This window comes from Amblyomma americanum, chromosome 8 (genome assembly GCF_052857255.1).
Source record: "Amblyomma americanum isolate KBUSLIRL-KWMA chromosome 8, ASM5285725v1, whole genome shotgun sequence".
Taxonomy (NCBI): Eukaryota; Metazoa; Arthropoda; class Arachnida; order Ixodida; family Ixodidae; genus Amblyomma; species Amblyomma americanum.
The window spans coordinates 11,940,454-12,012,542 of NC_135504.1; the positions used below are offsets into that span (position 1 = coordinate 11,940,454).

At 45.2% G+C, this 72,089-nt stretch overlaps 1 protein-coding gene and 1 long non-coding RNA gene across 2 annotated transcripts; one reads left to right on the forward strand and one right to left on the reverse strand.

Annotated features, from left to right (window-relative positions):
• Positions 1–2,731: 2,731 nt before the first annotated feature.
• LOC144102151 (uncharacterized) lies at positions 2,732–38,443 on the reverse strand. Its single transcript, XM_077635467.1, has 8 exons — positions 38,305–38,443; positions 37,576–37,643; positions 21,348–21,455; positions 21,026–21,224; positions 9,548–9,725; positions 5,737–5,888; positions 3,869–4,124; positions 2,732–2,906 (listed from the first exon to the last, which is right to left on the reverse strand). The coding sequence occupies exons 1-8, from the start codon at positions 38,441–38,443 to the stop codon at positions 2,732–2,734; spliced, it is 1,275 nt and encodes a 424-aa protein (XP_077491593.1).
• Positions 38,444–45,491: 7,048 nt separating this feature from the next.
• On the forward strand, positions 45,492–50,689 carry LOC144100919 (uncharacterized). The gene is made up of 3 exons (XR_013307894.1): positions 45,492–45,631; positions 47,780–47,885; positions 50,495–50,689. It is a non-coding gene; the product is annotated as an uncharacterized LOC144100919 (long non-coding RNA).
• Positions 50,690–72,089: the final 21,400 nt, after the last annotated feature.

Consider the following 72,089-nt stretch of genomic DNA (forward strand, 5'->3'; position numbering starts at 1 on the left):
TATTTCTCGCGTATCGTTGTGATACTTCGACAGCGCTTGTGTTGCCTTCTCGAAATTCACAGGTTCCACACATCCTTACTGGAACTAGTAGCTATCTAGATTGCGAAGGTAAAGATTCCATGCAGGAGAGTAGAAGTGGGGGAAGAGGGAGGAGGGGGAGAGAGGAAATGCTAGAAAGTGATCGTCAAAGCCTTCGCTAAAGATGGCTTGTGGACGGCTTCGCCCGATGAAGGGAATGAGAGCGAAGATGCCGAGGCCAATTACGGGTCTTCTTTCGACTTCGAAATCATTAAAAATTTGTGCTCGGACAGCTCAGACCTTAACTGTAAACATGCCCATGCAAATTTTATGGCGATGGCTGCATGCATAGCTCATGAGAACTATGTACCTGATGAAGACATTGTAGGAAGAAAATTGTTTTTCTTTTTTTTTGCAGCCCAAAATTCAGCTTAGCGGACACTACACCGATTGCGGACGCTACACCACAAATTTCGGCGCGTAAGCCGGACACACCAACAAAATGCGCGGTCCTTTTTCAACAGAACCCCTGTCGTCTCAGTGAAGACTGGCGACTTGAGCCAAGTCTTGCCGACAGGTGCAAAGCTGGAGTTTAAGACGCTCTCCCTGTACGGCGCACTGGAATCACACGAATGAAGAGAGGACAACGGCAGTCAGTTGCGCGTGTAAAAAGCAGAACACTTTACAAGGTTTCAGCACTACCCTATTTTAATTTCTCAGCATAGGAAGTCGACGTCACGAGTAGGTCGGCAAGTTCTATTACGGATCCTAAATAGCGTTTCAGCGCAGCGCGTCAGCATACTTTGAAACTTGTAAGCAGTGAGATTAGTTCTAAGCACTGAACTTTGTAGATACTTTTCAGCTGTCTGTCCACTGGTGAGAGGAGGAAGTTCGAACGTTGCGCTATTATCCCATAAGAAAAGCGAGCTTCTTGTACCAGACAGGCGTGTTCTAGTAGGATGTGCCGCGCGCTCACCGTGGAGGGAACTCCATCCAGCTGCCGTCCCCCGTGGTTGGAAACAATGATCGCGTGGACCCCGTGGTGCACCGCCAGTTGTGCGTCTTCGGCTGCGAAGTCACAATTGGCAGTGCTCGAAAAACTCTCCAGCGCGCAAAGTTAAACTGCGTAAACCATATAGAATGCAGAAAACAACGTAGAGCATTCAACACGCGGTGTAAAAGAGATCGAGTACAACACAGCATAACATAAGCAACATGAGACATGCTAGATAGTGCTATATGCTACTCTCAGGGGACGAAAGATCTAAGAAAAGCCAAAGCATGAAAGCATCAAATCCCACTGACGGAATAAAACTGGCAGAGCTATCATAGTTAGTCAATAAGCGCAAGGGATACGACGTAAGGAAGTGTGATATGGATAGATTAGCGCACTCTTTCATGATGGTCAAAATGCTTGCAGCGTTTCACTCTAGTGAGCCAGAGTCACTGTTAACAAGGATTAAAATATAATCAAGAAGTATGCAGGTCAAGTTTAGATAAAAACCGGCTACTTAGAATCGGTGCTATACATGACCCTGTGCAGGACCAACAGGCCCAAAATCCGCGCAACTGAGAAAAAAAATGCCTGTTTTTTTTTTAATTCCGGTTCACCTGCGCAGAAACAACCAGTTGATTTTCATGCTCCTGCGAAGCTACTAGTATTAGCAGGAAAGATCTCAGTCACGCACACCTAATCCCGCAGTAATCGGGATTGCTCACACGAGCAGCGACTCATTCTCTAGAAAGCTCGTTGCCATGATAAAATGGAGCGTGACCGGGAAGTTGAGCCTGCAAACTGCCGGCGTAACTTGGGCTGCCGTCGAGTTTCTTTCCTTCGTGGTGCCCCATAATTAACAAGAAGCGCGAATGAAGCCGCAGCGGAAGAAATGGCGAGCGCTCTGAGAGCTGTCTCCAACCTATTGTACATTGTGCGCTTGCAAACACTGCATCTTTCCGGCCTTATTTCTGCCATGGGTTGCTTTCGGGGTGGAAGCGCGGTTGTCAAGCAAGCAGTTAGCTTTTGAAGTCTCCGTCCGCCTAACTGAGTGAAAGGCGTCACAGACACGTGACAGTACACCACCGGCAGTGCTTCCGTTCATATTTTAGTGCTAAGTTCTAGGGGGGCGGTAAAGCTAGTAAGTGAAGATATAAACTGTAAACATCTGAACAAATATAAAAAAAGAATCAAGTATGAACGGTCTGAAATTTATAAGTTCGCCGTTCGGTCCGAACGCATGCATAATATCGGTGCTATGTGAAGCAGTGGCCAGATCGAAAACGATAGACTGAGAGTAATTCACCGTTTGATTGGCTGCTCTTGTCTACATTTAAAATCAGCTGCGTTGACCTGTAGCGTTCCAAGACAACAGACCTTCAAACCCCGAGGCTGTGCTACATGTCTAGACTTTTTAACTCTTCGTGGAATAATATCCAGCCGATATTGCTAGGGAATAAAAAATGTCTAATTCGGTGCGGGAGAAAAGTTTAAAATTGAACTCCCTTCTAGAAGGCGTCCATGCGACACGATTTCAGCGTTGTCTTGTAACTTGTACGGACAACTACGCTGTGAATGCTCGAAACTATTTTTTTATGTAACTGTCACTTTAAAAACGTCCATGTGCGAAGTGGAGGGGGGAGGAAAGGCTAAGCTAGCACGAAAACTAGCTCTCAATTTCTGCTTCCTTTAGTGAAACTGTACTAAGTTTCGAATGCACTACACTGAGCCGTACGGGCGTGTCTTACGCGTCATTATTCCTTTGAGGACGATTGGAAGGGACGTGATATTCTTGAGCCAATTCACGTCATTCCACGTCAGCGACTGGTCGAAGAAGTCGTTGGTGTACTTGGTGAGGCCGGAACCACTTGTGGCGTTCCTCAAGTTGAAGTTGCTGTAAATCGACCGGTCGAAATTTCCTAGGCGGGAAAAGAGTAAAGTGAGCACGCTCTTTATAATATACGTTGATGCAGACCGTGTCTAGAAGAATGCATGCGGTTTCTTGTTTTTCCTTCAATTTTATGCTGCTGAGCTTTCCATTGTAATCGGCCGAACTTTTCAGGGAAATAAAAATGTTGAGAGAGATTACACTGAAATATAATATTTATCCAGCCGACATGCGGCTGTTTTACGTGTTAACTTTATACATTTTTCTTAAACAGCACTCAAGAGAGAAGAGAGGGGCAGCACCTTTTGGACAATCTATGACTATTTGTTGGTTCGGAATGCTGCTACAAAACCAGTGCTTTTATTTTGCTGAATAAAATGAGTCTTGTCCTAGCCTTACATATCGCCTAGTTTAATTCTGCTGTGACTGCCCTCGTTTTGAGCGAGAGCGTACCTTTCTGCCTCCTACACAGGGCCGCTTGAACTCTCGTCCTCTTACAGAAACAAGGATACTGGGGCCTTGGACAAAACCATCACCACAAAGCACAGCGGATGAAGGCACTCCTGGACTTCTTAAAGGACTCGTGGTTGAGTTCCCGACTATAAATCTTAAGCTTTAATTGTGCGCCCTCTGTTCCCTTGTTATAGCGGTCGATGGTCAGTGCAAAAACTCATTTCGTTGCCGCTCTTCCTTCCCTTTTTCTCTTATAGTCTCCTCCCCACGTGTAGGGTAGCCCACTGGGCATCGCCTGGTTAACCTCCCTGACTTTTAGTTCTATGTTTCTCTCTTTCTCTCTCTCTCTCTGCTGTGTCTCGTTATTGATCATTTTTGGGCTGTAATCTAAAAACCGAAAATGTTCCTCTCCCGTAAGTGCTTCATTCTATTCTTAAGGATTGAGAAATATGGAGAAAACATTAGCATGAAAAACTAACTTTCCATGCAGCTCTAGGTGATGCAGAAATACTTACGTGATTCCCTCCGGTATGGTGAAAGCATTGCGGACGTCTACGATGCGCTGACCCCAGGTTGGGGCATCAACTGTAAGCACGACGGCTGAGAAATTAGCGCTACAAGCCCGCTGGAGCAGTTGTTCCGTCACTGTGCGGTTCTTGAACACGTACAGTTGCAACCACAGCGTCGCATCCGGCGCGGCTTTTCTCAGGTCTTCGATGGATGTGGAGCTGAGAGTACTCAGTATCATCACTGTTCCCGCGTCCTGGGAAGCTGCATAAAAAATTGCATTAAGTGCCAACGTATACTTTAACCCCCAAGCGAAGGACCACAATTTGCAATAAATCCCGCCTGGCGTCGACATCAACAGAAATAAATACCACATGATGGTCGCGATGGCTACGCTGTAGTACTTGGAAAAGCATGGGCCTGGTTTTGAAGCGAAAAGCTTCACTACGGTAGGTAAAGCAGTCATCGGGTAGGCCGGAGAATGACCTTGAATGATCTTTAGCCCAACCACTTTAGCCGTGCATGACCATATGTGGTACAGTTATGGTGTCCAACTCTTTACCCCTGACCTTGACCCATGACCTTTCTTTGACCTTTGACCTTTGATATATGACCTTTGACCTCTTACGCTTGACATTGGGTTACCGTTGGGTGGACCTTTGACCTCAAGAACATCGGATGGGGTGCACAGCATGAAAGTTTAGAGGGCGCGCATCAGTCCAAGGCTTTTGCTTCATGGGTGGATCAATGTGGAGCATCCTTCCAACATGCATTCGTAGGGGTGTTATGGAAAAATAGTACCCATTAATGAGGGTGCAACCATTACATACTCTAAAGTATCATTAAGTGCACCCTTCTTTAAAGGTGCTGATGTCTGCACCCTTTTTTAGCACCGAACAATTGGAAAAGGGTGTTCGTCTGGGGACAGCTGATTTACACCCTAAAGGGTGAGAAATTGTTTAGTGTGATATGCTTGCGTCTTTAAGAATGCTTGGAGGGAAGCCTCTGAAACGTTGGGTTTCAAATTAAAGGTTTTTGTTGGAGATGTATTAAAGTTTTTTATTATAAAACAGCTACACTACACAGCCAAATAATTATTGAACAGGCTGTTTAAACGCCAGCTATAGATCTGCCTAGTTAATAAGGCGGATCTAAATTAAATGGTTAACAAGCATGATGGGCGAAGCTCATTGATTAGGCTGCAATTGCTGGTAGGTCCTGAAATAGCCCGACTTCAATTACTGCAGTTTGTATAAAGCTGTTTCTCATCTTAATTAGCTAAAAGCGCGTATTCTATCCGTCTGCGGTACTAAAGATATGCCAGAAATGTCCAGCTAAAAAGAAAAACTTGGGACGAACTGAGGGTGTTTCGTTGGGAAAAAGGATGCAAAATGATAAAAAAAAATGCGCAATACTTCTAGAAATAAGCACGCTTTGGTAGGCCTCACTTTTCCTGCGGTATTTTGCCTTGAATTGCACCACTTTAGTGCCAGTAATAGAGAGGCCACTGTCTGAGCAAGGCGAGTTATCTCTGCCCTGGTCGTTTGCACGCTCCCGGGAGCAAAACTCAAGAGACCTGCTTAATTATGCAGATTATCGCAGCTTGGTGGGCTGCCCCATACACAGCCACCAGAGTGTCTTGCTGCAGCCTGTGCACAGTGCGGCCAGGCCGCTGTCAGAACGAGCATGCATAGTTCTCAGTCGGCCGGTAATCTGGTTTAGCTGCTTAATTAGCATCTGTGCGTTCTGGTGACCTCTTATTGCCCTACGTTTCCAGCAGTTTTTCGGCCATAACACTTAAATCGGTTAAAGATGCAGCAGGGATGTCACTGCCACATGGCGAGTGCATGCTGTGCTCTCGCCTTCGATGCCTCACCTGTGGCAGTGCCAATTTCTCCATCAGGGTGCGCCATCTTCTGCATGGCTGACGGTGCGATCCCGAGGGGCATGCTGACCTCTTTGCCCAGCATGGTGGCCGTCGTTCGCCTGCTGGCCACGTTGACTAGGACGCGGTACAGTAGTCTCCACCTGCGCGCACGGAGATCGGAACTCTCAGTGGGGCTTGCTTTCGCATAAGTGAATACACTGAAGAAATGTTCGACCCACTGGGTAGCAAGCAAGATTTTACAATAGGCGGGGAAACATTCTGAGCAGTAAGCAAATACACCGGTACTCAGATCCGGGCCAGAAACTTGAAATAGCGAGGGGAATAATATTGGAGTTTAGTGCTTTTGACAGCTGCTTTCATATCATTAAAAACACCTGACTATTATATTTCAAGCTTGAAATGTATAATGGCTGTAGCTTGCCAGTACTCGCATAAGGGGTAAAAACCTGGAAACTAATTCTAAAAGGGTAGAACATCACCTGAGGGCAACGCAGCGAGCTACAGTGAGGAAAATGATAGGGGAAACGTTAAGAGACCGGAAGAGAACAAAGTGGGCCAGGGAACACACTAAAGTAAGTGATGCCCTAGCTTAAATAAAAATCATGCATTTTCATACTGTTCTTTGTGTTCGCTTTGCTTGTTTCAAGACTGAGCAACAACACGAAATGAATGGCTCGGTATGTAAACAGGAGCTGACTAGTAACGGACTAGAGGTTGTGAAAAGTGTAACACAAAGGAATCGTTTTGCGCCCATTATCGCTCCGGACAAGTTCTTGGGATGAAAACGACCGCTTGGTACAGTCGAATGTTTGCTCTAAGTGCTTGCACTTCGAAACATACCGGGTGTTTCAGCGAACACTTTCGCAAAACTTTAAAAATAGGCTTTTTGTGGTAAAATTGACTTTTGCGGCATAGTGTTACCAGTGTTGGCGGACACCAAAAAGCCGGTGAAGGGTCTTAAGTGGTATGCTGGTTAATTAATTTTTATTAACTATCTTTTTATCTACTAGAGTTAGGCGCCTGGTTGCAATTAGAGATTTGTAGCCGGTCGTTAGTAATAGCCGCATCAGTTTCTAGAATTTCGAGAACGCGATTACCCTCGCCACTGTGGCTCGACAAAATTTTGCTGCATCGAGCGAAAATACTGGCGCTTTTGAAAGCATGCAGGCAAAGCAACCCCTCCAGGGCACGTAACCTGACGAAAAAGCCAAATTTTGTCTAGCCACAGCTTGAAAGGTAATCGCGTTTTTGAAATTAAAAAAAAAATGATAGCGCTATTACTGGCGACCGGCTCGAAATCTCTAATTTCCACTAGGTGCCTAACGCTACTAGGTAAAAAGTAAATTAGTCAGCCAGCTTACTGCTTAAGACGATTCACCAGTTTTCTTGTGTGCACCAACGCTGGTAATAGTATTTAGCAAAAGCCATATTTTTGAACCCTATTTACGAAAATTTTTAAACGTGTTCGGTAAAACACCCGATATATTGGCTTCACGCACTGCGCATTACTGAAAGGCTGTTATAAAAAAACTTCCAGAATATTCTTCAGCCAACTAAGATTTTTGCTTCTGTTTCGAAGACGGCGCTAAATGTGAACACGCGATTTCACTAAATGGTACTTTTCCTGCTTAGTCATTCCAGTTTTTGCAATCCAAATTTCTTAACACTTAACACCTGCCAAAACTGTTAGCAAGAAGAAAGAGATTTGATCACGAACGCGTTAGGTTTCCATGCAAAACCACAAACCAAGTATTAAGGTGGTTGTGTGAGAATAACAGAGGATACAGACCCAACACAAGAAACCGGGCCACCTTTCATGAAATACAACATGCTGAAAGCAAATCAGGTCAGTTACTTCAGACTACCCTCATGGATTTATAGAAACAAACTGCTTGTCCCTCCAAAAGAACGTAGCACGTACCAGATTTCTGATCCTAAGAGGAGGGCGCCCGTGAATAGAACCTATCATGGTCGACAAACAGCACCTTTTCAGCCCACTATACTATAGGAGAGATCTCAAATGGTCATCGGCTTGAACAAATCCTTCACTCTTTTTAAATGTGGATTGAAAAAAATTCAGCTTTTGCGTTCATGACTAAGTGTCTTGCATTTTAAATAGAATTTTCGTAACTGACTCTCCTGAATCAACGAATTTGAGTTATTTCTGCGGTTTGGTCATGAAAACTGTATTTAATGCTTGCCATTAGATTCTAAATTGTTTCTCTGGTTGCAGTTTCACACTTGTGATGTATTGTTTTGGTTTTTATATATACAGTGCTGGTTTCACAGTTGTTGAATATTGCTGCATTTGCCCTTTGCATACCGACCTGAATATGTTACCAGAAGTTGTGTCTTGTTTTCCGTGGTTACAAATTTGGATCGTTTTTGACTGATGCAAACAGTGATGCAGCTTTGCCTTCGATATTTTGGAACGTTGTTATATATATCTGCGCTCCAGACCAAATTTCCCTCCCTCTGAGTTCGGTTCATTGATTTAAAAACATGTTCAAGGGTCCAAGGCCTCGTCGGACCTTAGCCTTTAGCCTCGGCTTCCTCTTTGACACTGCCTGAGGAACACATAAAAAAGAAAAATTGTATCGTGCGCGCAACAAAAGCCAGGAGATAAAAAGGAACTGGAACGTATAGTCGCCATAGGAGTAAAACAGTACTTTTGGTGGCCCCAAGAAGGGACGAGAATTATTTTTGATTATGTCGATTTGTTTACCTGACAGGCTTAAAAATGACATGGCTGGTTTTTTTTTTCTAAAAAATTGTACACCACTAAAATAAACAAGAAACGAATATTGTTGTTTCCAGGTTTCGAAGGGCGCTTGTGAAACGACAGGAGAGCTGTAGAATTCGGACGCTAGTGTGAGTTGACGGGAGGTGTGTTCGCGCATACTTGACAACTCAATATGGGCACTTGTGTGGGATGTTCGGAAAACGTGCTCCTGCACATAATTCTCCAGAAATCGGACGCGGCGCGAAATCCGCGCTAAAGGCTTTCGTAACGAATCTGGCTCCATGAAAATTAAATGACAATCGAGTAAACTGTACATATGTTTGGTTACAGGCGCAAAAAACAGACACAACACAAGGTAGAAGGATCAGCTGTGAGTGGCGCTCCGTCCCGTCTTTCTACCTTGTGTTGTGTCTGTTTTTTGCGCCTGTAACCAAAAATATGTACAGTTACCAACTTGCCCAGCAAGATGTTCTTTTGAGTAAACGGACGCCCTGCAATTTCGCCGCAAAAATTTGTTTCGTCAGATCCAGCCGTTTAAGCGCTCAATTATTACTTGTTCAGTAATTAACGAAATAAGAACCAGGAATTTGTTTTGATGGTGTGGGTAACCTCTACCAAGGCTGTTTTAGTTTTACTTTCATAACTTTTCAAATTTATATTTTAACACTTCGTTTTACGTTAGCTGGGGCTTCACGTATAAGCTGCGTACATTTGAACTATCTCGCTGTGTATATTTCAGAGGCAGCGTACGTGCTGAATGTGTTCGATTATTACTGTGCATTCAGATGCTAAAGAAGATAATAAAAGTATCAATTTGGCATTATAACTATATATAAGATATTACGCATATGTCTGCGCCTATATTCGGCGAATAATGCTCGAGATATGCGTGTGTTCTGAGGCCAATGACCGTTATTTCTGCGGTGAAAAGTATGCCTTATGACCTATGAGGAAGAAATGCTGCTTTATAAGAATCATTTTTGTTTACTCTACAAGAAGCGAAAACAAACAGCAGCTTGCTTCACGATCTCCGCGAAGCCTAGGTTTGTAGCCGACCTTTTGAATGCTTCGACATTCTCATGCAGTGTCTGTTCCTGGTCGGCCCCGCTCTGGTAGTAGTCCCGCACTGTTTTGTTGAGTTTGGGCACTCCGAGGCGTCGTAGGTCATTCACGGTCACCACAACGTTGCTGCCGTTCGTTGGCCTTTCAGTTCCATCTCCGTCGGAGCAAAGCCCTGAGAGCAGAGAACGAGATAAATATTGAACCGGCTCGGACACAGTAAGTAATGTTCGACAGTCTAACAAGGGAACAGCAGTGCACAATTGGTAGCTAGGTGTTGAAAGTGGTAAAAAGACTACGTCTACTTAGGGCACGTAGTGACCGCAGATCCGGATCATGTGAGAGGGAAATAACTAGAATAATAAGAATGGGGCGGAGCGTATATGGCAGGTTCTCTGTGGTCTTGAATAGAAGTTTACCAATATCCCTAAACAGAAAAGCATACAACAGCTGTATCTTAACCGGTACTCAACTACGGGGCAGAAACGTGGGGGCTAACGACAAGGGTTAAGATCAAATTAAGGAAAACGCAGCGAGCTATCGAAAGAAAAATGATAGCTGTAACATTAATAGACCAGAAGCTGGCAGAGTGGGTGAGGGAACAAACGCGGGTTAATGACATTGTAGTCGAAATCAAGAGGAAGAAATCTGCTTGAGCAGGGCATGTAATGCGAAGGCAGAAAACCGGTGGTCCTGAAGGGTAACAGAGTGGATTCCAATGGAAAGCAAGCGTAGCAGGGGGACGGCAGGAAGTTAGGTGGGCGAATGAATTTAATAACTTTTCGGGCATACAGTGGGTGCAGCTGGCAAAAGACAGGGTTAATTAGAGAGACATGAGAGAGGATTTTGCCCTGCAGTGGACACAGTCAGACTGATGATTGTGATGATGATGATGATGATGGTATCAGTACATAGCCTAACTCCAAGAGCCATGAAGAGAGAGAGAGAGAGAACTTTATTGTCAGAAAGGTGGTGATCGTCCTGGGTTACTTCAGCCGCTCCAGGTGGCCGGCAGTTTAAGTCTGTCGGCGACCTCCTGCGCTTTTGCCATGGCCCGGGACTGAACGTCCGGGTCCGGTCTGGCGAGAAAAGCTTCCCATTTTTCAAGCGTGGGTGATGTGACTAGATCTGCGGGAGGCGGATCATCCGTGCAGCCCTAGATTATGTGGTCTAAGGTGGCAGGCTCGCCGCAGAGCTGACAATACGGATTCACCAAATTGGGAAAGATATTAGAATATGTCCACGTGTTTGGCTGCACGAGCCCTTAACAACTGTATGCCCTAAATCGCCTGCTTTTAATACGTCAGCATTAGAACCTCAACGTCGGAAAAATCTGTCCGTCTGAGTCTTTGGACATCGGCGCAGCCAATTTTAACGTAGGGTGCAGCTGTATCGTCTGCTCCATTGTCGGCTGCGCATGCGCAAGCGTGCTGAGAATGCGGACAAATAGGGGCGGGGAGAAACAGACTTGATAAAATGTCCAGCTTCATGTTCGACTTCAAAAAACGTGACGTAACGGCCTCTCCTGAGTTATTTCCTTCCTCCATGTTCCTAAGTCAATGCTTCGGGGAGGAGCATTCACCAGCCGCAGTAGCGGCTCGCGTTACGACGTAAGTGGCAGCTCCTCATCAGGTGCACCACAGCGCGAGAATTAAAAAACAAACAAATAAAAGTTGAGCTGAGGCTTAGCTAAAGTGTTAAGCCTGGATAACTCGAAGCGAAAAGCGTTTAGCAAGGCGTGCCTCTCGTGATTCTGGCGTTTGAGCCGCTTGTCTAGCCTTGCACTTTTCATATCTTCGCTGCTTTTGAGCCAACTCCCACGCTACCACTTCTGGGTCTTCTCCTCCTTCCATGGCGAAAGGTCAGACGACGGAGGCAGCGCGCGGCGGCGACGACGGCTGAGGCAGCAGCGGCCACCTGCGCTCCGCGTGACGTCACTCGGTTTCGCGCATGCGCAGCTGTGGCAAATCTGTAGTGTGGCTCACGCGAAGCCCTGTGTTGACGAGCCTAGCGAAGCTTTTCGTTTCAAAACGGGCGAAGCGGTTCCGTTATGGAGTGAGCGATAAGGCTGGCATTTAAAGAGAGGCGATGTTGGTCGCGGGTGCTAGCGCACAACCGACACAAAGAGAAGCAGAGCGGGGCTTGCGTGTGTCGTTCAGTGCTACTACAGGGGAAGAAAATATAAAAAACTTGATTAATGAACCGGGCGCAGCTACGCAGACAGGACGAAGTGCGAGAAGCACCGACATATGCAAGACACTACACTGAACTGGTTGACAGTCGATATGCGCATATGTACTGGTTGTGCGACTGAGCATTCTTTAAGGTGATGCGTTCTGTATTGCACACTGTGAACTATTCAATAGTGAAGCCTGCTTATGTTTGCGGTGCTAAATCGATCTCAAGCATCCTATAAAAAATGGAGGACTTTAAAAGCACATGGGCTGCTCTTTACACGCGCCTACCAGGAATAACGGGCATATTTGATAATGCGAGGGCTCCTTTCGCTCGGGCTCCATTAGCAGCCTGATCTGTTTAGCAGGCGGGCTCGAAGTTTGCACAGTCTGCAACCTCAAGGCCTGCCAGAAATGCAAATGCGAATCGAGAGCAGATGTCTGACGCCACATTGAGAGGTGTTGTTGAGTTTTCTACGAGCCGATATAGGGCTAGTTTAAAAATTATTCTGATGCATTGCATGCGTGTATTTCCGTTTTGGGAGCCCATTTTTACAGGCAACGCATTGCACACATCATCAAAACGCAACGCCCTCTACGGCTACAAGAGCTCTGTATGGGCTTGATCGAGAAAAACTTCCAGCTGAAACTTTTCAACGTTATTAGGCTGCTGAGAGCGAGGCTGCGGGATCGAATCCCTGTAGTGCGGCCGCATTTCGGTAGATGGTGTTGGATGTCAGTGACGTTAAATCACACCAGGTGGTCGAAATGAATTCAGAATTATACGCTACGGCAAGCGTTTCGATGTGCCTCCAGATTCTACTTCACCGCATCTCTCCTTGCGCGGTTTGGTTACTTATTCACTTTTTGTGAGCAGGTTGCTTCGCCATTTCGTTCGTCATAAATAATAATACAAATCGCTGTTTTATTATTATTTATTTCCGCCGAGCGATAAGGGTGCAATTTTTTTCTGGCCTCAGTAAAAGAATTCATTTCGTTACACGTCGTCTGAGAGCAGACGTGCTTATAGCTGGAACTTAATAATTTTTTGCGTGTCACAGAATAAACGTGCACTTTCTACGTAAAACATCTTTACTCTGCGCAAAATATTCTTCACGTTTACCCTAACTGATTCACTTCACACAATGCCGTGATCTTTGCTTTGGTGCGGTGCAACAACTACCTAAAGGGCACGCAAGCTTCGGTTTCATTTCAAAACTTCGCGCAGAAAGCCATCGTAGGATAAATGCATTTTCAAAACAGTGCTCTTTTATGCTCGGTTATTCATCATAAACCCAGAAGCGAATTCAGCACAAAGAAAACTGGAACGCAGTTTGCCAGTGTGCTTTGAATAAAAATATGAAATTGGCGGTGGAGAAACTTTCATTCCTCAGTTGTATTTCCAAGTTTACAACGTCACTGCAGCACACAACTTTTCGTTATAATAAGCGTGTTAGGTCAACAGCATACCCGGCTGTGAATTTTTATTTCTGCATTGTTTTGTTGGCGTTATTGCGTTATCATCTGATTTCCTCCCGGCAATGAAGGCTAGCTCAGCAGTCTAGAGTGATCACAAGTGGCCAACATTCAAACCTCGCCCGAACCAACAGGTGTCGCTGCAGGACTCCCAGACCAAGATCACGTGATCGGAGACGATGCATGTGAATACCAAGTTGCTGTATCAGCAATGCTGAGAGGGTAATGACATTATTCTTGAGCGATGAAGACGATTAGTTTACCGTAATGAAAAGCGTACCACTATACCTCAACTGACACGTCTGCTACCACTAATTCTGCTGCAAGTATTACTACACCCATGACCATTTTGCCGCCATGACCAGAACTCAGAAACACCTCCCTGAAATGAATATTTGTGTAAAAAAAATTTTCTTTTGAGGAACAAAAAGTTTTCCACAGGTCGCTTAAAACGCTTTATTATCTAGATTATTCCCGCTAAAATCCAAATCGCTACGTCTTGTTTCTAAGCGAAATACAAGAAACACCTCCTTGAAATGAATATTTGTGTAAAAAATTTTCTATTGAGGAACAAAAAGTTTTCCACACGTCGCTTAAAAAGCTTTATTATCTAGATTATTCCCGCTAAAATCCAAATAGCTACGTCTTGTTTCTAAGCGAAATGGAACAAAACACTGAACTGGCACTCACCCACCCACTATTGGAAGAGATGCGTGTACTAGGGATGGCACAGTCAGCCGTGAGCAATTATCTAACAGATTTTTTATTCGGTACCTAAAACGAAATGCTGTGAAGCCAGCAAACTGCAGAATCAAAGCAAGGACAGGATGTATACAAAACTATGCACTTTTACTGATAAGTGACTGTGTTGCTGCAAACGCAGCAATCATTTTCAACAGTCGTCTGGGCTACTATGCGTGTACTTTTTCAGAAAGAGAGCTGTTCTGTTCTGATAAAGACGAATATGCACGTCACATAGGTCAAGCCAAACACTACGCTGCGTTAACTTGAATGTGTATGCTGACTGATGATCATTTAGTTATTTATAGTGATTAAAATGGCGTGAAAAATTTTGTTTAGCTATAAAATTGCGTAAAGGATGTAGAACAGTGAAAGGGACCTAAGATTAAGTGCTCAGAATTTATCGTTAGGAAGTGGGGCAACATGAGTGCATAAGTCTTGTTTCTGAGGTTGAGGAGCTTAATACGGAAATGTAAGCTGATCAGTAACAGATCTCTTACGATAATATTGAAGGTGATGGCCCATTCCTTCATTATTGGCAAAATATTTATTTTAAAGTATTTCCATAGATCGCATCTAACAGTTAATACTCCCATAGACAACCAATGAGGAACGCTTTTGACGATAGGAAAAACGTTAATACAAAAAAAATTCAGGACTGCCGTCGGGTGATCTCCGTATATATTGATTGCTTTAGTGAAATATTGCGTTATATGAAAAAATTTTGTCTTAATAAATGGTTTACCACTCAAAATTTCTTTCACTCAGAATTGCTGGGTATGTAAATAGCGGTATACGTAGCTTATAACAGGTTCGTGTAATGCAAAGGCGACAAGAAAGAGAGACTTCAAGGAAGAAACAGATGGTTTCTGAAGTTATGGTTGAAGCTCATATGATGTAAACTGAAAGAATAAGTAATAAAATAAGTATTTATTTGTTCTTTACACAAGTCATTAGCACTAAACAATGAGGAAATGTATACTGGATCACAACGAAGGTTCTGGGGTTACCGTAGTAGTACAACTTGATTTCAAACAACTAGGCTACAGTATGATGAGCACGTGCTGTTCTGTCGCTTAACGCAGCAAGCCGGGAAACCTGCAAGCGATCGCTTAAGATTTATATAAACAATGAAAGCAAGTCCACTTTTCTTGGACAATACTTTTAATTTTGAGGCAGCTGTGGAGTAGTGGAAAAAAGATTCGTACTGGTCGAAGGAGACACGACACGAGAACAGGAGCAAAATCGACAACACAGGCGCAGACTTCCAACTGTTTATTTGAGACTGAAATGCAAACGCTATATAAGGCATCAACCTGGGCGCACAACCATCGCTGTCATTCACAAAAGACTTGATTAAAATCTAGACAACATTGTTCAAACTTTACGTTGCAGAAGGACTGATAAACCACACAGCACTCAGTCAGCATGTCCCGAAACACTCTATGTCAAGAAAAGAACTAAAAATAAGTATAGAACCAAACAATCAACCTGAGTAAAGAGGGTGAAAAATACGCGAAGTGATAACGCAGGTGATCCAACAGACAACAAGAGTAAAAAAACTATGCGAACATGATAAAATCATGGTGTGAGATATGAAAAAACCCGGCATGAGAGCATGGAAACAACAAAGAACACGTTTAAAGGTGAAGATTAAAAGCAGGTAAAGGAGTGGGAGGAGGTATGGAAAAACAATTATGACATGAAAGCCAACATAAAACAAGTGTGAAGTTGAGAATTAAACCAGATAAAACTAGATCTCCGTCTTTGAGGTACATACATCTTAACCAAATTAGGACATAAGTGAAACACTTATAGGTGACCTTCTATAAACGTGATTTCACTCGGTGAAAGCGAAATAGACGAAATGCTGACACATTGTTCACCATTTTTTACGATGTGATAGGCTTCGACCACCTCCTGTTCCGTCTTATCTCCAGATTTAAACAAAAAGGTAGTGTTCAGCAAAACTGCGTTGCATGGCACATTTTCTTTTCCTTGACCTTTCCTTTACAGTTCTTACTATGGTGTGCCAGATGACCTCCCATATTGTTCTTCACTGCCAAGTTATGTTCGCGTGCCCGTTCATTAAAACCACTACCAGTCTGCCCAATGTAAACTCTACCGCAAGTGAGGGGAATTTTGTAGACAAGGCCTGAATCGCACTTTGTGAACTTCTTTTCGTGATTGGTATAGCATTGCTACCTGGTTATCTTTTCGGTCGACAACAAAGGGCAGACGCTGCTCAGCTTAATCGGTGCAGAAAAAACCATCGTGACACCATATCGGTTCGCCACTTTTTTGATCTTGTGGGATACGCGGTGTATGTAGGGCATCACCTGCAGGGGCTTTTCCTTGTCCTTTTCATTCTTTTTACGGCCTTCGAGCTTCTGTAACAAGCTTTCACATGCTGCGGTGATGAGGTGGGACGGATAACCGGCTGCGCGGAAACGTTGAACTTGCTGGCTAAAGCTTTCTTCTATTTTGTGGTTGCATGATTTTCTAGGGCACACTGGCAGGCTAAGATTACGTTGGCACGTTTTACGAGCTTACAATGTGCGCTTCCAAACGGCAGTGGGTTCTTTTTAGTTCCCGGACTGTAACACCAGCAGACGTGTTTAGAGGAAAATTCGAGAACAAAATACTGCAATCTGTTGTTGTTAGCTAACTCGTGGGTGACGATTAAGCCTTGTGTTAAAGCTGTGAAAGCTTATTACAGAAGCTCAAAGGCCGACATTCTATTTAGAATGAAAAGGACAAGGAAAAGCCACTGCAGGTGATGCCTTACATACACCGGGTATCCCACAACATAAAAATGTGGCGAACCGATATGGGGAAAGGATGGTTTTTTCTGCACCGATTAAGCTGAGCAGCGTCTGCCCTTTGATGTCGACCGAAAGGAGAACCAGGTAGCAGTGCTATACAAATCACGTGTTATTTGTTGTTTCCATGCTCTCATGCCGGTCACGTGGTGCGGAGCAGCTGACGGCGGCGCGGCGCCGTGGCTGATCACATGGTTTGTCACGTGGTTGTTCCAAGTTCCACTCAGCCAGCTGTAGCTATTGCGTCACTCCAAGTTTAACCAGAGCTAAATCACCGGCAGTTTTTTTTTCCTGTGCTCGCAACGAGTAGTTATGTTTGCTATAAGAAACCAATATGGTGCTTTTTGACAATAATTAGTTGAAAACTGTAAGCGCAGTGAGAAGTGATCTGCGGATGTATTGATTGCTATTAATAATAATAATAATAATTGGTTTTTTTGGGTAAAGGAAATGGCGCAGTATCTGTCTCATATATCTTTGGACACCTGAACTGCGCCGTAAGGGAAGGGATAAAGGAGGGAGTGAAAGAAGAAAGGAAGAATAGGTGCCGTAGTGGAGGTCTCCGGAATAATTTCGACCACCTGGGGATCTTTAACGTGCACTGACATCGCACAGCACACGGGCGCCTTAGCGTTTTTCCTCCATAAAAACGCAGCCGCCGCGGTCGGGTTCGAACCGCGGCGGCTGCTGTTTTACGATTTGCGAAAATAACTGAGTTAGTAAAGAAATTCCAGTTTAAAAAAATGCACTTGTCCAGAGTTTATGGTTGTGCGCCACTTTCCGAACCTTCTGCACAGCTGAATAGTAAGAGGTGACGCAGTTGAAAGCAGATATAAGGGACGTGAGCCTCGCCCCATGCTCGGGACAGCCCGAGCGCTAGGCCTATCAAGCAGAGTAGAAATTAACTTACCTGCCACCGGTACTGGAAATAGGCTGAAGCTGAACGCAGCGAGAGCAACGAACGGTGAAAGCGGTGGATTCATTCTGCGATACTCTTTGCGATTTCCCTTTGAGAGGAAAGCTACAGAGCGCAAGGGTTGGTGTTTAGCTTTTATATAGCGCTAGAAGTGAGTCGCCAGGAGTGAAAAAAAAAAGAATAATCTCTTTTGGTTGATTCTTTTCTGCTTGCCTCTTCAGAAACGGCCTTGCTTTCTTTGTTGTCGTAGTGCATAAACGCGATCTAGAGGCTGAAGACAGCTGGTGGAAACCGAAACTAAACAGACGACTGATTTCGCAATAAATGGAAACACGAAATGACGTTCCCCCCCCTCTTGACGCGTTAGCTGTTGAGGCACTAGGTGTTGACGGTGCGAATGATATTCTTTCCCGTACGGAATTTATGACATCGCCTTCGGCGTAAACAAGGCGTACGAAAAATAATGTCAGCCATTGAGGGAGAGAGTCGGAGTTCATTCATGACTGTTGCAAAAAATTGGCAGTGGCTTAGCTCGGCTATGCCAGGATATACGTAGCGAAAGCTAAGGCATAGCTTTGTTAGCCTTGGTTACTCTTGATTGAGAGTCCACGTTAGTCTGGTTGTCTGGCTGATTGTTGTCACGTGGTTCGTCACGCGGTTGTTCACGTGACCAGTCACGTGGTTGGTCACGTGGTGCGGTGCGACCACGGTGGGAATGCGAGCACGGCGAAACTGCGAGTTTGTGGCCAATGTAGCTTTCGCTACAAAACGGGCCCGATTTTTTTTTTTGCAAGTTTGAACATTAGTGGAGTAAATTTATGCCACGCGGAGGGGGAAAATGTGACCTTTCGACATTATTTCGAGATACCGTTGTAAACGGAATAGCAACTGCTCAGATGATGCAACACCGGCCCTCTGGTATGTACTACAGCGCGCCTTAGTGCGGGGAGCGATACCGCTACATTTATTGCTTAGTAATCCTGGACATGGAAAAGACTGGGGTTACCGCTGAGCTGAGAAAGATGGCTCTGAGCCGGGCGAAAAAAAAATTAAAAATTGTTTTTTGAGGAAAGGAAATGGCGCAGTAACTGAAATTGAAAATTGGTTTTGGGGGAAAAGAAGTGTGGCAGTATCTGTCTCACATATCGACGGACACCTGAACCACGCCATAAGGGAAGGGATAAATGAGGAACTGAGAGAAGAAAGGAAGAAAGAGGTGCCCTAGTGGAGGGCTCCGGATTAATGTCGACCACCTGGGGATCTTAACGTGAACTGACATCGCACAGCGCACGGGCGCTTTTGCTTTTCGCCTCCATCGAAACGCGGCCGCCGCGGTCGGGATCGAACCCGGGTACAACGGCTCAGTAGGCGAGTGCTCCAACCACTGAGCCACCGCGGCGGGTATCACACCCAGCGTTCCGCTGAAAGTATCAAAGTCCACAGGTGTTTTATGTAGAACCCAATTTATTGACCTCGCATGCATTGCCGGCAGACGCTTTCCCGGTTTACCGAATGTGTTATATATTTCGGGTAGATCCTGTTGCATTGCAGCGGGTTCGGGTACGTGCTAGTTTGTAATTGCCTCCGGGTGACTGCCTGAGCTCAGTATGCCGCAGAAAGAACGCTAACACTTTTAACGCGAGAGCATTAAAAGCCCCGTTAAGCAGAAAATCTGGCGTCGACGTTCTGAGCGAAAAATCCCGGGCATGGCTGGGGCAGGTGGTGCCCCGAGAGCAACCTGTAAGGCAGGTGGGCCACCTGGGTAACGTGACCCTACGGCGACATCACAAACTGCGCACCGGAGCTTGATTTCTGGAAACGAAAGCGCTAGCAATTTCCCGCCACCATCACCGGCACCGGTACAAAGCGCCGGAGAATGTTGTACTAATGAAGAAATTTCGTTGAGTGCCGCATCCCAGTGTCATGCGATGCGTATGCCTTGAAGGTGAAATTTTCGGCTTTCTAATTTTTGAAAATTCGGCACAGTATTTTCGGTGTTTACTTCAGCGCGGTTTTTCATTCTCCGGTTTCGGTTGTTGTTTTTTTTTTCACAAATACTTTCACTCCAGGATGCATTGCAGTTTTTTTTTCAGGGATGTAATGCGATAGTTCTATGGTCTCAAATGTCACATCGATTTTATCCGGGCTTCTTTGTCAGCCTGAGCATACCGTCTCACAGCGACAAAACACAAATATATTCAATTACTCGCAAAGTCCTTATAGCTGCCCTGGCAGCCGAGCATACTATCTCGTAAACTAAAGGAATAGGAAATAAATGAAATAAAGGAATGAACCGTTAAACAAAAACACAAATGGAAGTTGATTTCTAAAAAGCAGCTTGTGGCGCCGTTTTTGGATTATGCTTTTGAGTATTCTTTATGTCACGTGTTTCAGGGAAGCCCGCAACTAATTTTAAAAATAGGGTCGCTGAATTAAAGAGAAACTAACTGCGTCATAGCAACAGGAGTGCTGACTGACGCAAAAAAAAAAAAACAGGCGCATCATGTTAACTAGTAAAGTGATTAGGCAAATTGTATTAGATAACTTTTAATCTCACCAATAGGCTCCTGATTGCAGTTAGCGACTTTTCATTATCATCATTAGCCCGACTACGCCCCATGTAGGGCAAAGGCTGGTCCCATGTCTCTCCAGTAAACCCTCTTCTTTGCCAGCTGTAGTCGCCATATCCCAGCAAACCTCTTAATCTCATCCGCCCGCCTAACTTTCTGCTGCTTCCTCCTACGCTTGCTTTAAAATTAAAAAAAAAGAACTGAAAAGGCTGTTAATTACGAGCGGCTAAATGCGCTAGTTGCGATCAGGCACCTAAGGGTAACAGTTGAACAGTTTGGCTAATCAATTTGATGGCTAGCATGATTCGTCTGTTTTTGACACCCGCCAACCCTGATATTCCTGTGACACAGTTAGCGTCTCTTTAACTCGACCATCATATTTCAAAAATTAGTTGCTGGCTTTCCTGAAACACGCAGTATATGCCGTAGAGAAACCAGCCTAATCAAGTGATTGCCTCAAATTGGTGATGCAATGAACAGCGCTACGCGACAAAGGCTACAAAGTGAAGCATCGCAGTGTGCAGAGACGTGTCAGGTAGCGATCGATTACCTCAGCACGCACAACTGCGCTTAAAGGGGCTCTCAAAACGGGTTTTTAATAAAGGTGACTATTCATGTGATGTTCAAGGACGCCGCTTCCTGAATATCCTCCAGCAAGAATTTTTATTCGTTTTGCAGAAGCTGAGTTACCAGAAGTCAAAATTTGAATTTTGGAGGCTTTGGACCTTTTTCTCTCCTGTGGCCTTTTTTTTTTGCGCGCTCAAAGCTCGGCGTACTTCCGTCCGCTGCCGACGTGCGCTGAAATTTCTCGGAGAGGTGGAGGTTCTTGACCCGCCCGATCAGCTGCTTGACAGCGGCCATGGCAGCTGCTTGACGCCTGAAGGATTCTAGCCAATAGCCATCGCTGAACAGAATTAGCCAACAGAGCGCGATGCAGGAGGAGGCGAGCACGAACAAATCGCCGGAAAGGATTCCCTAGAGAGACAGAGAGAGAGAGAGAAAACTTTATTGTCAGGAAGATGGTCATCTTCAATGGTCACTCCAGCTGCTCCAGGTGGCCAGCAGTTTAAGTCTGTCGGCGACCTCCTGCGCCCTTACCGTGGCCCGGGAATGAACCTCCGGGTCCTGGCTGGCGAGAAGAGCTTCCCATTTTTCAAGCGCGGCAGATGTGACTATGTCTGCGGGAGGCGGATCCTCCGTGCAGTCCTAGATTATGTGGTCTAAGGTGTTAGACTCCCCGCACAGCTGACAATACGGATTTACCAAATCTGGAGAGATATTGAAATATGTCCGCGGGTTTGGCTGCGCCCGCGTTTGCAGCCTTATCCACGTGGTAGCCTGTTCGCGGCTGAGCGAAACGTGCCGAGGAAGCAGGCTCGCTCTAAGCTCCCTGTAATAGTTGGTTATGGCCTGATATGTAATTAGCGTCTCACCCCTGGGGACATCCGGGTCCGAGACCCCCTCACCGGCGCGGCTGAAAAAACCTGGAGCATACTGGTGAGCGACCTCGTTCCCTGGAACACCCGCGTGGGCCGCGACCCACTCTAGATTCACTTTCTTCCAATCTTTTGGCATCATACGAATAACTTTGCATGCAGTGGCGAAGATACGTCCCATCTCGAAATTGCGAAGGGCCGTTTTGGAATCAAAGAGAATTGTGCTGGTGCCTTTTTGAACGATCCAAAAGGAAAGGATATGCTTACTTTCGCGCGCGATTGTGGGTTCTCTGCTCCGTGGAGAGGTGTATTAGTTGGCTCAGGTGTTGATAACGAAAGAATTCATTTTAAAGATGAAGGCATTGACTGAGCCGTTTGTGTACTCCCCTCAAAAGGTGTTTCGGAGCCCCTTTAATAATCCAACGGCACACCCTCTAACCGTTCCCCTGGATTCCGCGAAATGTTTATTTCCCGCTTTGACTTAGTGTAATCCCTTCTCGATAACCACCTACCTACCGTGCTCGACCACGACGCCGCGATGTATTCTGTTTTCCTTCGTGCGTTGCACCGTGGCCGAGCGCCGCAGTAGAACTTTATCGGGCGTGATAAGCGCCCGCGTTATAGAGCGATGACGAAGTCGGTCCTCACTTGGGCTCACTCGAGGCCAGAGCGCGGTTTGAGATAGCGGCGCCGCGGTGCGGCCCTGCACGTGCTCCCGCTGCCGGATCCGTTGTCTCTTCACAATTGCTTATGCCTGCACGAGTAAAGAGACGATGGTGAATTTGTGTAGTTAGGCCAAATGCGAATTAGGTGCGCTAGCAGTTCTCTAGGCTTCTCTTCAGGTGTGCCGATCCAGTGTTCTCGGATGGCAGTTTTTCGGATGGCGATACTGGTTTAATGTTCATATATGTGGAATTTTTCATGGTGTTCATAAATAGATCCCTGTGAGTCTTCCTACCGCTACTAGCGAAGTGGTGCAGTGGTTAAGCGATGCGCCACTGCCATTCAATGGCAGGTGCTGCCATCTTTGGGGCTTGGGCTGCGATCCAGGTTGCTCTTCGAGAGCAGCCTCTCCCAATTAATTGAGCTGCCGCATGTGACACGGCGGACGGACGGACGGACGGACGGACAGACGGACGGACAGACGGACGGACGGACAGACAGACAGACAGACAGACAGACAGACAGACAGACGGACGGACGGACGGACGGACGGACGGACGGACGGACAGACAGACAGACAGACAGACAGACAGACAGACGGACGGACGGACGGACGGACGGACGGACGGACAGACAGACAAGACAGACAGACAGACAAGACAGACAGACAGACAGACAGACAGACGGACGGACGGACGGACGGACGGACGGACAGACAGACGGACGGACGGACGGACAGACGGACAGACAGACAGACTACTACAATTGGTAGGCCACTACAATTGGTAGCGCACTAAAACAATTCAGAAGGCTTCGAGGCCGTGATATTAAACGCAAAGTAAAGGTTAATGTTTGATTCGAGATTTTACCAATATGTTTTCAATTGTTCAAGTAGGAAAAGCGCAGCCCGTTTTCTCCATACTTGACTGTAGGCAGCAGGAGGACGCTTAGAAGACACGCACGTCAGAACTCGTGATGAATGGCATGTGTGGAAATGGCCTTTGTCCGTGACGCATAAGCGATTATTTGTTTCTCTGTCGCTTTTCTTCCTCATGAAACTATAGTTTGCATTTGCTCATAGCATACCTACGGGTTCGCCGCCGCCCCGTAGTTAGGCCTGCTGACTTCCGGGTGCAGGTCTGGTCGTAGTCGCATTCTGTGGAGCGCAGAGCTCCGTCCGACATGAACCAATCGCGCCGGTTCAGCCAAAGAGCTAGCGGCGGTCACACTGTGCTGTGCGTTGGGAAACAATCAGTCGCTGTGTGTGGCCGAGCAGATAAACAAGTTTGCGGTAAAGGGAGTTTCTTCGCGCCAAGCTCTGAACAAACCTGAAAGTACCGCCCTATAAGGGGAAGGGGTACAATGGTTGTTATGGTACGGATTTTCACCGATGCCAACGGGGCATTGCTGCCAACCTGCTATTTTTGCGTGACTCTGGACTCCAACAATAGAAAGTTAACTTAAAGAAACTACACCTCATGAAAAGTTTGTCAGAAACACAGAAAACGTAATTTTTCTGTTCATTAAAATATTTTAAAGATGACAAAGACAAAGCAGATGACTTGTTACAGCGAAGATGATGGTCCTGCGCGTCAGCCGCATTGCTATCGCCACGAGTGTCTGTGTCCAACCTGGTTGTCCTCACAATGTTCTCGCCCCTCTGCTCCCTTCCTCCCAGCTCTTTTCAATAAATCTCCGCCTTACATTATGTTATGTGTCGTTCAGAGTGTAAATTATAGCACAATGAATAATAAGGAAAGCAGCCTCTCCTGCACAAGGGAAGTACTACCGAGATTTTCAGAGCAACCAAGACACACACAAGGAAGAGGATAACCTTCAATAAAACGGAGAGTTAAGCTAGTTGGTATATACTGCTGGGAATAACAGGGCTGAGACGAGGGACAAAGAAGGAAGAAGACAACAGGACCGGCGCTGACTAACAACTGAAAGTTTATTAGAAAAAAAAACACGCAAAATATACTCGTTTCACAACCAGGAGCGCGTGCGCAACACCAAAAGCCACAGTGATACATCAATCAGTTGAACCAAGATACATTGGTTCACAGTCATGAACTGTTACCGAGGCTGTGCTCACGCACGAGTCAGTGTTTTTATGAATATGAAACGCTTCACTGATTTTCCTTGTTAGCTTATCTTTGTGTTTGTACAGGATCCTAGTTTTATTAAAAATGGGGGTACATGATTTTTCAGAAGATTGAGGTTGGTTATTCCGGGGACCGTTCCTGTAATGAAAAGCTAGATTTGAGGACGGATTCCCTTTCAAAGAAGTGTTGTGGTCTCTTAGGCAGGTATTCAAGCACCTTCCTGTTTGACCTATATAGGTCTTCCCGCACGTGAACGGCACTTCATACACAATCCCTTCAGCACAAGGGAGAAACCTCAGGCCATGCTTTATCTGGCACCCTCTTTTTGTTTTTCTTCGTTTCTTTTCCCGTTCCCTGGTCCTTCTATCTATAATGGCACATAATTTGCCGAGGTTGTTTGGTGCAGAGAATAGAACATCGATGCCATATCTGCTGCCTACTGGCTTCAAACGGTGTGATATTTGGTGAATGTATGGTAGAGCAGCAATTTTCTTTTTATCTTTTTTTAAAGGTTCCTGTTGATCATCTCTTTTGACATTTTTAAGTATCTTACTGCAAGCAAGTACTAAGAGATCTTCTGGAAAGCCCGCCAATCTTAGCCTCTGAATCTGCTGATTAAAACTTGTGCTGACAGCATGCACGCATGACTTGGCAATGGCAGCACCTAGGCAAGAAACTGCTATGCTACATTTAACAACCTTCGTATGCGCCGAACGAAAACTGAGCAAAGGCTTCTCTGATCTCGGTAGGAAGGAAAAACACACATTATCTGGCCTCGTTCCCAAACTTATATCTAAAAACTAAATTATATCTAAAAATCTAGCTCATACCCTTGAGGTTTTTCAAAGGTGAAAGTTAGGCCATGTGCTCTTCAAAAATCTTTAACACCGCATCGACCTGCCTATTGAAATCATCGTGTTGCACAAAAACAAGATAAGCATCCACATATCTGAACATTCGTTTTGTACTGACACCCAAATTACTTTCAATAGCTTTATCTACATAACTGAGAAAGATGTTACTTAGTAAAGAAGCCACTTTTGAACCAGTGCACACCCCCTGTTTTTTAGTGTACAAATTCCGTTCCCATTCAATAAATGTGGACTGAAGATAAAACGACAAAAGCTCCAAAAAGGCCCCCACAGACATCCCGCATTTTGAAATGAAATCGTTTTCGTCATTATCATCTTTTATACCCCTGGTAACATATCGTAGCAGGCTATTGTGCGGAAGTGAATGAAATAAGTCCTGAACATCTATTCTGAACATACTGCACAAACCCGGATTATGACACTTAAAATAGTCAACAACAGCCAGGGATTTGGACACAAGAAACGGATCATCAGTTGTTAGTGAACCAAGGTTTTTCTGTAAGAAACTTGAAATCTCATATTGTCATGGCTTGCTTGACGTAGAGGCAGGCGGCGAGCAGAGGTGGTGATAGCAGGAACACAAGAACACAGAAACACAGGCAGGTCCGCCAGCAGCAGCGTCGTCGTCGGCACGCGGCAATCGCGCTTCAACTTTCTCTTCGGTACACTACCTCCCCCTATAAAGAAGTATCGTCCCGATGCTAACCCGAGAGCAAAAAACACTTGGCGGAAAACCACATAGGGGTCCAGGAATCTTGCTGGCCGATAAAGAAGGCAGTGGGAAATGCAGGCGATTATCGCGTGTAATACGGCTTAAGCCGGACAACGTGCACAATTTCAGGGCGGGGGAAACGACGAGATGACGGTCGCATTCCTTCGGGCAGCACCTCGTAGTTCAGGTCACCGATGCGGCGAAGAACCGTATACAGGCCAAAGTAGCGCTTCATGAGTTTCTCGGAGACATCTCGACGGCGTACCGGCGTCCACACCCAGACCTCGTCCCCAGGGTAAAAATGGACGTCGCGTCGACGGAGATTGTACCGACGAGCGTCTGTATGCTGTTGGTGCTGGAGGCGGAGTAGAGCGAGTTGCCGAGCTTCCTCCGCGCGCTCGCAGACTAGACGGGCATCATCGACTACGTCGACAGACGGCTCGTGTGGGAACATAGCATCAAGCATCGTGGTGACCGGTCTGCCATGCACCAGTTGGAAAGGGGACATACCTGTCGTCTCCTGGACATATAGTAGATGAGTCCAAAGAGGTGGACTCCCCGTTCCACGTCTCCTGGACAGCGGTATTATACGCGAATGTAACGTAGGGCAGTACCTCGTCCCAACTGCGATGGGCAACGTCCACATACATGGCAATCATGTCAGCCATCGTCTTGTTCAGCCTCTCCGCCAGCCCATTGGTTTGCGAGTGGTACGCCGTAGTTCGGCGGTGGCTGGTGCAGCTGAGACGGAGGATCTCTTGTGTGAGCTGTGCCAGAAACGCGGCACGCCGGTCAGTGATCAAAACGGCAGGGGCACCATGACGGAGTAAAATACACTCAATAAAAAACTGAGCTGCGTCAGCAGCCGTCGCTGACGGAAGTGCTCGGGACTCGGTGTATCTGGTTAGGTAGTCGGTGGCTATGATAATGTACCTGTTACTCGACTTAGACGTTGGAAATGGGCCGAGAAAATCCATTCCGATTGTGTGGAACGGAGCATGCGGTGGGTAGAGCAGCTGGAGAAGTCTAGCTGGTCGTGTAGAAGGTCTCTTCCGCCTTTGGCACTCTCGACAAGTTTTTATGTAGTGACGGACGTACTTAGGAAGTTGCGGCCAATATACCTTTTTTCGAATACGTGCAAGTGTTCGGCTGTAGCCAAGGTGATCAGCTGTAGGATCACCGTGACAAACTTCGGTCACCTCGGCGCGCAAGTCTTCTGGCACAACAAGGAGCCATGACTTCGGGCTGCTGTCGAAGTTCTGCTTGTGCAATACGCCGTGCAGAATCCGGAACGTCGGCAGAATACGCAGGAAAATGCGGGGCACCACGTCTTTGTGACCTTCCAGGTGTGCCATCAGCTGACGAATCTGAGGATCATTGCGCTGCCGAGCAGCCATACCTGCCGTGTCCAATGCCCCAAGGAAGCCGTCCTAGTCGTCATTATCGCCCCCTGGCGCCGGATTCACGGGGGCTCGAGAAAAACACTATGTCTCGAGCCCCCGTCAGTCATTATGTTTGGGGCCGGATTTGTAGATGATGGTGACGTCGTACTCCTGTAGCCGCAGGCTCCACCGAACAAGGCGGTCTGCGGGATTCTTGAGATTGCCGAGCCAGCACAGCGAATGGTGGTCGGTATTGACGCGAAAAGGGCGACCGTACAGATAGGGCCGGAATTTGGTGATCGCCCAGATGACAGCGAGACACTCTTTTTCAGTTGTCGAGTAATTGCCCTCTGCCTTCGAAAGAGCTCGGCTGGCGTAGGCAATGACCCGCTCGGCGCCGTCCTGGAATTGCACAAGCACTGCCCCTAGTCCTTGGTTGCTGGCGTCCGTGTGGAGTTCAGTGTCGGCGTCTTGATCGAAATGGCCTAGCACGGGAGGCGCTGCAAGGGCGTGCTTTAATTGGGGGATGCTGATTGCTACTCCTCTTTCCTCTCCATCGGTTTACTGCTTTTACTTCTTTTATTTTTGTACTAATGAGTAGTTTTGATAATAATCCCATTTTTCCATGCGACGTTTCTCTATTGCTTCCTCTATACCGGCCGCTATTAGAGCTATTTGTTCGTCATTTAATTTTGCGTTCTCTTTTTGACTTCCCTGCATTTCTCTTTTGGGCAGCAATCCCAACTGTAGACTAATACGCTTATGATCACTTCCGAGGCTGTACTTCCCCTCTTCGTCCATTTCCATTATTGCAAACTTGCTATAGATACCCTGCGACATAAGGCATTAGTCAATGGTCGTTTGCCTGTTACGAGATTCCCATGTGATTAGTTCCTCAGACTTAGTTTCTCTATTTACAATAACTAGGTTGTATCGCTCACAGAGGTCTAGCATTAACTTCCGTTACAATCTGTGTATCCATCCAGATCCTCGATGTGGCCGTTCGATGTCGCCATGTAGCTCGCTCTGTAACAATACGGCGGAATGGAACATCGGGCTTATGCGTTTTTGTTGAAAAAAAATACATCCAGACAGTCGGCTTTAGCATTCTTAACAGACGAGTGGAGCTATTGTAGATTCATTTCCACCAGTAACGTCAAGGCTTATAGCTTTTGCTGTTTAACATTGGCAGGCAATGGTTTAAAGTTCTTTGCGATGGCTACTGTTGGCTTTTTCAGTCAACAGTTTTTCCGGGAGAATGACAAAATGCCCCTCTTTATCAGAAACAGTCAGCCCCAACTTTTCGGACTGCACGAAATTAACCAACGGCGCGAAGTTGAGATTTTTTTCCCCGCCCATCCTGCGTCCTTTTCAAAGCATCAACACATTCAATGACGCACCTAGGCCGCTCCTCCTGCCGGAAATGACGCGAGATGGACCTTCCAAGAGCCAATTTTTTCACTTTGTCGAGTGTGTGCTGGATGCAAAACTTCGGACCGAACTTCAGCGCTCCCTGGAACCTCTCTGGCACTCGCTGCCCACCCAACACCAGCAGCTTCCTTTCAGGATTTGTGGGCTTCTTTATCATAGGCAACCAAGGGCGAGACGAGTACCAAAGGAAATCTGTGCGCCTGTTTGCCACTTCACGCCACTCACGGAAGCACATCCTGGCCGCATGATACCCAAAGGCAGTCCTGCAAGTACTACCATAAATAACTCAAATTGGTCCACCGTCTCTTGATGATTCTCCATTTATACCTATGCTTTGTGAAGTTTATATGAAACGATTCAGGAAAAGTTCTGCCATCGACTACATATCTGTTTAGACGAGGTACCAGTACTGCATCTAGGCTGCATCTAGAATCATTAGTCATCCAGACGACGAAAGACACCTTGAACAGGAATCAAGGCTCTCTTCATCATATCTACGCAAAAATATTAGGAACAATCCTGAAGACTATATAATCCCGCCTTCTTCTTTGACAGTATTATTGTGAACAAGGGTCCCGTACGGGACCCGAAACATCATTTTCGTTTGTTTTTGACTTGGTCAGTGACCCAAACTTCACCCTGTTATTATGCTTAATCCTGACCAGACGGTATTCCGTTGAACGTTAGACTAATATTAAGAATGGGGTGAAGCGCATATGGCTGGTTCACTCGGGTCATGAATGGCAATTTGCAAATATCTCTCAAAAGGAAAGTATGCAACACTTGTATATTACCGCTACTCACCTACGCGGCACAAAAATGGAGGATAACGAAAAGGGTCTTATTATTATTATTTATTTATTGTCATTTCAGGTATATCTTCAATACACAAAGCTGTGCGGATCCACAGCCAAAGGCTAGTAACGGATCCATACACATAAATATGAAAGAGTGAGGCGGAATAGTGCACGCACGAACACAAGACCACACACTAAAAATGAAAAACAAACGACCACTCATTTCATTCATCTATATCATCACAGTAAACCAACCACTTGTTTACAGCAACATTGCACAATCAACAGTGTTGTGCAGGCAAACAGATACATGATTATAAAAATGACCTACCTTCTGGTATCTCATCAACCGTCCGTCTTTTCGCGGACGATTGCGTCATCTATCGCCGCATCAGCAACAGCAGTGACCAGACATTATTACAGCAAGATCTCAGCAGAATCCAGAATTGGTGCTCCGACTGGCTGATGAAGCTCAACGTTTAAAAATGCAAATTCATGCACATTTCACGCAAACGCTCCAATCTTTATTTTTCATACACCCTGAACTCAATAGCCTTGTCTCAAACTAATTCATACAGGTATCTCGGCATTGAGATAACGACCAATCTAAAGTGGGCAGATCACATAACAAAATTATGCGCTAGTGCTTCCAGGACACTTGGATTCATCAGGAAATCACTTGCCATGTCTCCCCCAGCCATCAGAGAACTAGCATATGTAACATATATTCGCAGCAAACTTGAATACGGCTCAACAATATGGAACCCTCACCAGGCCTACCTGATTGACTCACTCGAGGCCATCCAAAACCGGGCAGCACGTTTCATCACATCGCAGTACAAACCTCGGCTCAGTGTTACCGTCATGAAATCATCTCTGGGTCTGAAATCATTAGCGCTTCGCCGAAATCTTTCGATTCTCTGCCTCTTCCACAAACTGTACTTTAACTTTCCAGCCCTTCGGGAACACCTTCGGCGCACTGCGGTACGATCATCTGGCCGCTTATTTAATTCTTTTAGCATACAGGGCTTGCACGGCTCTACCAATGCATTCATCAAATCGTTTTTTCCTTGTGCGATCGAATTCTGGAATAACCTGCCCGAAAACATTGTTGTTGAGACAAATCCTTTCAACTTTAGGCAGCTACTCATCGACCATTTCAAAGAATAAAACTTTCCTATACCTTGTGTCAACTATGATGCACTGCAAAACAATCAAACACTTTATTGGACACGTATTTCTGTAGTGTGTATTTCTTTGTGCTTCTTTTTCACATTTTCTTTAATTGACTACATTAATTTGCTACTCTTTTGCTTCGACTAGTTTTCTCTATTTTGTCTGCCTTGTCATATGTATGACCGTCGGACACTTTGTATCCCCCCCCCCCCTTATGTATGGTCCCAACGGGACCCTTAAGGGTTAATAAATGATGATGATGATGATGATGATGATGATATGCACTTCATACACCACAAACAAAATACACTGTATAATCCACATAGCACACATGTTAACTAATAGAGTTAAATCACATAGCCTATGAATAAATGCCATTTACTAATTGTTTGCATAACAACCGCGTGGTTAAAAATCAAGCGCTAAATTATTATTTTTAGTGTTATTGCTTTAGAACTATAGAAAGCAGGAAGAATGCCTAGGGAAACATCATTCCAAGCTTTCGCATTTGTGTACCTCAGGCGCCGGTGGCCATAGATGTTATGAGAGGGAGGTTGAAAAAATTTGCCTTCCGACACTGCGCGTGAATTTTTGTGAGGTGAAGAAAACATAGTTGGCGGAAAGGGAGCCTGGTTGTGTATTATCCTGTATGCCAGTAAAGTGGTGCGGTAATTACGCAGTTTAAGTAAGGGCATTATTTTGTAGTCCATAAACAGCGGTCCCGACGGGGTGCCAGGTGTTGCCGAGTTAACAAACCGTAAAGCTATCATCTGTGATATTACGCAAGATTCAAGATATGTACGATAGGTAAATCCCCAAGCCTCAATGCAGTATGCGATATGTGACTGAAATATGCAAAAACTAATTGTCCTTAAAGTTGCCAGATCAACATACTTTCGTGCTTTTGTCAGAACGAAGCACGAATATGACAGCTTTTTACAGAGGTGATCTAAATTCGGTTTCCAGTTTTATTCACAGTCCAGTGTAATGCCCAGGTGAGGAACTGTTAACACTTGTTGCAATTCTTGGCTGCCTAGCTGTGTATGGCAAGGCAGCATATTCTTGCGCCTATAAGCTGATTTAAAGATAATGTATTTAGTTTGGCAGCATTCAAACATAGTTTTATTTTTACAAAAGCTACTCATTTAAATACTGAAGCTCTTTGTTTATTATGAGTTCCGCTATAGTTTCACTTTTAGATGTTACTAAAATAGCTGTATTGTCGGCATACATTACAGCGAGAGCACTAGTTAAACAGTCCGGCAAGTCATTTATATAATGAGCAAAAAGCAAAGGTCCCAGAACTGAGCCTTGTGGTACCCCCCTGCGAATCGGCAGAAGGCTAGAAGCTTCCCCGTCAACAATTACGCACTGTTAACGACCACATAAATAGCTTTTAAAGAAATCAATAACTATACCCCTAACTTCATAGCTTTAGAGTTTTGCACAAAATAATATGATCTTCAGTATCAAATGCTTTTTTAACGCCTAAAAATACTCCGATTGCAATGTTGTCGTTATCAAGAGCTTCATTAATACTTTTGCACAGAGATAATATAGCGGTCGTCTTTGACCTGTTATATCGAAAACCATGCTCGTTAGGCTAAAGAAGGTTATTCTTCTCTAAGAACAGCTTTGCACGACGGGCTAGTAATTTTTCAAACAGAGTATTAACGCAACTGAGAATAGAAATTGGTCTACAATTTCCGAGCTCAATAGGATCGCCATGTTTCAATATCGGTATAACTTTGGCAACCATTAACGTATCAGGGTAACTAGCAGAATAAAATGCTTTATTTATTTGTGACGCCAAATTTCGCCGAAATGTACTGATGTTGCAATTAATAAATGAAAAAGAAATTTTATCACTGCCCGTCGTCTTTCCTGACTCAATTAATTTAACAGTACTTATGACCTCATCAACAGTTACATGTTCTTAGACGAAACAAGATTCTTTCCGCATTGGCATAATAACATTAATATTTACGGGTATAGTGGACTGTAGGTTATTGCCAACTGAGTAGAAATAATTATTAAAGCTATCAGCAATAGGAGTTGTTAGTGGAGAATAGTCGGATGTGGGCAGTGCTCTTTTACTGACGGAGGGTTAAATAACTGAATTGATAATATTCCAGATCTTTTTAGAATTATTAGCGCAAAATGCTTTTCTGGTGTATGCAGCGGTATGTTGCATAGTGAGGCTCTTCTAGTGAACATTTGAAACTTATTGCGTACGCAATGCCATTCATTCTCGTTTACGCTATAAATTTTGGAACTAAATAAAAATGAAAGCATTTTAAGCTTAGCCAACGCATATTTACGCGGCGCGACTCCGCGCTGGATGTTAACTGCTGTGCATGCCGGCGGCCGCTCAAAACAAAACCAGTTTCACCGCACTCCAGGTGGATGCCCCTGATGTTTTTGTACTGAAAAGTCCTTTGGCGGATTCATTAAAGTTTCTACAGTTCAAGCTTCAGGGTCACTGAGTACGAATTAAGTCCAGAATACACAGGTGTGTGAGAAGAAGGCTTGAAGTGATGAAAAGCCCGTGTACCTTTTACAGGTACCGTTCTATCAAACCGGTTAGTGAATTCAGTTTATTTGGGATTTCTTGTGGCAGCCAGAGCTCTAAACAGCCTACGTGTTTTTGTTCGCTAATGATAAGAGCTGATGGGCGAAATCAATATTGACATTTGTATGGACACGGAAACGTAGAACAACATTTTACCTTGCATTGATTTGTTTCCTTTACGAGTACTACCAAACTCGCTAAGCGGGAAACCCTGTTTAGCTCAAAGCATGCAGCATCACTATCATCATCATCAGCCTGACTTCGCCCACTGCGGGGCAAAGGCCTCTCTCATGTATCTCTAAACAACCATGTTATTTGGCAGCTCCATCCACCATTTGCTTGCAAACTTCTTAAACTCATCCGGCCACCTAACTTTCTGCCGCCCCTTGCTACGCTTGCCTGCTCTTGAAATCCACTCCGTTATCCTTAAGGGCCAGCGGTTTTCTTGCCTTCGCATTACATGCCCTGCAAGCCAATTTCTTTCTGTTGATTTCGACTAGGATGTCATTAACCCGCGCTTGTTCCTTCACCCATTCTGCCCGCTTCCGGTCTATTAACTTTACACCTACATAGCTCGCTCCGTTGTCGTTAATTTGAGCTGCATGCTTTTCGTTAGCCTGAACATTTCAGCCCCGTAGGTGAGTACCGGTAAGACACAGCTGTTGTGTACTCGATCGATGTTCTATACACATCAACGGTCCCTACCTACAAACATTGCAAGTCGCACGCAGCGCAGTGGTTAAACGTACAACGCTCGGCGCTCAGTTTTCTTTCTTCAGCCAAGAGATAATGCAGAAACGTGAAACAAACAACCGCTTCTACAAACGACAGGACTTCTCTTATGCAAAGCCTAGCCTGTTTTCGAGGAAAGTTTGTTTGTTTTGACCTTTAAGCTTCTACCACCTGCTTGCTTGAGCCCTTACAAAACACCATAGAGACAGGGGGATGACTTCCTACGCATTTTCTATCAGTTCAAAAATAACAATGCACAAACAAGCCTGCAACATTTGCCTACTTGAAACATTATTTTGCCATTTTTTTCTAATAGCGGTGAAATGTGAGTTGCTGGGAAAGGGTGAAAGCTCGCAAAATTGAATGTATGCATGTATGATAGACACAGCTGCGCCAAGCGAAGCATTGTTGAGGAGAAAGCGATCTCCATGTGGCCTTTTGGGTGCATCACGCTCAACGACGGATCTACCTTGGAAAAGAAAAAAAAGAACAATGCAGTTTTCCTCCGCAGGTTTCTATAGTGTTGAAAAAGTGAGCGGCGAATAAATTCTGTATGCGGTGTCTCTGCGAATGTTTCAGATGTATACGCTTTTTTTGCAGGTTCGTTCACGTTTCTAGAAATTAAGCTCGACTTATCGCCGGGTACATAACGCTAAATGATTCGCATCGGTTAAGTGGTGCACGCATTTAGCCACTGCTGACAGAAAACTGAGGGGCAGGAATCAAGGAAAGAAATGTATTATTTTGGGATTTCACAAAGCCGTCGTTGACTTGAGGAGTTTTGAAAAACGTTTCTAAAGGGCTCACCCAAGGTCATTGGGAGACAAGGTGTTAGTACTTACTCAAAATCCTGAGAAAGATATCGATGAGCATTTATATGGGCCTTCATGTTTCTTTGCATAAAATGTAATTAAAAAGATAAAGGGATCGAAATGCGTTTCAAAACTAAGCAAGGGCGAAAGGAGACGCTCGGTTTTCTTCAGAGAGTAAACTGTTCCTCAATCAACCAATTGAACTGATGTCTGCAAAAGCTGCGACTTTCTTCTGTTCAAAATATTAGGTCTTATACATTTCGGCTCAACGATACTTCAGGTAATCAATAGTTCCAGAAACACTATCAACTGAAGAATTAATACAATCTGAGGCTAAAATGACGCCGCCGTCGAAGCATGCGGATCAATTGCTCTGATGTTTCCTTCGCCATTCATCGGATGCCAATAGTACGAAGTTTTCTGCACATTATTAATGCGACAACATTTAGGCGTTCGTCATCCTATTTCCGGTTTTTATGCGCAGAAATTCTGCCAGCTGAGTCACGTGACCTCCGATGACCGATCAAAGTATCGTCGTGTAAAACGTCATGTGACCTTGTGACGTCATCACAACCTGCCCTGCATCGCCAAATTCAATCCACTTGCCACCTGCCCACCGTAGTACAGCGCATGTGCTTGACGAGAGCTCGGGAAGACCAGGCTGGGCCTCACAAGCCCCACCGGTCACAGAGTTTAAAATAGCCACCTGCTCGGGCAGTGGCGCACCACTCGCCCGCTGCACCACTGCGCCAGTGGGGTATGAAGACTGCCTGCGATCTACGCATGAAATTGAGAAAGTCGTGACGTCATCAGCACCGCGTGACCCCTCTTGGAGCGATTATAGGGCCGAGCCAAATTTAAAAATGTGAGGTCCTCCAAATTTCAGATCAAGGCCCTCCCCAAAAAATTTCAAGTGACCCTCAAATTTTTCGAATTAAGCCTACCCCAGAAAATGAATTAGGGTGAATTAGTGAATAGAACTTGTACAATCCAATATGATAATCCAATAGAAGGAGTCGCGTCAACCAGTATGAGGCCGGAATGAGGGAAACATCAGCCGATTTATGGGCAGTAGTGATAGGGCCCGATGCGCTGCCATGAGCTTGCCGGAACAGACTCGCGAAGACTTGAGCACGAGGAGGAGGCCCAACCAGGATGCTCCTCGGTGCCGTCTTCATCGGCGGTCGCTGCCATCTGTGCTGCGTGAGACCGGTGCTGCTGCTACAGCCCCCCCCCCCCCCCCCGCTAATGAAGGAACCCGATGGAGCTGGGAGCCGGAACAAGACATTTCGCTCCTCTGGAGTATCAGGAGAAGATAGCGTAGATTGACAGGAGGCAGCTTGGGACAGGGAAACCGCAAAGGAAAGTGCACTGGTTAGAACGTCTGCTGTAAAGGCTGGATTCAGGCGGTCGATACAAATGTAGTCAGGACGTCCGTGAACGTCCACGATAAAAATCTTCGACTGTCGTTCGGCAACACGGGAGGCGCCGTCGTAGGGACGTTGTAGCGGTTTGCAGACCGGATCTCGCCGGACGAAAATTTGAGTGCAAGTCGCAAGCTCAGGAGGCACATGCGAAGGTGGACGAGTCTGCTGTGAGGTGCAGGAGCTCTGAGATAACGACAAAGACTGAGCAGCTCCGTTTTGTAATCGGTGGGACCAGGGCTTGGAGTCGAAACAGTAACGTCGTAAAATTCACCAGGAAGACGCAGGAGTGAGCCGAAGACATGTTTTGCCGGAGTGCAACGGAGATCTTGTTTTGAAGTAGCCCGGAGGCTAAGCAGAACAAGTGGTCGGGATGTAGTCCAGTGAGTGGTATCCAGTGCTTTGTGGGTTCCCTTTAGCGAACGATGGAGCCTTCCCATCATGCCGTGGGCGACGGTATGGTAAGCGGTAGTGCGAACTCGAGAAGTTCTAGAGTCATAAGGCTCTTAAAAGCGGAAGATTCAAACTGGGAACCACGTTTGTTGGCTACTGTCCTGGGAACTTCGTATCGTGACACAGCCGGCGACGAAAGTTCTGGCGATAGTGTCACTGGTGGCATCCGGTAGAGGAAAAGCTCCCGCCCGCGAGTAAAACGATCGATGCACGTAAGCAGATATCAATATCCAGCAGAAGGTGGCCAAGGCCCGAAGACATTGTTAGGGCCGTAAGCTTGGACAAAGATGATGACGAAGCATGGTGCTTGCCTTAGTAGTGGATGAAGAGGACGAAATGTATTCCGGCGCTGGCCCTTATTCTATGGCTCCTCTGCTGTCTCTTTCTGTACATATAAATCCCCTCTGTAAATATATATACTATATCCGTTACAATATCAATCGTGGACGTTCTCGAAACGTGCTGATGGCGGAGGGACCAACGCGAATGTAGACGTCGTGTGTCACTTTGTTTTAGATGGACCAGGCAGGTACGGGCCCAGGAGCGCGCGTCATTGTTGATGCCAGGCCAGACGTAACGTTTTGCGATGAGATGATGCGTGACGCGAATTCCAGGATGGGACAGACCATGGACGGCATTGGAAACAAGGCGACGAAACGCTGAGGGGACGAGAGAGCGGAGAGTGCGTGTCGCAGTGTCGCAAAAGATGGGGGCGGGGCACGAAGGAAGAACTTCACGAAGAGCCAATAAGCCGGTGACCTTGAGAAGGTCCTTGATTTCCGCGTCCTGGTACTGTGCTGTGGCGAGGGTGGCAAACACGATGTTGGCTGACGAGGCGGTAGAAGTGAGGGAAGCAGTGACACGTCACAGTGCGTCATCTGGGGCATTGTCAAGGCCTTGCACATGTCTGATGTCTATCGTTAATTCCACCGCGTACGAGAGATGGCCAATTTAACGTGGCAAGAATTTACTGTTTCCCGACGTCATGGCAAAAGTGAGTGGCTTATGGTCGGTAACAGTTTGAAACTGCTGACCCTCGAGGAGGTGATTGAAATGGAGAACGGACATGTAGATGGCTAAAAGCTCACGACCAAAAATACTATGGCAGCTTTTTGAGCAGGGCAGAACTTCCGGAAGAAAAAGGACAGAGGGCTCCGCGTACCATCCTCGAGCTGGTGAAGTACAGCTCCAAAGCCATTGTCGGAAGCCTCGATTATGAGGCGTAGCGGTGCATTAGGACGCGGATGGGCTAGACGAGCAACATCGGCTATGGCTTCACTTTGGCATTTTCGAAAGACCATGTAAGTTCTGCAGAGTTGGCTTTCTGGCCTTGAAGCATGTCCGCCAATTGTTTGAGGAGGGCTGCGCAATGAGGGATAAAGCCGCGCTAAATGTTGGTAAGGCGAAAAATTTTGCGGAGTTTACGGATTGAACAAGGCTGCGGAAATTCTTGAATGGCCTTGACTTTTGATGGAAGAGGATAGATACCCGAGCGGTGAACACGGTGGCCGAGGAAGTCGAACTGCGGCTTGCCGAAGTCACACTTGGCCTTGTTGATGATTGGGCCATATTCAGAGAGATGCATGCTGGAAAAGCTGTTGGAGGTGTTGGATGTGCTGCTCACCATCGCCGCTGAAGAAATGGAGATCATCGATGCAGGGTGGAGCACACCGACTCGACTCTTCCCCGAAGGTGTGGTAGTACTAGAACTCGCCGCCTTGAGCAGGTAGTGTTGGACTACGGCGGTCATGTGACGTCTGACAGCGAGAAGTGGAACGGGCATGAACTGATGACCTGGTCAGATGGACGGGCAAGCTGGGCGTTGAACTCGCCACGGAGGCACTGCATGTCCAATCAAGAGGGAACAGGTAACGGCGGGGTGTGAGGTCGCGAGACAGCGCCGAAAGAAACGGGCGAACAGAAGGTGTCCATTGCGTAATCCGCAAGCTAGGCGAGCTGCTCCAAAGACGAACCATGGGCGGCGAAGAGCACCATGTGGACTCACGATGGCAGGTGCTGAAGGAACAGCTCACGCAGGAAGGCTTGGTCGAAGGTGACAGCCTTGTCACCTAGAAACTGCTGGGACCGCCGCATCAACTGTGTAGGCTTGTGGTCCCCATTTCTTCGAAGGAGATTAGTTTTGCATCCGGCTGTGCTCTGATGCTCTGACGCAGTTGCTCGCTTGATGAGCGCAGCAGCCAACGTGTCTAACGGCGCCGAGGCAGGTGTCGTTATGAGGAAATCGCGTACCTCGGAGGTAATCTCGGGTGGGAGCAACCAGGACCAGGCTCGGTATGGGCAATGTGAGCACGGCAATCATCAAGCTGACGTGGTGTGGCTGCGTCGGCCGATCTCTTCGGCTTCGGGCCTGTTTTGATACTTTGAGCGCTGGAAAGAAAATATAGCGTAGCTACTGGTGCAGCAGATTTGAATCCAAGGGCGAAATTTAAATAAAGACATGCTTCTTATCTAGAAGCAATTTGTAGGAGCTTTTAACTTTAGCTAAATTAGAACTCTGCGCGGGGATGCAAGACTACAAGACTGAAGCTATCGGCTCCAGCAAATTCTTTCTGTGCGCAAATTACATTTGTTAATGTTCGAATGCGTTGTGAAAACACATACCTTTAGAAAATTTTCAGAAAAAAATGTCAATGTTTTTCCATTAGTATGTAAGATATTTAAAAGGTTACAATTTAATGAAATATAAAATATGAGCTGGGAAAAAAATGTTCAAGATTATGAGCATACAATTTAAAGTTTAAAAATTAAAAACTGCCAACCATGCTGGGAACGTGCGCAGCCGCTATGAATAATACGTTTCTTTTTACCTTGCTCGCGAATGTCAATGTGCAGCAATCGTAGAATGCACCAGGGTAACATCGCAACAAGGGTCCCACGCAAACTACGCCGCGGGGGCTCGTCGAAAGGAAAGACGGATGCGAAGCATACAACGCCGAATAACCTCTGGGCACGATGGGTCGATGTAGCAGAACCATCGCGCGTGTCAACATCCATGTCTAAGCGTCTATCGATCCCCGAGATTTAAATAGTCGCCGACGCGATGGCGATAGACACGCTCATGTGTACTTTTCCGGACTGATACACCTCTCCGTATGCTCTTCTGTTTGTTTTTTTCTCGCCAGAACCAAAAGCTGGCCGCCGCTTAGAGAACCGTGTTGGCTCTGCCCTTCTCCTTGTTTGGTTTGTTCATGTCTGAATCATACCATAGAGCAGAACGCTGAAACGGTTGATGAACATCACGTTTCATATGCACCGTTCTCATGCATCATTAAACATTTTCGGAAGCGCTTTCAGGGAGGCACATACATTTATTTCAGTCTCATTTCATCAGCCATACGAGGATCGGGTAGCATACAACGCGCAGATATGAATCTTTTTTTTATGCATATGTGGTGTACTGAAATGGTTAACGGTGGATGTTTGCGACCCGCCGCGGTGGCACAGTGGTTAGGGCGCTCGACTACTGATCCGGAGTTCCCGGGTTCGAACCCGACCGCGGCGGCTGCGTTTTTATGGAGGAAAAACGCTAAGGCGCCCGTGTGCTGTGCGATGTCAGTGCACGTTAAAGATCCCCAGGTGGTCGAAATTATTCCGGAGCCCTCCACTGCGGCACCTCTTTCTTCTTTCACTCCCTCCTTTATCCCTTCCCTTACGGCGCAGTTCAGGTGTCCAACGATATATGAGACAGATACTGCGCCATTTCCTTTCCCCAAAAAATCAATTATTATTATTATTATTATTATTATTATTATTATTATTATTATTATTATTATTATTATTATTATTATTATACTAAGTGTAAGGTCTGCATACGTGCCAAACCCAGGTGGTTAGCCCATATAGCGATGCCATGAAATGGCAGTGTAGCAGCTCACTAAGCGTCGGACCAGCTTCCTAAGGGCTACGTGTGGCCTAGAATGTTGGCCTGTAAAGGCTTCGAAAGCATACCTGCTCATCAAAAAAAGCTTGTTCATCTACATAGTTAAGCTGCATGCAGCCTAACAGGCTTGATCTGATAGCATGGAGCCTGCATTATCCTGTGCGTGCCCCAAGTCAGTGTTTAAAAGTGCATCAGTTCCTTATGAAAGGGCGCTGATGATGATGATGAATTTTCATGGCGCAAGGGCATTTGTGGTCAAAGAGCAGTATGGCATAAGGTTTTTCGTTTTTTTCAAGAGGAGGTCAAAGACCCAGTGCCAGCGTGCACGCAGTCACCCTATCTTTCTCTCCAGTGTAAAGTGAGTGGACGTGGTCGTATTACGATAAGAGCACCCGAGCTGAAAAGGGCGAAAAACAGTGTTAAAAAAGTCTATATTACATGGGGAAACTTCCAACTTGCGTTTATTTCTTATCTATAAGCAGCACTTCTGTAGCTGCTTCTACGAACCACAAACACTAGCATGCCTTTCAGTAGAGAGGGTTCCTTTGACCTGCACGATTAACAGCACTCGCAGCGTAGCTTGAGGCCGTGTCCGCACGAGGGTTTTCTAAATTTACTGTGAATATTTAACGCCCATAAATTCAACGCGTACTATAAACATGAATATACATACCCAGCATTTTTGGACACAAAAATGTTTTTTCGGGAAACCTTTTATGAACACAATTTTTTTCATATATTGTAAGTTTTCACTATAACAAAAGATATATCTGCAGATCACCCGACGGCAGTTTTGTATTTATTTTCCTATTCACGTTTTTGCTATCGTCAAAAATGCTCCCCATTTGTTTGCTATGGCAGTCTTGACTGTTAAATGCGATCGTTGGAAACACTTTAAAAGAACGATTTTGCTACATATCAAATTAATGGACTATTACCTTCAATATTTCTATATTAGTGTCTTGGAAATTTCTAATTGTCAAAATTTTGGCCTTTGAATGCTTAACTTGCGTTCCCATATGGCTTTCTGGTGTTTCAGCTAGTGCAAAAAATTTAGCTCTTACCCAATTTTCTAAACTGCCTAATTATTCTTCCTAAAAATGTGATTGGAATCCTTCTTATTCTACGGAGTGGTCAAAAAGATGGTTTTAATGTGCAATAAGTTATGTTCTGAAAAAAAATACCATCTGATATGGGGTGCACATAGATCACTATTGTGAATTTTTTCCCTTACGGCGCGGTTCAGGTGTCCAACGATAAATGAGACAGATACTGCGTCATTTCCTTTCCCCCCAAAAAAACCAATTATTATTATTATTATCTAGCACCAATGATTTTTAATGCTTTATTATACGCACTGGAAAGGAAAATCAAAGAGCATTTGCTTTTTACGGACAGTGCTAAACTTTGGAACAGTCTCTATGAGATGCTTATTTCGCTTTCATTCTCCTAGCTCTCTGCCACCTAAATACGATGACAGTTCACCTAAGGTTTTAATAGTTAAATTCTAATCAAACAAGAATAGTAGTATCAGCAGATTATTCCACGCAGTTGGCAAAACATTTATGTGCAATCAATTTTCACTCCATTCCTCGAATATTTTCGTTGAAGTTGTTGAAGAAACGACAGATTTGAAGCTCTGATAATAATTCTTTTTTACCACTATCGGTGATGACGACTGGAGTGAAGCCATGACGTAAAATACGAATCTATTTCATTAACTCATTGTTCTGGGCGCGAACTTTGAAAACAGTTTATTTATGCTGTGCGTATGTTTCACAATAAAAGTATTTCTCTAAATTATCCCCCAGTCTCTTAGGTAAACTAGTGCAAGCTGCTAGATGACGTCAACTGCTTATACTCTTCACGAAAAATTTTATATTTTAGTACCTGCAGCGTGTTTTATACTAATTTTTTTTTCACGACAACTAAGATGCCCCTTTCGTTTTTCAACCCCATTAACTTTGCCTACTAGAACACAGTGGTCCTTTAGCTACCACCGCTGACTTTCAGTTAGCTTCTGAAAATTCTTAGGGCATGGAAACGTTGACCCGGTAAATCACTTTTTTTTTCTTTTTTCAGGTGTCTATATAGCGATATCCGAAAGGACCCTTACTGCGGGACTGTGAACGGCACCGGACTTGACTTCCCGGAGTGCTGCCCTTCCTATTACTGCGAAGACTCAGCAAGAAACCAACACTGAGAATTCGAAGCGAAATGAAGAGTGAAAATGCTAATCCGATGCAACCAAAGATGAAAGCATAAAAAGTATGGCTGGGATCATGTATAATTTAAAATTTCTCGTTTTTTTCGATTCTTTGCTTCAAAGGGAAAAAATCGAGATATTTTAGACTTTCCAGCTATTGTACAAGAATGTCCACTGCCTCATGAAAGCGGTAACCCTCTTTTTTCAAATAGAAAAGACCCGGATGTGCGAAGTACCTTTCCAGTATAACAGGGCGACGAGTACCACTTCAAAAGCATGCAATGGGGAATATCGGCTGCGGATAATTCTTGGGGACAGAGACAAGCTCTTCAAAAACGCGCGCGCTAGAATCTTTCCAGCTTTTGTGTATAGGCCAGAAAATGCATCTATTTTGGCGAAGGAAGTAAACAACAAGCTGCACCTATTCAAGCGAAAGACAGAAAAATGGTAAGGATATAGTCATCAGGCCGGCCTCCTCGAAATAATTTTATGCCGCCTTTGTATCGGAACACTGATTAAGCACACAATTTCATTCTCACAAAACTGGATGAACATACTTGCGAAGTGTGAGGTGAGCTGTTCAACACAAGCTACGTTTCCGGAGCCAACAAGTAAATCTAGCTCGCACGGCGCTGACGCATTGTTTTATTTCCGCCGTCATTCATGGGCTAAGCGATATTTTTCGGGGCGTACATCTGCCTTGCCACACGAAAAAAACAGTAGACAGCTCGCGAGGAGCAGCTTACCATCACGGTTTTCGCATCGACTGCCTTCGAGCGCGTTAGGGAACAACATAACGGCACAGACATAAGCAGCATTAGTAAAGAGCAGGATGATTTCCGCGGCTTGTACCGCAGCTTAGAAACGATGGTAAGAAGTTTGTAGCTGCGCAGACAATCTGTTCTGCACCCAGAGCTCTGCTTAGTGTGGTTTAAGAGACCGAATTAATAAAACATAATCGTCTAGGCTTATCGTGAGTGGGTGATTAAGTTGGATTTCGTTGAAAACGTAATCCAGGAGAGAACACGCCTACTTCACCGGCGACACCGACACAACCGAGCACACAGTTGTTTGCAGCCCGAATGATTTTCCGGCGTCTCTCGTTAAAAAGGGTAAAACTTGAAAAAGAAACCCGTTTCACGGTCGTACCTTCACCGTTCGCACTCTTGCTGTGTGTAGCTTGATCTGGTATGTAAGACCATAGAGGGCAATTGGATTAACGAACGTTAATTCTCGCGCTTTAAAAAAAGAGCATCGTGAAGATGCGTTTTCTTGCCTCAATGCTATGGTTCTGTGCTATGCTATGCAAGCTATGCATTGAAAACGGAGCCTTTCGGGTCCCCTGCGTGACGAGCATGTAGCCGGAGAAGGTTATTGGATGCGGCGTGTAGATGGCGGGCATGCTGCGCCACCCATTGCAAGATAGACGAATGAGTGTGTCGTTGCAAACAAGGCCAGAAATGGATTTGCTCTTTGTGCTGTCAATGCATCCTGGGCAAAAATACTCTCTGTATGCTCTGTAAAGCTTGCAAGCTACGACACCGGCATCTGATCACAAAGGGACGTGAGAAAAAAGCCATTGCATTGTAAAAATTTGAAAAAGCACTTTTTCACTAATACATATCCTGCAGCTTAAACTCACAAAAACTAAAAACGTAGAAAGGGTGTTGACTCGTGTTGTTGTCTCGGCTCTACCGAGAACATGCAAGAAATAGACATCACGTTCTTCTACAGCTGTGCACAGGAAACGGGTTTTGCAACTTAAATCTGAGAAACGTTAGCGGTTTCTACATGCTATTTCGCACTCAGTTAGCCGCTCTATGTAATACTTGTTGGGGGGGGGGGGGGGGGGGGGGCTAGTTGGTGCATGTTTCCAGAAGAGGGTTGTAGCGCCGAAAAAGACAACACATAGCAAGCGAGACGGGACACAATCGCTAACACAATCGCTACAATTTCTTTTAATTTATAAGTGAACTGTTGGAGGCCTTCTATATTAAAAGAAACTGTAGCGATTTTGTTAGCGCCCCATCTATCTCCATTGATAAAAATGAAACTGCTTTTTTAGACACACGGGTGTGAGATAGGTGTGGGCCTCACCTATCTTTTATCCGCTTTCTTTTTTTGTAAAAGCTTCGCGCTCATGTGTGGTTCTTGGTACCCATCTTGATTTGTCCTTATATTCATTCGCATACGCGGTGAATAAACAGTTGGAAGTTGCGCCTGTCCAGTCTCGCTTGCTATGTGTTGTCTTTTTCGGTGCTACAACCCTCTTCGGGTAACAGCTCTATATACGCGGAAATACGACTCTAGCGACCGTCCCTACTATCGATAAGGTTATCTTATGAAGGGTGTATATTTCAGCTCTGCTGGGTGTTGTGGCAGCAAGAAAATGTTTTCTTTTGCTGCATACACAGTTTATCAGTGAAACTTGATACTGAATGGAAAGGCAAACAGGACAGAAATTATCAGCTGTTGTTTTTCAGAGCCTGCCAAGTTCTTTTTTTTTTTTCTGCCAAAAGGGTCACGTACGTTAGAGTCACGTAAAAGGCCATCACGTCGACTCACACAGAAGCTGCACAGAGCCAGTTCAGAGCAGACCATTCGGGACAGAATGCACGCGCTTGCCACGACGGTTTCAGCGTTTATGGCTCTTGCCATACTTTACTGCAAAACTAGTGAAGGAAGGCCGGAGCTCATTTACCAACCAAGTAAGTGTTAGACGAAGAAGATCTCTGGGAATGAAGAACTAATGTTGGGTACGCTTGGGACTAGCAGATGCAATGTTCCCCCGTGTTGTTCTATTCCGCTGAAGTTCTGATATGATTCTGATTGTGCCTATCCTTGATGCAATTTTTACTGTGCCTATGTGCGTGCTCTTTTTTTCCCTCACACGTGATGCTCTGGAATTTGTACGCTTGCACTCTTTCTGCTTCTTAAGGCGGTGCATCTTTTCTGAAAATGCAGTTGCAAGTTTGCGCTCGCGTGTGTGTGCGTGCTTCTCCCTGCCGTCCTTTGTTATTCTGCGTAAAGTTTTTGAATATTAAAATTTTTATTTTTTTGCGCCTTGTCTAGACATTATGGAATATTTTCTGCGCCGCTATTTCCTGCGCTGAGCTTTTAAGATAGCTTCTCTATTTAATTGCGTTCGACGAAATACTGTCTTTATATGTACGGCGCTGCTAATGAACGGTGGTAATGCAGTTCAAGCGTGTCGAAAGAAATAACATTCTGTAGGCCTTGCTGAACAAGACAAAGTTTGAGGAAGATATGCGTAACTAGGAAATTGCAAGCCTTTTGGACTCAAGAAAGAATGCCGCAGAAGTATAATATCTAAAAACAACCACCGCTTATTCCGTCTCCTAACTTTGGCCGCATTGCTAAAGTAGTCAAGGCCAGAAAACTGAATTTTCGTCTGATTACGAACATTCTCACGGCGCAAAGATTAGCGGCTATATTAAATGCGTAGTGTAATATGGTATTGCTGTGCAGGTATCAACGACATTAATGACTTCTGGCTTAAGGGGGTGTAACGTCCCAAAGCGACTCTGTCTATAAGGACGGCTTAGTGAAGGGCTCCGGAAATTTGGACTGCCTGATATTATTTAACGTGAACTGACATCGCAGAGTAGACGGGCCTCTAGAATTTTGCCTCAATCGAAATTCGACCGCAGCGACCGGGATCGAACCCGCGTCTTTCGGTTTAGCAGCCGAGTGCTGTGACCACTCTGCCACCGCGGCACCTTTCGACATTAATCATCAGTCTGGCAACACAAGGTGGAATCTGAGAATTGAAAACTTAATGTGCTACGTATTCATTTCTTAAAAGAAAAATGGAGGAGCGCTTCTGTGCTCAAACTCTTGGTTAGGTTGATAATACGAGGAAATATGAGCAAGTTTATTATTGACGTAGAAGAGGGATCGCTGCCTGCATTAATTCACCGATTGAGGCTGGTCAGTCGTGTGAGTTCGTTTAAGAGCCGGGTGAAATTCAGCGTTGTAAAGAGAAGAGATATTTATTCTATATTTTCTCAAGAAAACTGACTGAGTTGCTATTATATTTAGTCAACGTCATTAATGGACATTTAGGCTGCACAGTAATCGCTTCACGAATCAATCGTGTTTTTTTTTGGCAGGCCCGTAATTGAAGCTTCGTTAGAAATGTTCCTTAGAGCTTATCAATTCCAAGTTTTCAGCCTAGAGCAAAAATTATGAGTTTTTATCAAACCCATACCTGACTTAACGCTATAAGCGTGCGACGTAATTTAAGTCACAGCAGCGTACCGTACACCATTCTGCCTAGGAACATGTAGCGAAAGTAAAGTACAGTAAACCTTTGGATAAAAAATTTTGAAAAACTTCTCAGGATCTCAATAATAGGAATGCACGCTGCTTCTCCCAAAATGCTGACTTGGCTCCTCATAACAACCTAAACCCCTTATTGATACTTTTATGGCGTACAGCACGTATCGCGCAAGAATGTTTGCTCTTCGAAGCACATAACCAATTTCAAACAAAATCCCTTAGCCAAGACTGCCGAATGCAATTCCGTTATGTTTTCTTGGGTATCCTCCGGAGCAGCTATACTCTTATAGCTTGTATTTATCGGTATTAGAGAACTGGCGCCTTGAAAAAGATAAACCTAGCTTAAAGAAACGTAGAGTAGTTTTTTTTTTATTTCGACCCAGCCATTTTTACTTTTACCGTTGGGCTTTTTGGATTCATTTTGCTTCCCTTCCAAACGTCTCAGTCTCCCACAACACATTCTGCGACGCACAAAAGGAAGTCATGCAAGACACGCTTTGGTAAGTCTGTGGACTGTAATAATGATGTTTCTCTTTCTGGCTGAATATTTTCAGATACCTGCGAATACGACGGACAGGAACTGTTGAGCGGCTCGTCGATTACTCTTAACGAGACCTGTGTCAAAATATCCTGCTTGAGGGGCACACTAAAGCGGGAGCAGTAAGTATTATTTCTTCACTTTGATAGTCGAGCCTCCGAACAGCCCATATTTCTTATATACACACCCCCTTCCCTTTAACCCCCTTCCCTTTAAAACTCCTGTTGCAAAATTGACTGCTCTTATCGTACTTCGAGGTTTACAATTGTGGACAAAAGTTTGTGAACGACGTGGTGTCTAAACGAGGCCGATCGCTCTATTATTAGTCTGTAACTGGAGGCCACACCTGAGAAGGCTAAAATCAAATCCTGTTCTTTCAACTTCACAAGTTTGGTACACAGCCGACGGCTATTATTAGAGCTATCAGCTTTGTTCACAGAGCCCACGACTAAATACTTTTGCCCCCCATGTGCCTGAGCGTGGACTCTCGCTGGTCGGCATATGCAGTGCTGCCTTGCAGCATAAGCGCAAGCATAGCACATATATTTAGACCGGCTGTGCTTAGGAACCGCGTGTGGGCTACAGTGTCGCCATCTGAAGGTCATGAAAGCACATTTATTGGTCAAAGGAAGGTTGCTCGTTCTTTTGGACCGAAAAGCTTCACTAAGCTAGGTAAAGCAGTCGCCGCGTAGGCCGAACAATGACCTTGAACGACCTTCAGCCCAACAGCGTTAGCCGTGTATGACCATATGTGGTACAGTTATGGCGTCGAACTCTTAACCGTTGACCCATGACCTTTCTTTGGCCTTTGACATTGGGTAACATTCGCATTGATCTTTGACCTTAAGAACATCCGATGGGGTGACGTGAAGCCACGTGATGACATCCGATGGGGGTGCCATAAGACCCTGTGATACCACGCCATAACCACGTGGCCGTTCGGGTATACAGTGTAGAACAGCTGTCACGAGCGTGCAGCGGAGCTGCCATGGACGAGCCTCAGACGCTTAGCAAGCGTGCTTGCTTTTCGCTGAATTCCAGGGTTACCCAAGTTAAGCCACTGCCAATTTTTTTTATTAGCTGCGTACGACATAACACGCTTTTCCTGAGTACATCGTACCTACCAGGTCCTCTACATAACAAAAGTCAAAGTTTAGATGTACAGCAGCGCACTAAGTGAAGACAAAACTCAAACGATGATTCTTTAGCGGCTCCATGCAGCAAGTCCTGTTATTTGCTGCGAACCACTGCGAGCGCAACCGCCTTATCTTTTATGTCAAGCGTGAATAAAACGGACGTCGTGGGACAGCGATAAAAACAAACTAGTTGATGACTGTGAACAAAGATGTTTTGAGAAACAGTGTGCGAGCGAAATTGGATGCTTGTGTTTATTTCTGCTATACAACAAATCGTTGTGTGCGCTACGCTCAATTTTTTTTTATCAGGACCAGTTTCAGCTGGAAGCTGAGTGTGACTTTGTGAGCTGGGCTATTAAAAGCACTTGGAGCGCAGGTAACATAAGAGTGCAGTTCGGGGCGTGATGGAGTCCTCGGAAGATTTTTCGATAATTAAATTGTCTTTTTGAACAAAGAGAAATTTAAGGCGCAACGTATTCATAGGAACTCGTCCACATATTGCTTCCTGGACGTTTCCGGCAGGAAGCATTTTGAAAATTTGGCCCCCCTCAGAATGTATTAATTCACGTAGCTGTTCTTCCTAAAAATGTGAAGATCATCTTATTCATTCTATAGTGTGGAGAAGGACACGGTTCTGGTAAGCTTTAATCTAATTCGCTACAGTATTAGAAGTAAATTTATTTATTTATTTATTTATTTATTTATTTAGTATAGATACCTCAAGGGCCCTTGAGGGCTTTACATGAGGGAATTGCACGCTTATGTGCCATGCGCATAAATTATCATGCTGCATTTTCTAAGGGCTCCACCCATGGACGACCACAACTTCTGAGAAAAACAAGTTTCTTTCCCCTGAAGATTTTTAGGGGCTAAGGTTGTCTAGTGTTTTGTTGATTTGCATCTCACACGGAAATAAAAAATCATTTCCTGCTATGTGCACTCTGGCTAAAACTTGGATCGCTCTTCTGGGAATGTTATTTCGCTTTCAATCTGTTCTTACTGAACAGTTCAGAGCGATGCATTTCATTGAAGCTTTCAAGCCCTAAATGTCGAAACAAAGATCTTATTAAGCGTAGAGCTTCCATTGCATGCATTTGCCAGTACATTTAGTTTATAGAAATCCCTAGACTCATCTTTGTATGTTTTCTCTGGAATTATGGTCAAAATTCACCATATATGGAGCTCAGAAAACTGCTCAATATTTCTCGACAACTGGTCATAGCGCATAGAATGATGTAAACTAAGGATCCATTCCACAGGTCATTGGAAGTTCTGGGCATCAACTAAAGAGATATTTGCACGCATCGCGTATATAATTATAAAATAAGAATGCTTCTCTAAAAGATGCCCAGGTCTCCGCAGTAGCTAGTGTAATGAAATGGACAGTCTAATGTCGACTATTCGTAGTCTTTTAAACAATGTATTTAATTTAGCTTCATCTGTGTTTTTATTTCTATTCTTTTTGCCCTTATCACAGCGCAGTTTCACCCACCGAATGTCAACTCGATTCGCTGTGCTTAGCAGATAATGGCGGTCATATAGCTGCCGCTGCTGATTTCTTTCTATTGTTTATTTAATATTCTTTTTCCTAATAGGTGTCAGCTTCTTGAACTCAACGACCCTCTATGCGGGAGCGAGAAAGGTCCAGGAACTGAGTTCCCAGACTGTTGCCCGGTATTTTATTGCGAACATCGTGTAAGCAGTGAGCACTGATACATCGAAGCCCAGAGATGAGTCAAGATGGCACACCGATGTGATTAAAGATGACAGCGTATAAGGTCGCACTGGCATCATGTATGATTTGAACTTGCTGATGATTTCTCTATTCTTTGTCATTCGCGAGAAAGCTGAAATCTTTTTCTCTCGCTAGCTGCTGGTAGCTCATGAATAACTCAGTGTTAACGATAGTAGAAGCGCAGCAAACTGTATTTTTTTTATTAGGCAAATGATGTTCAGGCGTACCCAGGTAGCTTGCAGCCGGCGATCTATGCATCATGGAAAGCATGCTATATTGTTATGCTTATTTATGAAGTTTAGCAAAGCTTACGTTTCATTTAATAATAATACTTTATTTTCAATCAGATCAAATACAGTTTGATGAAGGAGGGGAGAAAGAAAGCGGCAATCCGCTTGATGGAATTCTCACCTCCTGTTCAGAGGGCAGACACAGGGGACGAGAAACGCATTTGCTTGACTATATTCAACCACTTTAGCCGCGTAACTTAAGTCACGTTAATTATACGTAAATAAAAACATCAAAACAAACATAGCAGTGCACACAGCCGAGCAGAATACAAGGGACTATAAACAATGAGCAATACAAAGGGTGGCTAGGCATTAAAGAACAATAATGGGTAGAAAGTATTTCATACAACAGCAGTTGATGTATTAGTAATAACTGACATGAATAATAACACTTCGCAGAGAGGAAATAGCAGTTTCAGAGAAGCTAACGCTAGCTTCAAATAACTGGTTGACTAAAGACTGGTTTAGTAAAGGTAGTTTGTTTTCAATGGTAAAACTCACTGGTTTACGGAGATGTGAATATGATGTATCAGACTGATGCAAAGGAGCGAGAAAGGTAATGGTATAACGGTTTTGCTCAACTTCAAACAAGCGCAACACTCTATAAGCATAAATACTTAATATGGTAACGTTGTCGAGGTTAATTATGAAATCCTGAGTTGTGTTTCTTCTGGGTAAGTCATAGATTATAAGAAATATTTTTTTAAGGAGCAATATATTATGTTAGCCAGTATGATAAGTTCTTGCCTACACTACTGTAATTTAGGTGGGATCAGAATAACGAACTATATAAGGCGAGTTAAAATTTTTCCGGCACACTATTTCTGCGACGCGAAAGACAGCCTAATACCTTGGATGTCTTCAACACATGATTGACATGGTTATCATATTGCATGTTGTCTTTGAAGTACAGTCCAAGTGATTTGAATGATTTCACTATTTCAATTACTGTGATTTGTAAAATGAAGCTATTTCTGCACTACAAGATTTATTTTTAAGGTGGATAAGGACAACTTTAGATTTTGTCACATTTATTGAAAGGAAATTTGTGTTCGAGCATTGTTCTAGAGTGTTTAAGATGCGATCAGCATACATGTTCAGATCGTTGTAGATATCACCAGGTATATATAAAGATAGTAGAGTTGTCTGCATAAATCATTATGCGGACTCCGGACACTAGAGTTAACTGAGAATTGTGATTATTTAAAGTTCCTAATCTGAAAATATTGTTTTCGAGATGATAAATGGAATTTCATGAACACTAAAGCTTGCCCTCGTATCCCGTATGATTCAAGTTTTCTAAAAAAGTATGATGACTAATTCCGTCAAACGCCTTCGTGAAGTCCACAAATATACCTAATATTTTGCTGTCACAATGTTGTAATATATATTACTTTTGGTCAAGAAGGGCGATTTAATTTTTTGAATCCATACTTTGAACTAGTAATTGTGTTATGAGATTACAGAACTTTTTACATTCGAATTAGTATGAATTTTTCCAAGACCTATAGAAAATAGAAGAATAGCAACTGGCCTGTAATTAGCGAAGTAATTCCTGTTACCCTTCTTCTAAAGAACAGTCACCTTTGCTATTTGCATGTCTGAGGCGAAACATTGCTAATTTTAGATATAGGTTACATATATAAGCAAGACAGGTAGAGATGTATTCAATGATATATTACACAGGGCGAATCTGTACGTTATTGACGTCACAAGTTGTGGAGATTGATAATTCATGGAATGTTCCAATAAATTTCTCTTTCATCAACAGGCGCAAGGGAAAAGATGACAGGACATCTACAGATAGATGTATGACTTAATTCAGATGCAGGTTGAACATATTGTGTGAAATGAGTGTTAAATGCCTCGGCTGAGTTTTCGCCTATATATTCTTTCCCGTCATGAGAAACCTTATCGATAGCTGCACTGACATACTTGGCAACAAGGGATCGCAACTTTTTCCAAACTATGTCGGGACGATCGGCTGTACCAAAGTAATTATTGTAATAATGTCTTCTTGCATTACGTACATCATTTTTAAACTTATTTCTATATTTCTTGAATTCTTCCACAATAGTAATATTTTTCGATGTGACAAAAGAATAGTATAGTTTAATCTTCTGTTTAATACGCGCGAGCGACTCTAGTGATATTCATGGTTTCCGCACGTTCCTACTCATTCGTTTGTTTTTAAGAGAAAAATGCTTGTTATATACGGTGTTAACTTTTTCTACGAAGACTAGAACTGCTTTGTTCGCGTTGCTTTTGTTATATACGTCATTTCCATGTACAGCGCACAGCTCCACACGAAAAGCGCCATAGGAGGCTGCTGTGATAATCGGGATTGAAGATACATTCTGGTTTATAAATTTGGGTTTCACAGTATCATATAACATATAGATTCTCATATGGTCACTTAAATCCCAATAAGTTACTCCAGAGAGTATGGATGAAGCATTGATATTAGTGATAAATAAATCGAAAAGAGTTTCTAAACTCGAGGTTACATGAGTCGGCACTTTGACCGAAGCTGCGCGGAATTACACCGAAGTTGACGGTATTTGCCGCGTTGGATAGCATGTCTATCTTAATGTCACCGCTTATGACTAACTCATATTTATGTTCGTATATCAGAGTAATAAAGCACTCAATGTACTCAACGATGATGATGCAACGATGATGATAGGGAATTTTTCTAGCTCGAGAGAATCTGCGGCGAAAGAGCACCATGGAACAAGGTATTTTCGTTTGCTCAAGGTAGGGTCAAAGACCCATTTTCCAAGTGTTTCATCCTCAATAATCCGAGCAACAGGCCAGGGATGCTTGTACCCATTGTATCATTTGGTGGGTACCCGGCGGCCCTGGGGATCGAACCCCGCACCTCCCGCATGCGAGACGTGCGCCCAACCATTAGGCCATCGCTACGATCAATGTACTCAAAGAAGAGAGAAATTTCACCTCTCGGTGATCTATAGAACACAGAAACCATAATATTATTGGCTATTACAGAAACAACTCCCACATCTGAAGACATACAACGTATCTCTTCCGCGATATCACACGCAATTCAGTTATTAACACGAATACAGACTCCTACACCACGACGACAATCGCTGTTCATGAGAAATGGCGAAAACAACGGCAACTGTAAGCTACCTGCATTAAGCCATGATTCTTAACTCATAACGAAGTCAAAGGAGAAGGTGAAGCTCTGCAACAGAATTTCAATCTCACCTAGTTTGTTGTTTAAAAGTGCACTAAAGAGGAATCTGAACTCGTCTTTTCACCACGGGAACTCTATCTACACGTTCCGGGCATTCTTAGAAACTTCGAATTATTGTCATGTGTGGCCGATTGCCCTAATTAAACCGGATTAAACGTCCTTGCTCTCGCCCTTTTTTTAAATTCAACGCAGTAGGTATAGACGGAGTCAACCAACGCGTGGAGTGCCTTTCATCCTGTCCAGCGGCGGCTTCGCTTTCGCTTAAAAGCGAAGGAAGAGAGAGGTCCCGTAGTGGAGGGCTCCGGAATAGTTTCGACCACAGGGGGATCTTTAACGTACACTGCATCGCACAGCACACAGGCGCCTCCATCGAAACGCGGCACCGGTTGCTCTGCTGCAATTCAGTTTGTGAAACCTATTTCTGCATATATTTCTTCATTGTATTTATTTTATTCAAGTCCATCTCTACTCATGAATAAACCATTCATATTTTCTTATATCCGTTGCAATATAAACCTACACAGAAAGGTGAATTTGAGATCATTAAATAACTGCAGCAATTCTTTCCATAAAATTTTTAATCCGAAATAAAATAATTCACTTTGAAAAGTCATGCTTTGTGAAAAATAATCGACCAGTCACGGTTTAGTTTAAAAAACTGCAATTTTTAACGATGCCCATGCGTGCAATTCCTAATTTGCCTACAAAAATGCGTCGTGATGCCGTGGGCTTTTGGAAAATAACTGCTACCTAAAAACTGAGCTTCATTACTGCTTCAGCTTCATTACTGCTCCGAGTCCCGGGGAAAGCGAAAACAACGCGGCCTTTCAAGGGACACTGAGGAGAACTCTATCGAATTTTTTTCGTTAGCAAAATCTGATAGTTCGGCATTTCATGGCTTTGTTGCCGCTTGTCCGGGAGCGAAAGATGCATTTATTTCAAAGAAATTTGGATTCAAAGTTGACAATTTTTTCCCGCCGCTCGAGCCGAGCGGCCATACACCTTGGGACAGCACTTCAGCGTGGGGATCGGATTTTCAGAATACCTAAACTATCAAAGAGGCAGGAGAATTAGATACTCCCCGTCACATAAGGGCCTAACACAACAAGAAGCAGCTAGTTGGCGGAAGCTGCAAACGGGAACATTCTTTAACCTACAAATACTTAGCAAGATGTATCCTACACAGTATAGGAACACATGCGCGTGGTGCGGGGCAACCCCCACGCTTTACCATATAACCTGGGAGTGTAAGCGAAACTACACGTTCCGCCAACACAAAACCCCGAGTGCGGAGCAGTGGGAGAGCCGGCTCACCAGCTGCGAGCTCGCCGCCCAAAGGGCAATGGTGCAGCACGCAAGCGAAGCAGCGCTACTCGAGCTCTTATGACGTCACGGAGAACTCTTATGACGTCGTAGGACGGAGTGACATGAAACGTGACGTAAACGCAGACTCCGTGATTTCTGGTGGCTAGCGGTGCGGTCTAGCAGCTGCCGAAATGAAAGCTACCGCCGCCGCACGTTGAATGCATCTATCGGGGGTCGCTGCCGTAGCTTCGTTTACGTTTGCAACGGCGTCTTGCCAGCGTTACGATGGATCCCGTTCCCGAACACGACGATGTAGTTCTCGCAAAAACTCCGGCTTGCATTTCAGCGACCTCTGCCCCACAGAGCGTGCGATGCTTTTGAGGGAGCACAGTTAGGTTAGGCGCCGGCGGGTCGTTTCCCCCTTCCTGAGTGAGCAGCCGTTGCAAACTAAATATCATAACCCCAGTGCGGGGAGTCGCGAGGGGCCAGGACAAGGTCGGCGCGTTGCACCCATCGGAGGCTGGCCGGGGCGTTGGGGCCAACGGATTGTGATTCCTTGAACGGCGCGAAAGGGCCAAGTTATTAATTTTTTTTCCGACAAAAAACGGGTGGGTGCTCGAGGGCGGTCGCGTTTAAAGTTGGCGGCTTGAAACTAAAGCCGGCGCACGACGCTTCAACGTCTTCAGCTAGATCCAACGGGTCCAGAGGATCGGGCTCTCTCGCCCACTTGCATGTGCCTTCAGATGCGTACTGTGAATGGATTAAATTAGCCGAGAGCTCGAAAAGAACAGCTCTGCCCAACTGCCGAAACTATTGAATGACGTCACAACGCGCAACTCGCCGCGGAGCCGAATCAGTCTGGCCGGGCCGGCGGCGGCTGGCGCACTCGGCGCGAAATAGAGACATGCTCCAAGTCTCCGCCAGTGCGATCAGAGTGCGCCGAAGCCGCTGAACGCGTCGGCGGTCACGCGCAGTTGGTGTATAGAGGGTCTCGCTTTGGCCGACGTGACGTCGCCATGCAGTGCGCGCGCGCGCGTTACGCCGGAGCATAAACGCGCCTTAACAGAGCCTGCGGCTAACCGCTAACCAACGTACTCGGTGGCGACTTATATGGCAGCCACTGAAACCCCCCGCCCACTTACTGGGTGGAAAAAAAGATTCTGTGCCGCGGCTCGGAATCGAACCAGAGCCTTTGCTGTTTAAGGCAGAGACGCTACCACTCCGCCACGACGTCTCAGGATATATTCACCGATAAAGGCGCTTCTAGTGAATGCACTCTTCTGATGCAGAAATATCCGCGCTTTTGCAACGTATATCCTGGCCTAACAGAGCTAGGCCATCAGCATTTTTTTTTCTTAACTGCCTTGTACCTTGTCTCCCGTCCATAATAAACGATTTCCGTTAAGTAGTTTGAAGTTGACTGGCACAGCCGGGAATGTTTCGCCGGGTGAGCGTGCGAACACATAAGTGCTCTTTATAGGAGGTATTCACATGACGTCATCCGCAAGGGGCGCTAGCGGCCGGCGTGGCATTCGCCATGTTGGTGGTCACGCGCGCGGCAGCCGCAGCATTTACCTCGCTTGTTATGTGTGAAATGTGATTGTATTTAGCGTCTCGACGCAGATCATTTCTGTCCGACCCGTAACACCGTGTGACTGAGTGGATACGCCGTGAACTGCGCGAAGCAGAAAAGAGCGGGCACGCTGAAAATGTTACACTTTGTGAAAACGTCGACCCGTAGGAATGTGCAGGTGCCAGCGTGGGGTGCGACGTACTACAAGACGGCTGCCGTGCGTTGAATTCACCGATATTGAGGTTTGCATTGTGCACGGCGTAAGTTTGCCGACAGGCCAAGGAATTAAAGCATGCAAATCTATGAGAGGGTGCAACTGCTTGACAAGCGGTCGAGTCCAACATCCGTGTTGAGGGTGCCGACGGCCGAAGTGCCGTTTTTCACCTAGGTGAGTAGTTAAACGTGTCTGTTCGTTTAGCTAGCTTAACTTGTCATCTCTGTCTGCTGAAAGTGACGTGTTACTACTGAATGTAGCGGAATCGCTGCACATCGCGTTGCTGCGAACCGGCCTACAGATTCCAGGTCTTGTGCGCTGGAAGCAACGCTACGTTTCTACAATCAAACCTGCAAAACATTCTTGCAATGTCTTCCATTCGTGCTGCGAGTGCATGACAATATTTGCTCGACCATTTTGTCGCGTAAATAAAGCAGCTATGGCGCAATATGCCTTTTTGCTGAAACAATGAGGCTTCGGCAGTTCGCGGACTACAGCCGCTGGAAATATGAGTTTCTGCAGCGTCAGTTTAGGAATATGGGTAATTAATCATGTGCTGTGTTATCCACGATGTGTCCTGCATGAGTAGCTGACAGTTATGAACTGATATTAAAAGCTGCAAGTGGTGTACATTCTTGCGTGCAATGCAGCCGGCCTGTTTTGCTGCCGAGTTGCGGCAGGCAGCTCGGTTAAATTACGGCACAGAATTCTGCTGCAAACTTGATGCACAATAAGCGTTCCACAAAGAAAAGTGGACGTTGGCGCATTTAACAACGTGCAAAGATGTTACGGATCACTAACAATTCAGGCCGGATACCTCACGGCGTACCGTGACACTGCGCGAGCTTTCGTGCAACGACCGCAAACATGGCGCGTTTGCCGCGGCGACGCTCGCGCCTTCTGGTAGCGCGGCCTCAGTGAATACCTCCTATACTGCGGACTGCCTTGTACGATCACCGACCGTGGCAATCATCTGACCAGCCTTAACAGGCTCCTTCAAAGGTTAACTAGCACTTGAAGCCGCATTTGCAGTTCCTCTGCAGTTCGGCGCTTGTAAATCGAGGCGCGTCAAAAACAATACCACGGGGCACGCAAAGCTCATAGACGCGAAGCGCCATAAAAAATCGACTCTCCTGGCCGTCTGTGGCGCCGCCAAGCATCGTTTTTTTTTTTGCTTCCAACATTCAGGTTGCCTTTTGTCTGTCTTCCTTGTGTGATAAAAGTGCACTATCGGTTTTAAAACAAAACTTACTTCAATATTGAACCGCGCAACCTTCCTTTGTGAGCCTCAGATATATTGGGCATTGCAGCCGTATGCAACACATTTCGTAGGTATCGCCAAATGCGTCGCGCTGAACGCCCGACGGCTGCAGCAACGCACCCCGCGTAGGAATCCGGTTTGTTTACACTTCCACGGCCAGTCTCGAGTGGAGCGCGCGGCCCTTCCAATATGTTTCGCGACACCGCCGCCAGGGGATGGGCGCATGCGCAGTCGCGCCGTGAAAAAGGCGGATTTTTTACAACAGTCATGAACGAACTCTGACTCTCTCCCTCAATGGCTGACATTATGTTTTGTAGCACGGAAAGCTGGGCAAGTTGGTTACTACTATCCATGGTAAAACAGCGCGGAAAAACACGAGGACGGAACAAACACGACGACACGAGCGCCGACTTTCAACTGGTGATTTATTACGCACATGTGTACATATACTACTCCCGCCAAACACTAAACGGAACAAAAAATATTGAAGAAACGCTGCGTCATCACTGAACATCCTAAATCTACATTTCTACAAATGCATGCTCCAAAAAGGTGATTTCGCGGTTAGCCAGTGATAATGAGGGCTTGCTAATGCATGCTGCACACCCCTTGTCAATGTGATATGCCTCTACTAGTTCGCTTACTATCTGATCCTTATGGCTGAAGATGACGAATGTCTGATGAAGCAATGGGGCGCACGTGTGCTTAGGTTGCCTGCAGTGCATCGCCAAATTCGAACCGGCCGCCCTGTCCAAAGAATTACGATGCTCCGTCAGGTGTTCGTTGAGACATCGCCCAGTCTGGCCAACATACCATCCACCGCATGAAAGAGGGATCTTGTATACTACACCTTCGACGCACTCAACCCTCCTCTCTACATGTGTTGTGGTACAACCACCATCGATCCTCCTTCCTCCTCTCGTTTCGGCTGCACAGCTCGGCAAGTGTTGTGTAATTTTCCGCGAGACGAAAATACATCAATTTGAAATTTTCGCCCACCTTCTTCACACGGTGTGATAATGCGTGGACGTAAGGGATGACAGCAATCTTCCGGCGCATTGGTGAACCACCTGGCCGCGAAGTATCTGAGACCACTGATAGCAGACAAAGAGGGGTGCTTTGTTGTGATGAATGAGAGTGTGTTCTCGGACAAAGCGTTTGGTGCCATCTCCAAGAATATTCGACAAGTACAAGAGAATGCCGCAAAAGTTAAGAGACGTGCCATCGCCCTTCTTAATAAGGTTCGTCTCGAACGTTTGCGCGAGTCCGTAAAGAAATCGGAACGCAGTACGCTTGAAATACTTTTTTACGGTTAAAACCCACAAAATGGGCTTTCCGTTCCGGTCCATGATTTCGGAGAGGGGAACTTGGCAGCCTGTTGTTTCCAGCTACCTACAGAAGGCGTTTGCTTACCTTAAACTTGAGCGACTCGAAAGGCGGGCTTTCCGAGCTTTCTGATAAGATCTGTGGTCGAATCGCCGCTCAAAAAGCTTCGCCAGACGGCGAAAAAAGACACCTTTTCCCATGAGCCACCTAGTCGAAATACCTATGTAGTCTTACCATATCTTCATAAGATTTCACACAATCTTAAAGAGATCTCAGGCAGATATGGCGTTGACGTGGTCATGTCTGCGTCCTGCAAGCTCTCAAAACTCTTCGATTTGGTGAGGAAGCAGACTTCAGCCCATGTATTTTGCGGCATGAGGCATTCGAAGAAGTATGTCTCATGCGCAACTTGGGTGGTTTATAAGATTCCCCTCAGCTGTGGTCGATTTTATATCGGACAAACTGGCAGATGTTTAAACATTCGTCTGCAAGAGCATGCGCGCTCCTTGAGTAGTCCCGGAGGACGTGCCCTGCCCGTTCACTGCCGCGGTTGTAAAGGCTGCTATCCTAAGCTTAATTGCACAGAGATCATAGGAAGAAGAAAGGGGCAGTTGGAAAGGAAAATTGTCGAGGCTGTTGCCATCCTGGGATTGGATTCAGATAAGTGTGTCAGCACGCCTTCTGTGTCTATTTTTCAGAAAGAATTAGCGTTTCTGTCAGCGTTTCACTAAGTTGTTTTTGTTTGGTTTTGCGCAGGTTAGTTGTGTCATCCTTGCTCGGTTTCCTTCCCTTCGCCGTACCGATTGTTTTCGTCATGGTTGCATGGAACTGTTTTCTCATGCTTCATCTTCATTTTACGATTGCATGTCCGATTACACGCGCGACTGATCCATATATGCTCTGCTGTTTTTTCAATAAATGTTCAGTTGTCAGTACCACCCTGTGTTGTCGACTGCCTCAGTCCCGTCCTGTTTTGCGGTTTTGCTTCTCACGATGTCCTACCAACTGGCCTACAACCAAGTCCTTCTAAGTTACAACCTGGTAGTAGCGCGTCGCTTCCGAGGTGATGCGATGGAGGCTGAACTGCGCCTCGGTCTGTAAAAAACAGACTTGCGGGTTCTGAGGCCACAATAGAGCGAGGCGAAGCCGCCGCATTGCGACGTCCTACGGGTGCGAGTCCTGTTCAGTGGAGGGGTCGCTCGGCTCAGGCATGTTGTTCGTCCTTAGTCACCGCGAAGGAACGAGCAGCCGACTCGGGTGCAGGCAAGAATAGAACAGCCAGCCGTGGCTTCACCTGCCACGGCCCGCGTCTTCTTTATTTTCTTTCTTGCGCGGGCACGCTTTGGCCGCCGCCCTACAACGGCATCACGAATTTTCTAATAAGGAAGCATTTAGATCGCAGCAAATCTTCATGTGAATGTGAGCATAAGGCAGACTAACACAAATGAAACGATAAATGTTTAAACACTGTAGCACTTTTATCAGCGTCCATTCAGCAACGAGTACCGACCTGCCTTTCAGGGAACTGTCTTCGTTAGTAAGATGCTGAACATCTTCAAGACGGAAATTAACAGGACTCTGACATCGATGGGTGAGAATCAAGAAATTCACTTTATGCCTTGCATAAGAACAGCATGCGTCAGTGTTTCTCTTTTTTTTTTTTCAAATAAAGTCCGAAACAGTCTCAGCAAGATGCAGCACAGGAAATGCACTTTTAGATTCACGTACGCAGAAGCTTGACGTTAGTAGAGCTCTTACGGGTGACCAGTGTGCATGCGCAGAGCGCGAGGGGTCTGCGTGAGTCTCACGGACGTACGTGAGATCCGGATTTTTATGTTGCGGTCTTTGCCTTTATTACGTGCATAGCGTTGACAACATAGCGGCGCCCCGCCCGCCCTCTTCACAGCGATAACAGCTTTGTCACTAATCTTTCGACGCGGTATCTTGTTCTAAACTGTTGTATTCGCCTTCAGTTTGTCTATTCTTAACCTCGCATAAAGTTTCAAATGTCAAATAGTTTGTTTTTCAGATAGAAAGGCGAGTTTCAGCTGTTAATCCTGATTAAGTGGCGTTTGTCGTCGTCATGGCAATGCTTCGACGCAGTTCGACTGGCTTGGTCTTGACTCGTCTTGTATTAGAGTGGCTACAGCAGTGTCTCTATCGGTTAGTAGATGGCGCCCGGAACAACACGCGGCGTGCGTCGCGTATGTGTTACAGTAAGGGATTCAAACGAAATGCGCGTAGGATACGTAGACTCCTAACGTTTGCGTACGTCTACTCTGAACGTACGTGAAACTAAAACAGCCTAATATCCGGACACCAGAATAATAGCGACACCTGGTGTTTGGAGAGTAGTTGAATGCACTGGGTACAGTCTCAAATATTTCTATCATTTTTCGCAATATTGTTCATCATTCTAACGCACCTCATGCGTTGACTACCTCTTTTATATTATTGTATGCTGCACTTGTGAGAAAGTATTGCTGAGAATGGGGCGCATTAACGCATCAAGACTTCCCTTCCTCCAGAGCAGAAGTGAAATTTGTTGATCTGGCGTTACTCTTGTCTGCACAATTAAGCATTTCGTTTCTTGCTCGTTTCACGGAAGCGGAAATGAGTGCAGCTATAATTAACTTTTCTATTGCTTTTTAAGTAAGGACGTGTTTACGGCCCTTATTACCTGACGGAAATCGGAGCGATGGCTGACATGTTTGGCCGGATCAAGGTCCTATTCTGCCATGCGAGACATGATTTCCTTCTTCGTCTGCCTCATTACTGTTTCCTTAAATTTCACAGCGATAGCTGTTGGCTTTCTTCCTTGGCTTTCTCGTCGCCGTCGGTGTAACCGGAGTTGCCCCGGCCAACCAGGGTCGCATAAGCCTACGGGTGGCTCTGCTTGGAACAGCCGCCTGCCAGTGCGGGGATGCATCACGTGACCACTACACCAGTGGTCACGTGACTAAACGCCTAAACTAAACTAAACGCCCAAGCAGCTATCGCTGAATCTCGCGTTACATAGTCGTAACCGTCCTGTGATTTATTTTTCGCTACAATCTTGTCCCCGAAAAAACACGGAAGACATCCTGGCGACTCAATGGACGAAATAATAGCGGAATAGCCTAAAGTATAGACGAAATATTTGTATGGTTTTCGTCTTAAGATATTCAGATATACCATTGCTAGGTATATCTTTCATAGTGAAATAGTGCATAGCGGAATGCAAAAAGTACGAAGCTTTGGTCTCATCCTCCGTTCTCGTGTCATGCAGAACACGAGTCTTCTGTCCCCTTTCTCTAGAAAGCGCAGGAAACGCATGGTGAATTTCAAATTAATATGCACAAATGGCAAAGCGTCAAGTGTTTTCGATTCTTAAGGCGCGAATGACCCCCAAAATTAAGAAAGCTTCATAAGCCGGAAGAACAAATATCTTGCGAAAATCAAACACAGGCCAGCTGCTCGCTCAGAACTGCTCGATATGCGTGTATGCCCAATAAGTTTGGTTTTTAATGCGTCATCTTCTGGCTGCTTCTTTTGAATGTAACTCGTGTGAATGTTGCAGCCCGACGATAACCTCGTCAAATGCCCTAATTCTTTTAAAAGGGCACGCCCATACCAGTGTACCAATGAAAGAAGTGTATGCCACCAATGGACACCTGGAAAGTGTTCCTGGAAAATAGCCTACACTAAACTCTTCGTTGAATGGTAGGCACCTTGAAGTCCTTTCTTTTAATAAAAAATTACAGCTCTGAAGTTAACGCTTGCGGAAAAGACTTCGTTTCCAAAGTCACGAAAAACTCTCGGTGTTTTGGCTCCTGCACCCTCAACCTACATATGGTGTGAACCGGTGCTATGCAGGAGAGCTTGGACTTCGTCGCCCTAAGAATAATTTTTCTATGACAACCAGAGCAAGAAGGCATAACGCTTGAAATAAACCTTCCACAGGCGGAACAGTTAAAGTACTAAATATTCCGGCCTCTTCGAAAATCGGTACGAACCAATCACGGCAGTCTCATTTCTAAACTAAGCTCATTGATCCTCGCAGGCCACTCATCAGTGTATGCCTTGAGGCCGCAAGATGTGATTCGCCAAGAACGCTCGGACTCTTGTGAAATCCTTCCAATTGGAACCATCGGCCTGACGTCCAGTCTGCCAAAGTCATCATTGTCTGAACAAGTGGTCGCCATAAAGTCTTGCTATCATCTCTTCAATAAACATTTCCTTGTGTATGTGTGTCCGTCAGAGTTTTCGGTGCTTTCTTGCTCCCGGCTTCTGCTGAACTCCTTGTTTGGCAGTATGCAGCGGTTGTCTTTAGCAGCGAATTAAATGACCTTCACTTACGGTACGCCGTGGCACTTCTGCGAAAGTGGCAGGTGACCTCAGTAAGCGGCAGCTATTGAGGCTCGCAGAAGACTGTGCGAAGAGAATAGGAAACAGTGCAGATGTGTTCAGAGACTTTGAAGTGAAAGCTTTAGTGCATATATGTTAATCAAGTAGATCAAAATGAAGTCCCGTAAAGCGGTAACTGAAGCCTAACAGGTTTTCTTAAGTGCGTTAAATGATCGCCTTCACAGCATAGAACAATAGCGATGAGATGCATCTGCTTGTGGTGCATATCTGCTAGTGGTTAGCGCTCGTGTCGTCTCTTGTTTCTACCACTACGTCCTCTGTTTCGCGCTGCTTTAAGATGAATTAGATTATATCAAGTCGTCAACCAAGAAGAGCCTCAGAGCCTTTTCTGTAGATATCAAGCAAACCTTCGCTTGGTTACTTCTACCCACTTAAAATCTACCTTCCCTTCCCTGTCCTTTTACCCCACTTGCATTGGATAAATCAGCCCCGCTGCTTTCCACTGTAGGGTGGAGCCGTTTACAGAAAAGTATCAAGTGTTCAACGGTTTCCTCCACCCTGAGATCACAGCGTCATCTGTAGCAGCAACTACTCATCACGTTTCGAGATTTCGTGGGGTCTGGCACCACCCTGACATCACACCGCCATCTCTAGGAGCAACTAGAAAACAGCACGTCTCGCATTGAGATTTGAGACTTGTAACGCTAGCTACAATCTGTAGATTCGTTCCGCTATATATATATATATATATATATATACATATATACTCCGATCCCAGGGGCGCCCATCCGGAGACACTTGTGTACCGAATTTGGTTGGCAAATGAAACCCTATGGGTTGTGGTATAGAAATGAAGCCACAATTGAATAATAGGTAAAGGTTGTATACATGCACTTACTAATTGAAACGTTACCATATCGCACCGCAAGCCGAATTCTATGCCTACCTTGAGACCCCCCCCCCCCCCCCAAACGTACAGCATAGTGCGTTTTTATCGTCAAGACTCAAAAATTTCCCCGCCTCAAATGCCTGCTCATTTCCGGTGAAACTGCACACAGAGCTTGCGTATTATGGTAAGTTTTGTATCGTAGCAGGTTCGACAACGGTACTTACTTAGTTGAGCCGTGCATGATGCGAAAACGTAATTGCCTTACTAGAGAACGGCGAACCAAAACCCGCAGACGACGTTTTTTCGCTGAGGGGCGGCAGTGGCGCCATCTGTTTCTGGCAGTGGAAAGCGTCACGACAAGGCCGCCGAGGCGAGCGATGCAAGAAGCGCGGGCCCTTTGAATATGCCGTTCCGGCCGTTTCGTCTGCTTCAAGTGAAGCGCTTACAACATTTTCGGCTAATTGAGCGGAAAAAAATATCAGAACAACTGATTTAACTAGGCTTTACCTTTCAAAAAATATTGTTTGCAACGCTCGCCTCGCCGGCCTTGTCGTGACCAGAGGTGGGCATATACCCTCATTTTTACTTTTCCCCCTTACCCTCACTTTTGAAACCATGGCCCTCCCTCACTCTCACCCTCACTTCGAAAAATTTGCTGACCCTCCATCGCCCTCAACCTCGCATCGTCGGCTCTCCCTCACCCTCACCCTCACTAACGGTCATTTTAAAATTCGAGTTATATTTTCTAGTCTGCAACGTCTGGGGATATTACTGAGTAACAAACATACAAGACAAGCCCTCAAGGCTCTGTTGAACGAGAGGCTAGATGCTTATAGTGTTGTGTGTGTGCGGGTACGTGTGTGTGAGCTGTTTGAGGTAATACGAGAAACAAAACCGAGATAGTTACGAGTTAGGCCCTAAAATACCACTCTGGCTTCACTTCTGGCACGCACTGCATGCATACATGTGCCCTGAACTTATAACATTTAATAGTTATCTATATTTATTTTGCTTATACTGCATTCCCCGCTGGGGATTTTAGCAGGGTGGGATACAGATAAGTAAACACAACGTAATAACGCAGGAAATGAACACAAGAACAAAGTAGAATAACGTAGCTTGAAAATTTGGGAAATTAAGCATTCACAACAAATTTTCAAACAATGCTGGAAAGAAATGTCGACATAGATGATTTCAAAACGTGGTCACTGGATAAGAGATTCCCTTCAATTACTGTTCGTGGAAAGAATACTTAAAACGGTTATTACGCGTGGTAAATGACGTTACTCTGCGTGTGTGTTTTTGCCTAGTGGCGTAATCAGATGAAAAAGAAATTATTCTCGTGAGATCTGTCTTATAGAGGCCGTTAATAACTTGAATGACGAATTTGGTTTTTTTTTATGGGGGTTTAACGTACCAAAGCGACTCAGGCTATGAGAGACACCGTAGTGAAGGGCTCCGGAAATTTCGACCACCTGGGGTTCTTTAACGTGCACTGACATCGCATAGTACACGGGCCTCTAGAATTTCGCCTCCATCGAAATTCGACCGCCGCGGCTGGGATCGAACTCGCATCTTCCGGGCCAGCAGCCGAGTGCCCTAACCACTCAGCCACCGCGGCGGATGAAAGACGTCGTGACACACGGTTTCTTTCGTTAATAGGGGCAAGTCCGCTTTGGTTAACAGTTCTGTCACTTAAGTACGCTCAAATATATTTTAAATGAAGCGCGATGCTTTTCTTGGCACCATTTATATCTTATTAGTGTAAGTTTTAGTGAAAGCGTCCCAAATAACGCATGCATAGTCTAGTATCGGCACAATTATGTTTTTGTATGCGAGCAGTCGGACAGAAGGAGTGAGAAGTCTCAAAGCTCTCCTCAGAAAGAGCAACTTGCGCTTAACATTAGCCATTATGTAGTCAATCTGCTTAGTCAAAGTGACGTCATTAGTGATCAAGAGTCCGATATACTTATAATGTATCTCGAGAAAAGCTCGAGAAAAGTTTCTATAGGATGAATGTTTAGGTTTAACTAAAGCGGCGTGTGCAGTAGTGAGCATGAGGATTCTGTGCGCTAAGAATCCTCATGCTGATTACCCAATAGCCCGAACCCTGACTCTTGCAGTAGTGAGCAGTACAGCTTTGTGGTCCGATATTCTATCTACTATCTGGCTATTTGTTTTGGCAGTAATTGATCCGCTAACAAAAGAGGGGTCGAGCATTGATTGAGAATTGCCTTAAAATATGGTATTTACGTCTACAATCTGCACTAAGTAGAAGCCAAAGGCAATGCCCAACATAGCTTCACCTTGGAGGTCGTGCTTTTTAACTGAAAAATTTGACCAGTCTACTTCAGGCAAATTAAATTATCCTGACAGTATAATACGATTATCGGGTTTAACATTCGTGCGCAAATATTGTTTCAGTCCTTTCCCTCCCTCCTTTATCCCTTCCCTTACGGCGCGGTTCAGGTGTCCAACGATATATGAGACAGATACTGCGCCATTTCCTTTCCCCCAAAAAACCAATTATTATTCCTATAATAGGGCAACGGTAGAGTTGGGGGGGGGGGGGGGGGGGGCTGTACATTGCTCCAATAATACATCTAACATTTCCACAGTACGTTGTGCAAAAAAAATGCACCCTACATTGGGCACATCAGGCATTGGTAAAATTCACAGGGATGATTTAAACCGAATGCTGACATTTTTCCGCACCAAGAAAACTAAAAGGAATGTGCGCGAAGGTAAACGAAGAAACCAGTCCTGGAGAAGAGTCTAGTGGCGTCAGGCACACCAACAGGCTCGTCGAGTGCTGTGAAGGAGTGGTTTACAAGATACCGCTATCTTGCGGCCGAGCATAAGTGGGCCAGACGGGCAGATGTTTAAATGAAAGGCTCAGTGAGCATAACCACAACTGCCGGCAGATTAACTCACCTGGAAATCTGGCGGCACATTGCGCCAGGTGCGATAGCTACAAACCTCACCTCCAACAGACTACAGTCCTGCTGAAATCCAGAGATAAGACAACCAGGGAGCTGTGGGAAGCCTACTGCTTGGAATCAGGAAAAGGAGGGACATGTGTTAGTGACCCTTCAGTTTTGCTTACCAAACAGGAAAAGCAATTCTTGGACAAGAGATACCAAACATAAACCGATCTGCTGGGAGAAAGTCTTTCTGACGCTTGACGATACGATAGCAAAGTTGCTGGTTCAAATGTGCTTTTATGTTTTGACATGTTAAGCTTGTATATTTGTGCACACCGCAATAAACCTCAGTTGATAGTTTGCGCACCAGTGTTTGTGTCGTCCCTGTGTTCTCCCTCGTCAGTCTAAAAGCGCAATTATGTTTGACCATGCTAACTACCAACAAGCCCAATTTGAAACCCTCTTAATCTCCACCTCTACCATCTCGATCTTTTCGGTACAAACTGTAGCCAGTGGTAAAGAACTGACTGTCAAACACTGTATAGTTAAGCCAGGTTTCTGTCAGAACCGCTCTTTCAGGGTAGCGCAAAAGCAGAAAGGCCTCCAGCTCAGTTGTCTTGTTTATGACACTTCTGCAATTAACATTTAGTATTTTAAGGGTCTGGAGTCTCTTAGTCCGGAGTCAGTTTGATTTCTTTCTAAGCCTAATGCGAGAGGCTCTTGTTTCATCCAAACCACACAGTACGCTATTAACGCTTAGGTTATCAGAGATTAGCTTTAAAGCTTGGCGCTATCTTCCCCCTCTTCTTCACAGCTTTTCCACTGCTGTTTCCGTATTTCCCTAACTCGTTTAAAAAAGTCCTCAGCTAATGATTTTGAGCTTTTTTGGTGTTTGAATTTTGGGATGATTTTGGTGTTTTTGAGTTATTAGCATGATCGTAATATGGAAGTTTTTTCACAGAAGTCGAGGAGTTTCAAAACGACTGGTTGCGCCTTATTTATTTCTTTTTTACCAACCCTGTGGCATCTTTCGACACTATACTCACTGTTAGGCCTTGATCCAGAAAAAAAAAAACACCATCAATTACTTGCTTTCTTAGTTCCTCGCTAAGCTCTTTTTTTTCGTAAATGATCAGGTTATTTCTCCAGCCTCTGTTTTCTAAATCTTCTATATGGTTCATAACTGTACTAAGCTGCTCCTGAAGTTCCGATATTGCCGATTCCATCTCTTTTGCCTTCGTGGCTAACACATTTCGTCCCGACAACTGTATCTGAGTGCCATCAATTCGCTGAGTTAAACCGGAAAGTTTATTCTCAGTTATGTTTTGCGACGCCTGCAGGCCCCCTATTGTTTAATTAATCTTTCTCTGGCCTTCTTGCGATTCCGATAGCATTTGTTTTTCAATCAGGCCAGGATTTGTTTCAACGCCGCTACAAGACAACTGATCTTTTGATAATGCGATCACTCAAGAAAGGAAACGCTGTACACACAGTTGGCAGGGCAGCAGCACTAGAAAGCGATCGTAACTCATGTAGCAATGTGCATATTTGGAATCACAAACCTGAATGGCAAAGCTAAAGGGATTGCTCAGCCTGCTGCCTCGTTTGCTGCTGCCATGCCCACTGTGCTAAAATGGAGGGCTAAAATCACCCAGCGCGTTGTTGTGTATGTGTACAAAATACGCCAAGAGTAGTTAGGAGAAAATTCAGTAGCGTTTACCGCGACAATTACAATAAGTGATAGGCACAGAATAGACCCAGAACGAGGAAGTTTTGTAGGTCGCTTAATTACAATTACCCGATGATATTGCGATTGCGCTGGGTCTTTTCGATTTCACTGCTTCTAATCTCCCACCATTTCGTGCGGTTTGCTACATGCTCTTATGATGACGCTTCCACGCGCACGGATAGAAGATGATGAAGACCACGATTTCAAACTACAGCGTGAGAGACTGGCATTTTCAACGACAACTCTCGTGAACGCGGCTACTTGACGAAGACGATGCATTGCAAGCATGCACAGCGCGAGACCTTGGCAGTTCGTACAGGCGGAATGTTAGGATTTCTCCCAACTGATTGTTCAAATTAGGAAAATGTATGAACCGACCGACTTAAAACCGGATTGGCAATCCTTCTTGGTGATGCGCTTAGCCTAAACCTCGCGTCTGCTGCTCTGTTGTAGTCTTTTTGAGATGTTTGATTTGGTTTATGGGGATTTAACGTCCCAAAGCGACTCAGGCTATGAGAGACGCCGTAGTGAAGGGCTCCGGGAATTTCGACCACCTGGGGTTCTTTAACGTGCACTGACATCGCACAGTACACGCGCCTCTAGAATTTCACCTCCATCGAAATTCGATCGCCGCGGCCGGGATCGAACCCGCGTCTTTCGGGCCAGCAGCTGAGCGCCATAACCTCTCAGACACCGCGGCGGCGCGATGTGTTTGCGATGTGTTTCGTGGCGTATCCTAAAATCTTAGTAAATAATTTAGTTAATGTAAATATGATATATTTTCAATCTTATAAATGTCGTACTTGAAGAAAAGCTGTTGCGACGGCGTAGTGGTCTGAAGTAGCGGCCAGCGGAACTGATATTTTAGTGCCGCCGGGAGTTCAGATCCCGCTCCCCCAGCTTTAAATTTTTTTATTTCTTTATGTCTTCCCCCGGTGCGATACCGTCTTTCCACTGCAGTGAGGCCCTTATGCGGTCGCTGAAAATAAAACATTATTGAGGCCACTTGAAAATCAAACGGCTCGCTAAAATGCAGCATTTGGGCTGAATAATAGTAATCACTAACTCCCCGAGTCTGGAGTGAACGAGTCCTGCGGTTGCCATTTTAGTGCTCTATTGTTTCCAATCCGTCGAAAAGTGGTTGTCTGTCTGTCCGAAGCCTGCTTCTAGCACGTGGGCCTCCTTGGTCACGTGACGTTGTGACGTCATGACAAGCTGCCCATCGGATTGTTAGCAAACTGCCCACTGTGGCAGTTCAATTAAATGATTAGTCCCGAAAGATTCCTCAGAAAAAACATAGGTCTCACAAGCCCACCGATGGCAGCACCTGCCATCGCTGGGCCGTGGCGCGTAGCTCAACCGCTGCACCTCTGAGCCTGGAGCGTATTCAGGACTATCAGGTATCTGTGAATGTAAATATTGACCAATTCTACCGCAGTACAAGTCTAAGATGATGCAATAACACGCAAACTTACTTCGGATGACATCGCCCAAAGTAAGCATGTTTAGGCTAAGCAACAGCATAGAAAGTCAAGGTAAACCATGCGAAACAGGACTAACGGTGCTAGCGCACGATAAATTATGGTTAACCCCAAGCGAAACTGCCCGTGATTTTTTTTTTGCTTGCACGTCTACGCCTTACTCAAATGCTGAGTTACCTACCATGTCTGCTAGAAATTTGGTTCATAAAATCAGGAGCGCGATTACGCCGTCACAGGTGTTACCAGGGACAGAAATAAACCAAGAGATGTTGATGTTATTTGGAGAACAGTACAACTTTTTTTTAGCACATCGTACAATGCAAGGAGAAGCAAGCAATGATTCAGACCAAGGTGGTTAAGGTGCTGCTTTATTTTCATGGCAAGACTACAGTGGTCGCTCTTGCCTATCGCATTGCGGCATCGCTTTCCTATACCGCAGTTCCAGAGAAAATATAATATAAAAAAGATATGACTGCACTGAACTACTAAGAGCGTGAATAAAAAAATTCCACACCAACGCCGCCAGGAGGCTTTGATTTGACATTGGAATTTCGCAAAAGCATTTTTTTGCGCTGCGGCCATATCTGTGAAACCTCACTGAGCTGTAATCTGACTTAGTTCTGGTAAAAAAGGCCTAGAAATTGGGAATTCCATGGTCTTACTAGGCAAAATTTCTACGTGTTTTACTCTACACTCTGGTCGTCCGACAGACTCGGGGCTGGTAATGAAAATGTTGACTGCGGTTCCATGGTTCCCGTTGGACTGGCAGCCACCCGCACGGCCCCCTCAGTGGCCTCTTGTTATCACACTGTACAGGGTGTTTCGCCGAATTCTTTACAAAATTAAAAAAAAGGTTCTTGAGTTAGAAGAGCACTTTTTCGGTGGTGTAGTAG

What these genes read in the sequence shown, in the direction of transcription:
- LOC144102151 (XM_077635467.1), bottom strand. Translation starts at nt 38,443, where the DNA reads ATGGTGAGCAGCACATCCAACACCTCCAACAGCTTTTCCAGCATGCAT. An exon ending in AAATCAAGGACCTTCTCAAG is followed by an intron (nt 21,456 to 37,575) that starts GTCACCGGCTTA and finishes CACATAATCTAG; the next exon opens with GACTGCACGGAGGATCCGCC. An exon ending in AATGTCGAAGCATTCAAAAG is followed by an intron (nt 5,889 to 9,547) that starts GTCGGCTACAAA and finishes CCGTGCGCGCAG; the next exon opens with GTGGAGACTACTGTACCGCG.